Source organism: Scyliorhinus torazame, chromosome 20 (genome assembly GCF_047496885.1).
Source record: "Scyliorhinus torazame isolate Kashiwa2021f chromosome 20, sScyTor2.1, whole genome shotgun sequence".
Taxonomy (NCBI): Eukaryota; Metazoa; Chordata; class Chondrichthyes; order Carcharhiniformes; family Scyliorhinidae; genus Scyliorhinus; species Scyliorhinus torazame.
Genome location: NC_092726.1, coordinates 89,645,083 through 89,715,814, shown reverse-complemented (window position 1 = coordinate 89,715,814; position 70,732 = coordinate 89,645,083).

Below are 70,732 nucleotides of genomic sequence, written 5' to 3'. Positions count from 1 at the left end.
TGCAGGCTGTGTGGGAGCACTGACAGTGCTGGCTGGGTGTTGGGAGCCCTGACATTGCTGCCTGTGTGGGGGGGAGCACTGACAGTGCTGGCTGTGGGGGGGGGGGGTGCACTGACAGTGCTGGCTGTAGGGGAGCACTGACAGTCCTGGCTGTCAGGGGGGAGCACTGACAGTGCTGGCTATGTGGTGGGAGCACTGACAGTGCAGGCTGTGTGGGGAGAGCACTGGCAGTGCTGGCTGTGTGGGCGTGGGGCACTGACAGTGCTGGCTGTGTGGGGGACCACTGATAGTGCTGGCTGTGTGGTGGGAGCACTGACAGTGCTGGTTGTGTGGGCGTGGGCCACTGACAGTGCTGGCTGTGTGGGGGGAGCAGTGACAGTTCTGGATGTGGGGGGGGTGCACTGACTGTGCTGGCTGTAGGGGAGCACTGACAGTGCTGGCTGTGAGGGGAGTGCACTGACAGTGCTGGCTGTGTGGGGGACTACTTGCAATGCTGTCTTTGTGCGGGAGCACTGGCAGTGATGTCTGTGTGGGGAGCACTGACAGTGCTGGTTGTTTGGTGGGAGCACTGACAGTGATGGCTGAGTGGTGGAAGCACTGACAGTGCTGGCTGTGTGGGAGGAGCACTGACAGTGCTGGCTGTGTGGTGGGAGCACTGACAGTGCTGCCACTGTGGGGGAGCACTGACAGTGCTGGCTGTGTGGTGGGAGCACATACAGTGCTGGCTGTGTGGGGGGCACAGACAGTGCTGGCTGTTTTGTGTGAGCACAGACAGTGCTGGCTGTGTTGTGGGAGCACTGACAGTGCTGCCTTTTTGGTGGGAGCACTGAGAGTGCAGGCTGTGTGGGAGCACTGACAGTGCTGGCTGGGTGTTGGGAGCCCTGACATTGCTGCCTGTGTGGGGGGAGCACTGACAGTGCTGGCTGTGGGGGGGGGGGGGGTGCACTGACAGTGCTGGCTGTAGGGGAGCACTGACAGTCCTGGCTGTCAGGGGGGAGCACTGACAGTGCTGGCTATGTGGTGGGAGCACTGACAGTGCAGGCTGTGTGGGGAGAGCACTGGCAGTGCTGGCTGTGTGGGCGTGGGGCACTGACAGTGCTGGCTGTGTGGGGGACCACTGATAGTGCTGGCTGTGTGGTGGGAGCACTGACAGTGCTGGTTGTGTGGGCGTGGGCCACTGACAGTGCTGGCTGTGTGGGGGGAGCAGTGACAGTTCTGGATGTGGGGGGGGTGCACTGACTGTGCTGGCTGTAGGGGAGCACTGACAGTGCTGGCTGTGAGGGGAGTGCACTGACAGTGCTGGCTGTGTGGGGGACTACTTGCAATGCTGTCTTTGTGCGGGAGCACTGGCAGTGATGTCTGTGTGGGGAGCACTGACAGTGCTGGTTGTTTGGTGGGAGCACTGACAGTGATGTCTGTGTGGGGAGCACTGACAGTGCTGGCTGTGTGGTAGGAGCACTGTCAGTGCTGGCTGTGTGTGTGAGCACTGACAGTGCTGGCTGTGTGGGGGGAGCACTGACAGTGCTGACTGTGCGTTGGGAGCACTGACAGTGCTGGCTGTGTGGTGAGAGCACTGACAGTGCAGGCTGTGTGGGGAGCACTGACAGTGCTGGCTGTGTGGTGGGAGCACAGACAGTGCTGGCTCTGTGGGGCACTGACAGTGCTGGCTGTGCGGTGGGAGCACTGACAAGGCTGGCTGTGTGGGGGAGCACTAACAGTGCTGGCTGTGTGGTGGTAGCACTGACAGTGCTGGCCGTGTGGGGGAGCACTGACAGTGCTGGCTGTCTGCTCGGAGCACTCATAGTGCTGGCTGTGTGGTCGGAGCACTGACAGTGCTAGCTGTGTGGGGGAGCACTGGCAGTGATGGCTGAGTGGTGGAAGCACTGACAATGCTGGCTGTGTGGGGGCGCACTGACAGTGCTGGCTGTGTGGGAGGAGCACTGACAGTGCTGGCTGTGTGGTGGGTGCACTGACAGTGCTGCCTCTGCGGGGGAGCACTGACAGTGCTGGCTGTGTGGTGCGAGCACAGACAGTGCTGGCTGTGTCGGGCGCACAGACAGTGCTGGCTGTTTTGTGTGAGCACAGACAGTGCTGGCTGTGTTGTGGGAGCACTGACAGAGCTGCCTTTTTGGTGCGAGCACTGACAGTGCAGGCTGGGTGGTGGGTGCCCTGACAGTGCTGGCTGTGTGGGGGGGGAGCACTGACAGTGCTGGCTGTGGGAGGTGCACTGACAGTGCTGGCTGTAGGGGAGCACTGACAGTGCTGGCTGTGAGGGGGAGCACTGACAGTGCTGGCTGTGTAGTGGGAGCACTGACAGTGCACGCTGTGTGGGGAGAGCACTGGCAGTGCTGGCTGTGTGGGCGTGGGGCACTGACAGTGCTGGCTGTGTGGGGGAGCACTGACAGTGCTGGCTGCGTGGTGGGAGCACTGACAGTGCTGATTGTGTGGGCGTGGGGCACTGACAGTGCTGGCTGTGTGGGGGGAGCACTGACAGTGCTGGCTGTGGTGGGGGGCGTGCACTGACAGTGCTGGCTGTAGGGGAGCACTGACAGTGCTGGCTGTGAGGGGGGAGCACTGACAGTGCTGTCTGTGTGGTGGGAGCACTGACAGTGCAGGCTGTGTGGGGATTGCACTGACAGTGCTGGCTGTGTGAGGGACCACTTGCAATGCTGGCTTTGTGCGGGAGCACTGGCAGTGATGGCTGTGTGGGGAGCACTGACAGTGCTGGTTGTGTGGTGGGAGCACTGACAGTGCTGGTTGTGTGGTGGGAGCACTGACAGTGCTAGCTGTGCGTTGGGAGCACTGAGAGTGCTGGCTGTGTGGTGAGAGCACTGACAGTGCAGGCTGTGTGGGGAGCACTGACAGTGCTGGCTGTCTGGTGGGAGCACAGACAGTGCTGGCTCTGTGGGGCACTGACAGTGCTGGCTGTGCGGTGGGAGCACTGACAATGCTGGCTGTGTGGGGGAGCACTAACAGTGCTGGCTGTGTGGTGGTAGCACTGACAGTGCTGGCCGTGTGGGGGAGCACTGACAGTGCTGGCTGTGTGCTGGGAGCACTCATATTGCTGGCTGTGTGGTCGGAGCACTGACAGTGCGAGCTGTGTGTGGGGAGCACTGGAAGTGATGGCTGAGTGGTGGAAGCACTGACAATGCTGGCTGTGTGGGGGAGCACTGACAGTGCTGGCTGTGTGGGAGGAGCACTGACAGTGCTGGCTGTGTGGTGGGAGCACTGACAGTGCTGCCTCTGTGGGGGAGCACTGACAGTGCTGGCTGTGTGGTGGGAGCACAGACAGTGCTGGCTGTGTGGGGGGCACAGACAGTGCTGGCTGTTTGGTGTGAGCACAGACAGTGCTGGCTGTGTTGTGGGAGCACTGACAGAGCTGCCTTTTTGGTGCGAGCACTGACAGTGCAGGCTGTGTGGGAGCACTGACAGTGCTGGCTGGGTGGTGGGAGCCCTGACAGTGCTGGCTGTGTGGGGGGGGAGCACTGACAGTGCTGGCTGTGGGGGGTGCACTGACAGTGCTGGCTGTAGGGGAGCACTGACAGTGCTGGCTGTGAGGGGGAACACTGACAGTGCTGGCTGTGTAGTGGGAACACTGACAGTGCACGCTGTGTGGGGAGAGCACTGGCAGTGCTGGCTGTGTGGGCTTGGGGCACTGACAGTGCTGGCTGTGTGGGGGAGCACTGACAGTGTTGGCTGCGTGGTGGGAGCACTGACAGTGCTGATTGTGTGGGCGTGGGGCACTGACAGTGCTGGCTGTGTGGGGGGAGCACTGACAGTGCTGGCTGTGGGGGGGGGCGTGCACTGACAGTGCTGGCTGTAGGGGAGCACTGACAGTGCTGGCTGTGAGGGGGAGCACTGACAGTGCTGTCTGTGTGGTGGGAGCACTGACAGTGCAGGCTGTGTGGGGATTGCACTGACAGTGCTGGCTGTGTGTGGGACCACTTACAATGCTGGCTTTGTGCGAGAGCACTGGCAGTGATGGCTGTGTGGGGAGCACTGACAGTGCTGGTTGTGTGGTGGGAGCACTGACAGTGCTAGCTGTGTGGGGCAGCACTGACAGTGCTGGCTGTGTGGTGGGAACACTGACAGTGCTGGCTGTGTGGGGAGCACTGACAGTGCTGGCATGTGGTGGGAGCACTGACAGTGCTGGCTGTGTGGGGCTCCACTTGCAGTGCTGGCTTTCTGCGGCAGCACTGCAGTGCTGGCTGTGTTGTGGGAGCACAGACAGTGCAGGCTGTGTGGTGGGATCACTGACATTGCTGGCTATGTGGTGGGAGCACATACAGTGGTGGCTGTGTGGGGAGCACCACAGTGCTGGCTATGTGGTGGGAGCACAGACAGTGCTGGCTGTGTGGGGGAGCACTGACAGTGCTGGATGTGTGGTGGAGCACTGACAGTGCTGGCTGTGTGTTGGGAGCACTGACAGTGCTGGCTGTGTGGTGGGAGCACTGACAGTGCTGGCTGTGTGGGGGAGCACTGACAGTGCTGGCTATGTTGGGAGCACTGACAGTGCGGGCTGTGTGGGGGAGCACTGACAGTGCTGGCTGTGCGGTGGGAGCACTGACAGTGCTGGCTGTGTGGGGGAGCACTGACAGTGCTGGCTGTATGGTGGTAGCACTGACAGTGCTGGTGATGTGGGGGAGCACTGACAGTGCTGGCTGTGTGGTGGGAGCACTGACAGTGCTGGCTGTGTGGGGAGCACTGACACTGCTGGCTGTGTGGTGGGAGCACTGACAGTGCTGGCTGTGTGTGGGGAGCACTGACAGTGCTGGCTGTGTGGTGGGAGCACTGACAGTGCTGGCTCTGTGGGGAGCACTGACACTGCTGGCTATGTGGTGGGAGCCCTGACAGTGCTGCCTGTGTGGTGGGAGCACAGACAGTGCTGGCTGTGTGTGGGGCACAGACAGTGCTGGCTGTTTTGTGGGAGCACAGGCAGTGCTGATTGTGTGGTGGGAACACTGACAGTGCTGGCAGTGTGGTGGGAGCACTGACAGTGCTGGCTGTGTGGGGGCACTGACAGTGCTGGCTGTGCGGTTGGAGCACTGACAGTGCTGGCTGTGTGGGGGCAGCACTGGCAGTGATGGCTGAGTGGTGGAAGCACTGACAGTGCTGGCTGTGTGGGAGGAGCACTGACAGTGCTGGCTGTGTGGTGGGAGCACTGACAGTGCTGCTACTGTGGGGGAGCACTGACAGTGCTGGCTGTGTGGTGGGAGCACATACAGTGCTGGCTGTGTGGGGGGCACAGACAGTGCTGGCTGTTTTGTGTGAGCACAGACAGTGCTGGCTGTGTTGTGGGAGCACTGACAGTGCTGCCTTTTTGGTGGGAGCACTGAGAGTGCAGGCTGTGTGGGAGCACTGACAGTGCTGGCTGGGTGGTGGGAGCCCTGACATTGCTGGCTGTGTGGGGGGGAGCACTGACAGTGCTGGCTGTGGGGGGGGGTGCACTGACAGTGCTGGCTGTAGGGGAGCACTGACAGTCCTGGCTGTCAGGGGGGAGCCCTGACAGTGCTGGCTATGTGGTGGGAGCACTGACAGTGCAGGCTGTGTGGGGAGAGCACTGCCAGTGCTGGCTGTGTGGGCGTGGGGCACTGACAGTGCTGGCTGTGTGGGGGACCACTGATAGTGCTGGCTGTGTGGTGGGAGCACTGACAGTGCTGGTTGTGTGGGCGTGGGCCACTGACAGTGCTGGCTGTGTGGGGGGAGCAGTGACAGTTCTGGATGTGGGGGGGGGTGCACTGACTGTGCTGGCTGTAGGGGAGCACTGACAGTGCTGGCTGTGAGGGGAGTGCACTGACAGTGCTGGCTGTGTGGGGGACTACTTGCAATGCTGTCTTTGTGCGGGAGCACTGGCAGTGATGTCTGTGTGGGGAGCACTGACAGTGCTGGTTGTGTGGTGGGAGCACTGACAGTGCTAGCTGTGTGGGGGAACACTGACAGTGCTGGCTGTGTGGTGGGAGCACTGTCAGTGCTGGCTGTGTGTGTGAGCACTGACAGTGCTGGCTGTGTGGGGGGAGCACTGACAGTGCTGAGTGTGCGTTGGGAGCACTGACAGTGCTGGCTGTGTGGTGAGAGCACTGACAGTGCAGGCTGTGTGGGGAGCACTGACAGTGCTGGCTGTGCGGTGGGAGCACTGACAAGGCTGGCTGTGTGGGGGAGCACTAACAGTGCTGGCTGTGTGGTGGTAGCACTGACAGTGCTGGCCGTGTGGGGGAGCACTGACAGTGCTGGCTGTGTGCTGGGAGCACTCATAGTGCTGGCTGTGTGGTCGGAGCACTGACAGTGCTAGCTGTGTGGGGGAGCACTGGCAGTGATGGCTGAGTGGTGGAAGCACTGACAATGCTGGCTGTGTGGGGGCGCACTGACAGTGCTGGCTGTGTGGGAGGAGCACTGACAGTGCTGGCTGTGTGGTGGGTGCACTGACAGTGCTGCCTCTGTGGGGGAGCACTGACAGTGCTGGCTGTGTGGTGGGAGCACAGACAGTGCTGGCTGTGTCGGGGGCACAGACAGTGCTGGCTGTTTTGTGTGAGCACAGACAGTGCTGGCTGTGTTGTGGGAGCACTGACAGAGCTGCCTTTTTGGTGCGAGCACTGACAGTGCAGGCTGGGTGGTGGGTGCCCTGACAGTGCTGGCTGTGTGTGGGGGGGGGGGAGCACTGACAGTGCTGGCTGTGGGAGGTGCACTGACAGTGCTGGCTGTAGGGGAGCACTGACAGTGCTGGCTGTGAGGGGGAGCACTGACAGTGCTGGCTGTGTAGTGGGAGCACTGACAGTGCACGCTGTGTGGGGAGAGCACTGGCAGTGCTGGCTGTGTGGGCGTGGGGCACTGACAGTGCTGGCTGTGTGGGGGAGCACTGACAGTGCTGGCTGCGTGATGGGAGCACTGACAGTGCTGATTGTGTGGGCGTGGGGCACTGACAGTGCTGGCTGTGTGGGGGGAGCACTGACAGTGCTGGCTGTGGGGGGGGGGCGTGCACTGACAGTGCTGGCTGTAGGGGAGCACTGACAGTGCTGGCTGTGAGGGGGGAGCACTGACAGTGCTGTCTGTGTGGTGGGAGCACTGACAGTGCAGGCTGTGTGGGGATTGCACTGACAGTGCTGGCTGTGTGAGGGACCACTTGCAATGCTGGCTTTGTGCGGGAGCACTGGCAGTGATGGCTGTGTGGGGAGCACTGACAGTGCTGGTTGTGTGGTGGGAGCACTGACAGTGCTGGTTGTGTGGTGGGAGCACTGACAGTGCTAGCTGTGCGTTGGGAGCACTGAGAGTGCTGGCTGTGTGGTGAGAGCACTGACAGTGCAGGCTGTGTGGGGAGCACTGACAGTGCTGGCTGTCTGGTGGGAGCACAGACAGTGCTGGCTCTGTGGGGCACTGACAGTGCTGGCTGTGCGGTGGGAGCACTGACAATGCTGGCTGTGTGGGGGAGCACTAACAGTGCTGGCTGTGTGGTGGTAGCACTGACAGTGCTGGCCGTGTGGGGGAGCACTGACAGTGCTGGCTGTGTGCTGGGAGCACTCATATTGCTGGCTGTGTGGTCGGAGCACTGACAGTGCGAGCTGTGTGTGGGGAGCACTGGAAGTGATGGCTGAGTGGTGGAAGCACTGACAATGCTGGCTGTGTGGGGGAGCACTGACAGTGCTGGCTGTGTGGGAGGAGCACTGACAGTGCTGGCTGTGTGGTGGGAGCACTGACAGTGCTGCCTCTGTGGGGGAGCACTGACAGTGCTGGCTGTGTGGTGGGAGCACAGACAGTGCTGGCTGTGTGGGGGGCACAGACAGTGCTGGCTGTTTTGTGTGAGCACAGACAGTGCTGGCTGTGTTGTGGGAGCACTGACAGAGCTGCCTTTTTGGTGCGAGCACTGACAGTGCAGGCTGTGTGGGAGCACTGACAGTGCTGGCTGGGTGGTGGGAGCCCTGACAGTGCTGGCTGTGTGGGGGGGGAGCACTGACAGTGCTGGCTGTGGGGGGTGCACTGACAGTGCTGGCTGTAGGGGAGCACTGACAGTGCTGGCTGTGAGGGGGAACACTGACAGTGCTGGCTGTGTAGTGGGAACACTGACAGTGCACGCTGTGTGGGGAGAGCACTGGCAGTGCTGGCTGTGTGGGCGTGGGGCACTGACAGTGCTGGCTGTGTGGGGGAGCACTGACAGTGTTGGCTGCGTGGTGGGAGCACTGACAGTGCTGATTGTGTGGGCGTGGGGCACTGACAGTGCTGGCTGTGTGGGGGGAGCACTGACAGTGCTGGCTGTGGGGGGGGGGGGGCGTGCACTGACAGTGCTGGCTGTAGGGGAGCACTGACAGTGCTGGCTGTGAGGGGGAGCACTGACAGTGCTGTCTGTGTGGTGGGAGCACTGACAGTGCAGGCTGTGTGGGGATTGCACTGACAGTGCTGGCTGTGTGTGGGACCACTTGCAATGCTGGCTTTGTGCGGGAGCACTGGCAGTGATGGCTGTGTGGGGAGCACTGACAGTGCTGGTTGTGTGGTGGGAGCACTGACAGTGCTAGCTGTGTGGGGCAGCACTGACAGTGCTGGCTGTGTGGTGGGAACACTGACAGTGCTGGCTGTGTGGGGAGCACTGACAGTGCTGGCATGTGGTGGGAGCACTGACAGTGCTGGCTGTGTGGGGCTCCACTTGCAGTGCTGGCTTTCTGCGGCAGCACTGCAGTGCTGGCTGTGTTGTGGGAGCACAGACAGTGCAGGCTGTGTGGTGGGATCACTGACATTGCTGGCTATGTGGTGGGAGCACATACAGTGGTGGCTGTGTGGGGAGCACCACAGTGCTGGCTATGTGGTGGGAGCACAGACAGTGCTGGCTGTGTGGGGGAGCACTGACAGTGCTGGATGTGTGGTGGAGCACTGACAGTGCTGGCTGTGTGGTGGGAGCACTGACAGTGCTGGCTGTGTGGTGGGAGCACTGACAGTGCTGGCTGTGTGGGGGAGCACTGACAGTGCTGGCTATGTTGGGAGCACTGACAGTGCGGGCTGTGTGGGGGAGCACTGACAGTGCTGGCTGTGCGGTGGGAGCACTGACAGTGCTGGCTGTGTGGGGGAGCACTGACAGTGCTGGCTGTATGGTGGTAGCACTGACAGTGCTGGTGATGTGGGGGAGCACTGACAGTGCTGGCTGTGTGGTGGGAGCACTGACAGTGCTGGCTGTGTGGGGAGCACTGACACTGCTGGCTGTGTGGTGGGAGCACTGACAGTGCTGGCTGTGTGTGGGGAGCACTGACAGTGCTGGCTGTGTGGTGGGAGCACTGACAGTGCTGGCTCTGTGGGGAGCACTGACACTGCTGGCTATGTGGTGGGAGCCCTGACAGTGCTGCCTGTGTGGTGGGAGCACAGACAGTGCTGGCTGTGTGTGGGGCACAGACAGTGCTGGCTGTTTTGTGGGAGCACAGGCAGTGCTGATTGTGTGGTGGGAACACTGACAGTGCTGGCAGTGTGGTGGGAGCACTGACAGTGCTGGCTGTGTGGGGGCACTGACAGTGCTGGCTGTGCGGTTGGAGCACTGACAGTGCTGGCTGTGTGGGGGCAGCACTGGCAGTGATGGCTGAGTGGTGGAAGCACTGACAGTGCTGGCTGTGTGGGAGGAGCACTGACAGTGCTGGCTGTGTGGTGGGAGCACTGACAGTGCTGCTACTGTGGGGGAGCACTGACAGTGCTGGCTGTGTGGTGGGAGCACATACAGTGCTGGCTGTGTGGGGGGCACAGACAGTGCTGGCTGTTTTGTGTGAGCACAGACAGTGCTGGCTGTGTTGTGGGAGCACTGACAGTGCTGCCTTTTTGGTGGGAGCACTGAGAGTGCAGGCTGTGTGGGAGCACTGACAGTGCTGGCTGGGTGGTGGGAGCCCTGACATTGCTGGCTGTGTGGGGGGGAGCACTGACAGTGCTGGCTGTGGGGGGGGGGGTGCACTGACAGTGCTGGCTGTAGGGGAGCACTGACAGTCCTGGCTGTCAGGGGGGAGCACTGACAGTGCTGGCTATGTGGTGGGAGCACTGACAGTGCAGGCTGTGTGGGGAGAGCACTGCCAGTGCTGGCTGTGTGGGCGTGGGGCACTGACAGTGCTGGCTGTGTGGGGGACCACTGATAGTGCTGGCTGTGTGGTGGGAGCACTGACAGTGCTGGTTGTGTGGGCGTGGGCCACTGACAGTGCTGGCTGTGTGGTGGGAGCAGTGACAGTTCTGGATGTGGGGGGGGGGTGCACTGACTGTGCCGGCTGTAGGGGAGCACTGACAGTGCTGGCTGTGAGGGGAGTGCACTGACAGTGCTGGCTGTGTGGGGGACTACTTGCAATGCTGTCTTTGTGCGGGAGCACTGGCAGTGATGTCTGTGTGGGGAGCACTGACAGTGCTGGTTGTGTGGTGGGAGCACTGACAGTGCTAGCTGTGTGGGGGAACACTGACAGTGCTGGCTGTGTGGTGGGAGCACTGTCAGTGCTGGCTGTGTGTGTGAGCACTGACAGTGCTGGCTGTGTGGGGGGAGCACTGACAGTGCTGACTGTGCGTTGGGAGCACTGACAGTGCTGGCTGTGTGGTGAGAGCACTGACAGTGCAGGCTGTGTGGGGAGCACTGACAGTGCTGGCTGTGCGGTGGGAGCACTGACAAGGCTGGCTGTGTGGGGGAGCACTAACAGTGCTGGCTGTGTGGTGGTAGCACTGACAGTGCTGGCCGTGTGGGGGAGCACTGACAGTGCTGGCTGTGTGCTGGGAGCACTCATAGTGCTGGCTGTGTGGTCGGAGCACTGACAGTGCTAGCTGTGTGGGGGAGCACTGGCAGTGATGGCTGAGTGGTGGAAGCACTGACAATGCTGGCTGTGTGGGGGCGCACTGACAGTGCTGGCTGTGTGGGAGGAGCACTGACAGTGCTGGCTGTGTGGTGGGTGCACTGACAGTGCTGCCTCTGTGGGGGAGAACTGACAGTGCTGGCTGTGTGGTGGGAGCACAGACAGTGCTGGCTGTGTCGGGGGCACAGACAGTGCTGGCTGTTTTGTGTGAGCACAGACAGTGCTGGCTGTGTTGTGGGAGCACTGACAGAGCTGCCTTTTTGGTGCGAGCACTGACAGTGCAGGCTGGGTGGTGGGTGCCCTGACAGTGCTGGCTGTGTGTGGGGGGGGAGCACTGACAGTGCTGGCTGTGGGAGGTGCACTGACAGTGCTGGCTGTAGGGGAGCACTGACAGTGCTGGCTGTGAGGGGGAGCACTGACAGTGCTGGCTGTGTAGTGGGAGCACTGACAGTGCACTCTGTGTGGGGAGAGCGCTGGCAGTGCTGGCTGTGTGGGCGTGGGGCACTGACAGTGCTGGCTGTGTGGGGGAGCACTGACAGTGCTGGCTGCGTGGTGGGAGCACTGACAGTGCTGATTGTGTGGGCGTGGGGCACTGACAGTGCTGGCTGTGTGGGGGAGCACTGACAGTGCTGGCTGTGGGGGGGGGGGCGTGCACTGACAGTGCTGGCTGTAGGGGAGCACTGACAGTGCTGGCTGTGAGGGGGGAGCACTGACAGTGCTGTCTGTGTGGTGGGAGCACTGACAGTGCAGGCTGTGTGGGGATTGCACTGACAGTGCTGGCTGTGTGAGGGACCACTTGCAATGCTGGCTTTGTGCGGGAGCACTGGCAGTGATGGCTGTGTGGGGAGCACTGACAGTGCTGGTTGTGTGGTGGGAGCACTGACAGTGCTGGTTGTGTGGTGGGAGCACTGACAGTGCTAGCTGTGCGTTGGGAGCACTGACAGTGCTGGCTGTGTGGTGAGAGCACTGACAGTGCAGGCTGTGTGGGGAGCACTGACAGTGCTGGCTGTCTGGTGGGAGCACAGACAGTGCTGGCTCTGTGGGGCACTGACAGTGCTGGCTGTGCGGTGGGAGCACTGACAATGCTGGCTGTGTGGGGGAGCACTAACAGTGCTGGCTGTGTGGTGGTAGCACTGACAGTGCTGGCCGTGTGGGGGAGCACTGACAGTGCTGGCTGTGTGCTGGGAGCACTCATATTGCTGGCTGTGTGGTCGGAGCACTGACAGTGCGAGCTGTGTGTGGGGAGCACTGGCAGTGATGGCTGAGTGGTGGAAGCACTGACAATGCTGGCTGTGTGGGGGAGCACTGACAGTGCTGGCTGTGTGGGAGGAGCACTGACAGTGCTGGCTGTCTGGTGGGAGCACTGACAGTGCTGCCTCTGTGGGGGAGCACTGACAGTGCTGGCTGTGTGGTGGGAGCACAGACAGTGCTGGCTGTGTGGGGGGCACAGACAGTGCTGGCTGTTTTGTGTGAGCACAGACAGTGCTGGTTGTGTTGTGGGAGCACTGACAGAGCTGCCTTTTTGGTGCGAGCACTGACAGTGCAGGCTGTGTGGGAGCACTGACAGTGCTGGCTGGGTGGTGGGAGCCCTGACAGTGCTGGCTGTGTGGGGGGGAGCACTGACAGTGCTGGCTGTGGGGGGTGCACTGACAGTGCTGGCTGAAGGGGAGCACTGACAGTGCTGGCTGTGAGGGGGAACACTGACAGTGCTGGCTGTGTAGTGGGAACACTGACAGTGCACGCTGTGTGGGGAGAGCACTGGCAGTGCTGGCTGTGTGGGCGTGGGGCACTGACAGTGCTGGCTGTGTGGGGGAGCACTGACAGTGTTGGCTGCGTGGTGGGAGCACTGACAGTGCTGATTGTGTGGGCGTGGGGCACTGACAGTGCTGGCTGTGTGGGGGGAGCACTGACAGTGCTGGCTGTGGGGGGGGGGGGGCGTGCACTGACAGCGCTGGCTGTAGGGGAGCACTGACAGTGTTGGCTGTGAGGGGGAGCACTGACAGTGCTGTCTGTGTGGTGGGAGCACTGACAGTGCAGGCTGTGTGGGGATTGCACTGACAGTGCTGGCTGTGTGAGGGACCACTTGCAATGCTGGCTTTGTGCGGGAGCACTGGCAGTGATGGCTGTGTGGGGAGCACTGACAGTGCTGGTTGTGTGGTGGGAGCACTGACAGTGCTAGCTGTGTGGGGCAGCACTGACAGTGCTGGCTGTGTGGTGGGAACACTGACAGTGCTGGCTGCGTGGGGGAACTGACAGTGCTGGCTGTGTGGCGGAGCACTGACTGTGCTGGCTGTGTGTGTGAGCACTGACAGTGCTGGCTGTGTGGTGGTAGCACTGACAGTGCTGGGGATGTGGGGGAGCACTGACAGTGCTGGCTGTGTGGGGAGCACTGACACTGCTGGCTGTGTAGTGGGAGCACTGACAGTGCTGGCTGTGTGTGGGGAGCACTGACAGTGCTGGCTATGTGGTGGGAGCACTGACAGTGCTGGCTCTGTGGGGAGCACTGACACTGCTGGCTGTGTGGTGGGAGCCCTGACAGTGCTGGCTGTGTGGTGGGAGCACAGACAGTGCTGGCTGTTTGTGGGGCACAGACAGTGCTGGCTGTTTTGTGGGAGCACAGGCAGTGCTGATTGTACGGTGGGAACACTGACAGTGTTGGCTGTGTGGTGGGAGCAATGACAGTGCTGGCTGTGTGGGGGCACTGACAGTGCTGGCTGTGCGGTGGGAGCACTGACAGTGCTGGCTGTGTGGGGGGAGCACTGGCAGTGATGGCTGAGTGGTGGAAGCACTGACAGTGCTGGCTGTGTGGGAGGAGCACTGACAGTGCTGGCTGTGTGGTGGGAGCACTGACAGTGCTGCCACTTTGGGGGAGCACTGACAGTGCTGGCTGTTTGGTGGGAGCACAGACAGTGCTGGCTGTGTGGGGGGCACAGACAGTGCTGGCTGTTTTGTGTGAGCACAGACAGTGCTGGCTGTGTTGTGGGAGCACTGACAGTGCTGCCTTTTTGGTGGGAGCACTGACATTGCAGGCTGTGTGGGAGCACTGACAGTGCTGGCTGGGTGGTGGGAGCCCTGACAGTGCTGGCTGTGTGGGGGGGGGGGCGCACTGACAGTGCTGGCCGAGTGGGGGCGCACTGACAGTGCTGGCACTGTGCTGGGAGCTCTCATAGTGCTGCCTGTGTGGTCGGCGCACTGACAGTGCTAGTTGTGTGGGGGGAGCACTGGCAGTGATGGCTGAGTGGGAGGAGCACTGACAGTGCTGGCTGTGTGGTGGGAGCACTGACAGTGCTGGCTGTGTGGTGGGAGCACAGACAGTGCTGGCTGTGGGGGGGGGGGCGCAGACAGTGCTGGCTGTTTTTTGTGAGCACAGACAGTGCTGGCTGTGTGGTGGGAGCACTGACAGTGCTGCCTTTTTGGTGGGAGCACTGACAGTGCAGGTTGTGTGGGAGCACTGACAGTGCTGGCTGGGTGGTGGGAGCCCTGACAGTGCTGGCTGTGTGGGGGGGAGCACTGACAGTGCTGGATGTGGGGGGGGGGGGTGCACTGACACTGCTAGCTGTAGGGGAGCACTAACAGTGCTGGCTGTGAGGGGGGAGCACTGACAGTGTTGGCTGTGTGGTATGAGCACTGACAGAGCAGGCTGTGTGGGGAGAGCACTGGCAGTGCTGGCTGTGTGGGCGTGGGGCACTGGCAGTGCTGGCTGTGTGGGGGAGCACTGACAGTGCTGGCTGTGTGGTGGGAGCACTGACAGTGCAGGCTGTGTGGGGAGTGCATGACAGTGCTGGCTGTGTGGGGGACCACTTGCAGTGCTGACTGTGTGGGGAGCACTGACAGTGCTGGCTGTGTGGTGGGAGCACTGACAGTGCAGGCTGTGTGGGAGGAGCACTGACAGTGCTGGCTGTGTGGTGGGAGCACTGACAGTGCTGCCTCTGTGGGGGAGCACTGACAGTGCTGGCTGTGTGGCTGAAACTAATTGGTCAGGGGGATCGGAAAACGAGCTGTGTTCCAGAAGCCAGTGTCGAGAGTAGTGAGGTACTGAGGAGGGTATCAAGGTCGCAGGAGTGTACTGGCAGACAGAAAGGTGGGTTGAAGTGTGTCTACTTCAATGCAAGGAGCATCCGGAATCAGATAGGTGAACTTGGAGCGTGGATTGGTACTTGTGACTACGATATTGTGGCCATTACGGAGACATGGTGAGAACAGGGAAAGGAATGGTTGTTGGAACTTCCTAGATATAGATGTTTCAGTAAGGGTAGGGAAGGTGGTAAAAAAAGTGAATCAAGATAGTTTAACGGCTGCAGAAAGGCAGTTTGAAGGGGATCTGCCGACTGAGGTAATATGTGCCGAAGTTAGAAATAGGAAAGGTGCGGTCATATTGCTAGGAGTTTTCTATAGGCCCCCAAATAATAATATAGACGTGGAGGAAGAAATTGCAAAACAGATTATGGATATTTGTGGAGGTCTCAGGGTAGTTGTCATGGGTGACTTTAACTTTCCAAATATTGATTGGAACCTCTATAGGTCGAACAGTTCGGATGGGGCGGTTTTTCTACAGTGTGTGCAGGGGGGTGTCCTGGCACAATATGTGGATTGGTCTACACGAGAGGGGGGCACATTGGAGTTGGTACTGGGTAATGATCCGGGCCAGGAGTTAGATTTGTTTGTGGGAGAGCATTTTGGAGATAGTGACCACAATTCGGTGTCTTTCGTTATTGCAATGGCGAGGGATAGGGCCATACGGCAGGACAAGATTTATAATTGGGGGAGGGGTAATTATGATGCGATTAGGCAAGAATTAGGGAGCATAAGGTGGGAACAGAAATGTCCGGGAGAGGCACAAATGAAAAGTGGAGCTTGTTCAAGGAACAAACACTGGTGTCCTTGATAGGTATGTCCCTGTCAGGCAGGGAGGAAATGGTCCTGTGAGGGAACCATGGTTCACAAAAGAGGTTGAATGTCTTGTCAAGAGGAAAAAGGAAGTGTATGTAAGTATGTGAAAACAAGGTTCAGTTGGGTCGCTTGAGGGTTTCAACGTAGCAAGGAATCAACTTAAAAAAAGGGCTCAGAAGAACTTGGCGGGTCGGATCAAGGAAAACCCAAAGGCCTTTTACTCTTATGTGCGAAATGAAAGAATGACCAGGGTGAGTTTAGGGCCGGTCAAGGACAGTAGTGGGAACTTGTGCCTGGAGTCAGGAGAAATAGGAGAGATGTTGAATGAATACTTTTCTTCAGCGTTCACCAAGGAGAGGGGCCATGTATTTGAGGATGAGTGTGATACAGGCGGGTAGGCTGGAGGAGGTAGATGTTCTGAGGAAGGATGTATTAGCAATTTTGAAAAACCTGAGGGTCAACAAGTCCCCTGGGCCAGATGGGATATATCCAAGGATTCGTTGGGAGGCAAGGGATGCGATTGCAGAGACTTTGGCTTTGATCTTTGGGTCCTCATAGTACACGGGGATAGTGCCTGAGGATGAAATGAAATGAATGAAAATGAAATGAATGAAATGAAAATCGCTTAGTGTCACAAGTAGGCTTCAAATGAAGTTACTGTGAAAAGCCCCTAGTCGCCACATTCCGGCGCCTGTTCGGGGAGGCTGTTACAGGATTGGAGAGTGGCGAACATTGTTCCTCTGTTCAAGCAAGGGAATAGGAATGACCCTGGTAATTATAGGCCTGTAAGCTTTATTTCGGTGATCGATAAGTTAATGGGAAAGGTCCTGAAGGATATGATATATGACCATTTGGAAAGATGCAGCTTAATCCGTGATAGTTAACACGGATTTGTGAAGGGTAAGTCTTGCCTCACCAATTTTTTTGAATTATTTGAGGAGGTAACTGTCTGTGTCGATGAAGGTAAAGCAGTTGATGTTGTATACATGGATATTAGTATGGCGTTTGATAAGGTTCCCCATGGTCGGCTTATGAAGAAAGTAAGGAGGTGTGGGTTCGAGGGAAATTTGGCTAATTGGATAGTAACTGGCTATCACATAGAAGACAAAGTGTGGTGGTGGATGGAAAAATTTCAGACTGGAGACCAGTTACCAGCGGTGTACCACAGGGATCAGTGCTGGGTCCTCAGCTATTTGTGATTTTTATCTATGACTTGAGTAGGGGGCTGAAGGGCGGGTCAGTAAATTTGTCATGACCCCAAGATTGGTGGAGTAGTGGATGAGGTGGAGGCCTGTTGTAGGCTGCAAAGAGACATTGATAGGATGCAGAGCTGGGACGAAAAATAACACTTGGAGTTTAACCCTGATAAGTGCGAGGTGATTCATTTTGGTAGAGAAAATGTGATTGTGGATTAATGGGTCAACTACAGGGTTATGAGGAATGTGGAGGAACCGAGAGATCTTGGGGTTCATGTCCACAGATCTCTGAAGTTTGCCACTCAAGTGGATGGAGCCGTGACGAAGGCTTATAGTGTGTTAGCGTTTATTAACAGGGTGCTTGAGTTTAAGAACCGCGGGGTTATGCTGCAACTATACATGGCCCTGGTGAGACCACATTTGGAGTATTGTGTGCAGTTCTGGTCACCTCATCATAGAAAGGATGTGGAAACATTGGAAAGGGTGCAAAGGAGATTTAACAGGATGCTGCCTGGTTTTCAGGATAGGTCTTATGAGGAAAGGTTGAGGGAGCTAGGGCTTTTCTCTTTGGCGCGGAGGACGATGAGAGGCGACTTAATAGAGGTTTATAAGATGATGAGGGGGATAGAGAGAGTGGACGTTGAGAGACTATTTCCTCGGGTGGATGTAGCTGTTATAAGGGGGCATAACTATAAGATTCAGGGTGGGAGATGTAGGAGAGATATCCGAGGTAGATTATATACTCAGAGAGCGGCTAGGGTGTGGAATGGACTGCCTGCTGTGATAGTGGAGTCGGACACTTTAGGAACTTTCAAGTGGTTATTGGATAGGCACATGGAGCACACCAGAATGACAGGGAGTGGGATAGCTTGATCTTGGTTTCGGACAATGCTCGGCACAACATCGGGGGCCGAAGGGCCTGTTCGGTGCTGTACTGTTCTATGTTCTGTGTTCTAGCCTAGCCAGCACCTTCGCGCCCCCCCCCCCCCCGCCCCTGATGGGACCAGCGAGCGCGGCCGTGATCTGTCCAACCTTGGCCCCTGCACCAAGTTCCAGTCCGCCCCCACAATTAGCTCATGTGTGTCCGAGTCGGGAATAGCCTCAAACACATTCTTCGCGAATCCCACATCGTCCTGATTGGGACCGTATACACTTAACAGCGCCACTAACCTCCCCTCCAGCGCCCCTGTCACAATCACATATCTACCCCCCTGATCTGCCGCCACCTTCTCCATCTGGAAGCGTACTCTTTTTGCTGACCAGCACCGCTACCCCTCGAGCCCTTCCATCAAATCCAGAGTAAAACACTTGGCTAACCCAGCCATGTTTAAGTCTCACCTGGTCCTTCACCCTCAAGTGAGTCTCCTGCAGCATTGCCACATCGGCTTTCAAACTTTTAAGATGCGCAAGCACCCTTGATCTCTTGACCGGACCTCCGAGCCCTCTCTCGGTCCATGTGACTATACTTACTGGGGGTTTCTCAACCCCCCTCCCCCACCCACCTTTCTCATCCACCATCACCATACCACCGGGCCCTGCCCCATAAGCCTGACACGCCCTTGTCCGTTGTTAACATCTATCCCCTTCCCCCCTCCCAAGAATCCGCCCTACATTTCCCCTTGAAACAAAATCTCCGAACACCCATCCCTTTCCCCCCTCTCGCTCACCTCGTAGGCCAATTGAAACCTGCTATCCAGGCTCCGGCATCCACAGCCCTCCTCTCTCCTCACCTCCGTTCACTAGCTGACTTTAGTTAGCTAGCGCGGATGGCTCCCCCCGCCAAGACCTCTCGCCCCCTCCCACCCAGTCCCAGAGAAAGAAAAAACAAAATCAACAATACAACCCCTACAAATCACTAACATAACATTTAACCATCGCAACACAGAACGCCAATCAACCCACTATTAACATGAACTCTGGAACAATGCAAAGAGAAGTAAATTACAATACACAACAGTACAAAGAAAGTTGTAGCATTTATACGTTTTCCAGCTGCTCAAACACAGTCCACAGTCTCTCTTCCAGTTCCGCTCCGCACGTCTGTCCCAAGCCTTCTGCCCTGACGAACGCCTCAGCCGCATCTGCTGTCGCAAAATAAAAGTATTTGACGTTACCCTCAACTTCGCCGGGGACACCATACCAATTCGCACCCCCTTCTTGTACAGTGCCGCCTTCACTCGGCCAAACGCCGCTCGTCTTTTTGCCAACTCCACTGTCAAGTCCTGGTAGGTCTAACGTCAGCACCACCCCACTGCACCTCGCACTTCTGCTTCTCCCAGATTAACACCGTCTCTTTCATGCAGAACCTCTGGAAGCAGATAATTACTGCCCTTGGCGGCTCGTTCACTTTGGGCTTCGGCCTGAATGACCGATGAGCTCGGTCTAGTTCAAACCGGGAGAGGTTCTCACGCTCCCCATCAGCGCCGCCAACTTCTTAACGAAGGACTCTGTTGGACTTGGGCCCTCTGTCCCTTCGGGCAAACCCACAATTCTCAGATTGTGCCGCCTCGAGCGGTTCTCCAAGTCCTCGAGCTTTGCTCGGAGTCCTCTGTACCCCCGACCACCCTCCGCAGCTCGTCCCCCATCGAGGTGAGCTGGTCGCTGTGCTGCGACACGGCCTCCTCCACTTCCATCATCTTCTCGCCCAGCTCTCTCACCTCGGCCGATGTCTTTGCCACATCCACCCTCACCGGGGCGATTGCATACTCCACCAATTACTTCAGTGCCACCGCCATCTCCTTCCTCAAATCCTCCATGTGCCTCGCAAACTGTTTTTCCAGCCCAACCGCCACCACCTCGGTCATCCTCTCCACCGCAAGTAGCGCGGCCCCGCCTTGCGGTTCGGCTTCCGCCACCTTGTCAGCACTTTTGCTCATTCTCTCATTCAGCGGCGACCCGCGTTTCCTCCCTTCTTCGCCGCTGCTCTTCGCATCCTTCAGCGGCTTATTGGTTTTTTCTTTCTTTTCTCTTCTCTCCCCTTTCACCCCCCTGTCCGTCATCAATCTGAATTAAGCTTTTTTTTTGAAAAGGGGAGAAACAAAAACTTTCACCCAACTCCTTTAAACCTTATTTCTTTCTCCTCTACATCCCCCCTGAGCGTCCCTGGGCCCGGGCTTCAGCCTTCTTTCTTTCTCCGCTACATCCCCCCTGAGCGTCCCAGGGCCCGGGCTTCAGCCTTCTTTCTTTCTCCTCTACATCCCCCCTGAGCGTACCCTGGGCCCGGGCTTCAGCCTTCTTTCTTTCTCCTCGACATCCCCCGACCGTCCCTGGGCCCGGGCTTCAGCCTTCTTTCTTTCTCATCTACATTCCCCCGAGCGTCCCTGGGCCCGGGCTTCAGCCTTCTTTCTTTCTCCTCTACATCCCCCCGAGCGTCCCTGGGCCCGGGCTTCAGCCTTCTTTCTTTCTCCTCTACATCCCCCCGACCGTCCCTGGGCCCGGGCTTCAGCCTTCTTTCTTTCTCATCTACATTCCCCCGAGCGTCCCTGGGCCCGGGCTTCAGCCTTCTTTCTTTCTCCTCTACATCCCCCCCCGAGCGTCCCTGGGCCCGGACTTCAGCCTTCTTTCTTTCTCCTCTACATCCCCCTGAGCGTCCCTGGGCCCGGGCTTCAGCCTTCTTTCTTTCTCCTCTACATCCCCCCGAGCGTCCCTGGGCCCGGGCTTCAGCCTTCTTTCTTTCTCCTCTACATTCCCCCCGAGCGTCCCTGGGCCCGGACTTCAGCCTTCTTTCTTCCTGCTCTACATCCCCCCGAGCGTCCCTGGGCTCGGACTTCAGCCTTCTTTCTTACTCCTCTACATCCCCCTGAGCGTCCCTGGGCCCGGGCTTCAGCCTTCTTTCTTCCTGCTCTACATCCCCCCGAGCGTCCCTGGGCTCGGACTTCAGCCTTCTTTCTTACTCCTCTACATTCCCCCCGAGCGTCCCTGGGCCCGGGCTTCAGCCTTCTTTCTTTCTCCTCTACATCCCCCCGAGCGTCCCTGGGCCCGGGCTTCAGCCTTCTTTCTTTCTCCTCTACATCCCCCCCGACCTCCCCTGGGCCCGGGCTTCAGCCTTCTTTCTTTCTCCTCTACATTCCCCCCGAGCGTCCCTGGGCCCGGGCTTCAGCCTTCTTTCTTTCTCCTCTACATTCCCCCCCGACCTCAACTGGGCCCGGGCTTCAGCCTTCTTTCTTTCTCCTCTACATCCCCCCGAGCGTCCCTGGGCCCGGGCTTCAGCCTTCTTTCTTTCTCCTCTACATTCCCCCCGAGCGTCCCTGGGCCCGGGCTTCAGCCTTCTTTCTTTCTCCTCTACATTCCCCCCGAGCGTCCCTGGGCCCGGGCTTCAGCCTTCTTTCTTTCTCCTACGTGGGAGCCATCCGATGTGGGACATTCCACCGACATCGCGCCCTGGCCTCGGGCCTGCCGCCTCGGCCTCCTTGTAGCTCCGCCCCGCTGTACCCACCTCCACCCGCGCAGTGGACCCAGCCCCTCAGCCCCCGCCGCCCGACACCCGCGCGGGGTTCTTCTCCGGTTTATAAACCGGCCCCGCTCGCTGCCCCTGACGGCCCCAATGGCCGCCCAGAGTCGGGGGGTGGGTGAAGACTCTTCTTGCTGCGGCCGCCCTGCTCGCCCACCGGACACATCTATTATTCCTGACAGTTATTGAAGTAATTGGATGAAATGTGTCATGAATAATGTTGACTTTGGAATATGTGCCGACTATTTAGTGTACTCTGTATTACTGGATTTCTTTCATCTCAGACTTCTAATTCCATTTTTTCCAATTGTTGACATTGTGACTGGAAGATTTGATTATATTCTGTTCTAAATTCAAGAATAACAGAGACCGACTTCTGCTTTTCAATTCTTTGGTAGTTATTCTGATGGTGATCAGTGAATAGATAATATTGTCTCTGCTGTTTCTCACTGTCTATTTCATGAACATTTATTGATGAAATCCATCCGCCTCCAGTAATCTCCCTCTACCTGGACCCCACCCTCTGGCCTCCTATCAGCTCTTGATCTTTTCATTGAGATCTATCAGTGCGACATCGACCGTCTCAATTTCCCTGTGCCTCTCACCAACTCTATCCTGACTCAGTCTAAACTTGCTTCAATCCTCTCTCTAATATCCAACCCTGGCCTGATGATCTAAGCTGCTCACACGGGTGGTGCCATTATTGTCTCAGACCCATCCTGCTACCTCCCCCTGGACCAGCAGCACACCACCAAACATCATGATATTGTTTCCAGGGCTTTCACTGACCTCATCGACTCTGGATATCTTCTGCCAACAGCCTCGGATATCATAGTCCCGCAACCCCACACATCCTGCATCAACCTCCCGCTTCTACCTCCTTCCCAAAATCCACAGACAGGAAAGTCCCAGTACACCCATTATTTCGGCCTGTTCCAGCCCCACCAAGATCATTTCTTCCGATCTTGATTCCATCCGCTTAACCCTGTTCTGTCCCTTCCCAAATACAGTGGTGGCACAGTGACACAGTGGTTTGCACGGCTGCCTCACAGCAGCAGGGTCCCCCGATCAATTCCCACCTTGTGTGACTGTGTGGAGAACGCACTTTTTCTCCGTGTCTGCGTGGATTTCCTCCTGGTGCTCCGATTCCCTCCCACAGTCCAGGTTAGGTGGATTGGCCATGCTAAATTACTCTGTAGTGTCCAAAAAGATGTGTAGGTTAGATTAAGAGGTTAATGAGTTAGGCGGGGGAGTGAGCTTTGTTGAGGTACTCTGGCAGAGGTTCGGTACAGACTTAATGGGCCGAATGACCTCCTTCTGCACTGTGGGGATTCTATAATTCCTGATTCCTCTGGTGCCCTAAACAAGGTCCATTTCCCCGTCTCTAACCGCCGAATCTTCACAATGGGTGTCCAATCCCTCTGCACCTCCGTTCCCCAACACGAGGGTTGTGTACAGATCCTCATTCCATGCTTCCTGTAAAGACAGCATCTCATTAAACTCGACATAAAGTCGGTGGAGTTGTGGACAGTGCGGAAGGATGTTACAAGTTACAGACGGACATAGATAAGCTGCAGCGCTGGGCTGTAATGTACTGCGCTGTAATGTTCTATGTTCTATGAGAGAGATGGGGAGGGGGGAACCGCCCCCCCACCCCCGCTCCACCGAGAGAGGTGGAGAGGGGGAACCCCCCCCCCCCCACCGAGAGAGATGGAGAAGGGGACCCCCCCCCCACCGAGAGAGATGGAGAGGGGGAACCCCCCATCCCCACCGAGAGAGACGGAGAAGGGGACACCCCCCCCCACCGAGAGAGATGGAGAGGGGGGAACCCTACGTTCATTCTCCCACTTTCTCCACCTCCATCGCCTCTGTTCTGATGATGGCGCCTTCGAAAATAGCCCCTCTGGCATGTCTGTCTTTTCCTTAACCTGGCTGTCCCCACCACCTTCCTTTGTTAACAGGGCTCTCAATCGTGTTCAATTAATTTCTCACTCCTCTGTCCTCACACATCCCCTCCATCCCGGAAACATGACAGGGTTCCCCTCCTCACTTTCCAGACCATCAGCGTCCCATTGAAAGGAAAATCCTCCTCCATTTCTGCCAACTCCAGCATGATGTCACCACCAAACACATCTTCACCTCTCTCCAACCACCCCCTCAATTTCTGCATTCCTCAGGTACCGATACCTCCCCCTTGTCCACTTCCCCCTCACACCCCACACCCCTTTCCCTTCCCCCAGCACCTTCCCCTGCAATCACAGACGGTGCAACAACTGTCCCTTTACCTCCTCCCGTCTCATGGTTCTCAGCAGCAAACTCTCCTTTCTGCGGAAGCTGCGTCTCACTTCTGTGCTTTCAATTTGTTCTACTGTATTCGCTGCTGCCAATACCGTCTCCTCTACATTGGGGAGACAAAACGCAGACTGGGAGCCTGCTTTGTGGAACACCTTCACTCAGCCCACAGCATGGCCCCAGCCTTCCTGTTGTGGCCATGTTAACTCAGCACCTTGCGCTCAGGCCCACATGTCTGTCCTTGGCCTGCTGCAAGAATGCAGTGAAGCCCAATGCAAGCTGTAGGAGCAACATCTCATCGTCCAATTCGGATGTTGCATCCCGCAGGACGTAACAACAACTTTAATCTGGGAACTATCTCCTCCATCTTAACGCTCTTTTGAATGTTCCTACTTTTTTGTCGATCGCAATGAGTCTGTATCTGGAGAGAGTCTATTCCGGCCAAGTAAACCCTGGGGAATGTCCAATGACGGAGCGGGAATATTCCTGAGAAAAGCTTGGCAGGGATTGTTTTCAAACAGGGAGAGGATGGATTCCTGGGAACATGATGTTGGGATGTTCGAGACATGGCAATGGGGGTTTCCTGGGAGCGGGTAATTTACGAATGACTAAACCTGGGAGGGGTGATCCCTCGGGATGTTCTGGAGACTGGACAGACTCTGTTCTGGACAGGCTGGGCTGCACGGTGGCACAGTGGTTGGCACAGTTGATTCACAGCTCCAGGGTCCCAGGTTCGATTCCCAGCTTGGGTCACTGTCTGTGCGGAGTCTGCACTTTCTCCCACGTGTCTGCGAGGGTATCCTCCGGGTGCTCCGGTTTCCTCCCACAGTCCAAAGATGAGCGGGTTAGGTGGATTGGCCACGACAAATTTTATTTAGTTTCCAAACAATTTCAATGGGGTCACTTGCTTATGGGGATGGCGTGGGCTGAACAGGTTTTCTCTTTCCAAGGGCCGGTGCAGACCCTATGGGCCGAATGGCCTCCTTTTTCACTGTACATTCTATATTTCTATTCCTCCCATGATTATGAAGTGGGAAGGTCCTGCGTTTATTTTTCCCATTGTTCGTGGAGTATTCAAATAAACCAGGAGTGGTGTCCAAACCCATCAGAAATCCAGTCCAGGGAACGGTCCAATCCGGGGTGTGATCCAATAATTGAGCTGGGACGACAATCTCTGATATGTTTGTATCCGGTTTGGGAAAGTTGGCCGGCCTGAGTGAATCCTGTAAATCAGACTAAATGAGAAATGTAACCTCTCCCAAAGGTCTCTGAATTATAAACATTTTCATACCACTGCCATCAAACTGACAGGGCTGCAATTCACACTTTCCCCCCCATTCCACATCTTTAGCACTGGAGTTACATTTCCTACTTACCTCTCTGCAATGTTAATCTCTGTGCCCACTCCTCTCCCAACACCCCCACCCACCCACTGTCCATTATATTGATGCTGAAATTATATCCTGGTTCAGACAGGGAGATTCATTACCCAGTAATTTCCCGCGTCTCTCCTTTCTCTCTCTGACAGTTAATTTACTGGGAATTGTGATTCTGTGTCGGGGGAAGTGTGGCCTCTCTACCTGCACCACTCGCTACCTGGTGGCCATGGCAACGGCGGACCTGCTGTTTATTATCATTAAACCCATACTGAACATGATCAATCATTATTATATCCCCTGGAGTTTCCTGGACCTCACCCCTGTGTGTAGAGTTCACTCTGTCCTGGTCGCTACAGCCACGGACTGTTCTGTCTGGTTCACCCTCACTTTCTCCTTTGATCGATTTGTGGCCATTCGCTGCCAGAAACTGAAAACTAAATATTGCACCGGGAAAACTGCGGCTGTGGTTCTGTCCACAAGCGGCCTCCTGCTCTGTGCGAAAAACATCCCCCGGTCCTTTACAGTGAAAACTTGGAGATTAATCGACAATGTCCAGTGGGGCTGCGTCACAAAGAGCAGCTTTTTCACTGACCCGGGATGGGTTGGGTATAACTGGTTTGATCAGGTTTTAACCCCATTGATCCCGTTCTTCTCAATCCTGTTGATCAACGCTCTGACAGTCAGACACATTATACTCAGCAGTCGGGTCCGGAAGGCACTGAGGGCTCATAGTCAGGGAGACCATCGCACAGACCCAGAGATGGAGAGCAGAAGGAAGTCAATGATTTTACTCTTCAGCATCTCTGGAACATTCATCGTCCTCTGGACCGCGTCTGTTATTACATTTTTCTATATCGATTTGTCAGATTTTCATTACCTCACTGATCCTGAATATAATTTACAAATTGTCGGATGGATGCTGCAGGATTTTAATTGCTGCACAAACACATTTATTTATGTGGTGACTCAGTCCAGGTTCAGGGAGCAGATCAAGATCGCGGTGAAATATCCGGTTACATCAATTATTAAATTGATGAGAAAATAAAACTGACTGCAGCCTCTCAGCCAATCAGGAGCTCCAGCCGCTGACTGACAACATCTCAGCAAATCAAGAGGTCCAGTCGACGACTGGCAGCCTCTTAGCCAATCAGGAGCTCCAGCCGCTGACTGACAGTCTGTCACCCAATCAGGAGCTCCAGCCGCTGACTACCAGTCTCCCAGCAAATCAGGAGCTCCAGTCTCCGACTGGCAGCATCTCAGCCAATCAGGAGCTCCAGCCGCTGACTGACAGCCTCTCAGCCAATCAGCAGCTCCTGCCGCTGACTCAAATCCTCTCAGCCAATCAGGAGCTCCAGCGCCAGACTGACAGCCTATTAGCCAATCAACAGCTCCACCCTTGATGCACAACCTCTCAGCCAATCAGCTCCAGCCACTGACTGACAGCCTCTCAACCAATGAGCAGCTCCAGTGCCTGACTGACAGCCTCCCAGCCAATCAGTATCTCCAGCCGCTGTGGAGCAGCAGTACTGGCTGAGAGGGGGACTGGCAGTGTTGGCTGTGGGGAGCACTGACAGTGCTGGCTGTGTGGGAGCACTGGCGGTGGGGGAGCACTTGTAGTGCTGGCTGTGTGGGGAGAGCTGGCAGTGATGGCTGTGGGGGAGGGAGCTCTGGCAGTGGCGGGAGCACTGACAGTGCTGGCAGTGTGATGGGAGCACTGACAGTTCTTGCTGTGTGGGGGAGCACTGACAGTGCTGTCTGTGTGGGGGGAGCACTGACAGTGCTGGCTGAGGGGGGTAGCACTGACAGTGCTTCCAGTGTGGGGGTAGCACTGACAGAGCTGGCTGTATGGGGAGCACTGGCAGTGCTGGCTGTGTGGGGGAGCGCTGACAGTGCTGGCTGTGTGGGGAGCACTGACAGGCTGGGTGGTGGGTGCCCTGACAGTGCTGGCTGTGTGGGGGGGGAGCACTGACAGTGCTGGCTGTGGGAGGTGCACTGACAGTGCTGGCTGTAGGGGAGCACTGACAGTGCTGGCTGTGAGGGGGAGCACTGACAGTGCTGGCTGTGTAGTGGGAGCACTGACAGTGCACGCTGTGTGGGGAGAGCACTGGCAGTGCTGGCTGTGTGGGCGTGGGGCACTGACAGTGCTGGCTGTGTGGGGGAGCACTGACAGTGCTGGCTGCGTGGTGGGAGCACTGACAGTGCTGATTGTGTGGGCGTGGGGCACTGACAGTGCTGGCTGTGTGGGGGAGCACTAACAGTGCTGGCTGTGGGGGGGGGCGTGCACTGACAGTGCTGGCTGTAGGGGAGCACTGACAGTGCTGGCTGTGAGGGGGGAGCACTGACAGTGCTGTCTGTGTGGTGGGAGCACTGACAGTGCAGGCTGTGTGGGGATTGCACTGACAGTGCTGGCTGTGTGAGGGACCACTTGCAATGCTGGCTTTGTGCGGGAGCACTGGCAGTGATGGCTGTGTGGGGAGCACTGACAGTGCTGGTTGTGTGGTGGGAGCACTGACAGTGCTGGTTGTGTGGTGGGAGCACTGACAGTGCTAGCTGTGCGTTGGGAGCACTGAGAGTGCTGGCTGTGTGGTGAGAGCACTGACAGTGCAGGCTGTGTGGGGAGCACTGACAGTGCTGGCTGTCTGGTGGGAGCACAGACAGTGCTGGCTCTGTGGGGCACTGACAGTGCTGGCTGTGCGGTGGGAGCACTGACAATGCTGGCTGTGTGGGGGAGCACTAACAGTGCTGGCTGTGTGGTGGTAGCACTGACAGTGCTGGCCGTGTGGGGGAGCACTGACAGTGCTGGCTGTGTGCTGGGAGCACTCATATTGCTGGCTGTGTGGTCGGAGCACTGACAGTGCGAGCTGTGTGTGGGGAGCACTGGAAGTGATGGCTGAGTGGTGGAAGCACTGACAATGCTGGCTGTGTGGGGGAGCACTGACAGTGCTGGCTGTGTGGGAGGAGCACTGACAGTGCTGGCTGTGTGGTGGGAGCACTGACAGTGCTGCCTCTGTGGGGGAGCACTGACAGTGCTGGCTGTGTGGTGGGAGCACAGACAGTGCTGGCTGTGTGGGGGGCACAGACAGTGCTGGCTGTTTTGTGTGAGCACAGACAGTGCTGGCTGTGTTGTGGGAGCACTGACAGAGCTGCCTTTTTGGTGCGAGCACTGACAGTGCAGGCTGTGTGGGAGCACTGACAGTGCTGGCTGGGTGGTGGGAGCCCTGACAGTGCTGGCTGTGTGGGGGGGGAGCACTGACAGTGCTGGCTGTGGGGGGTGCACTGACAGTGCTGGCTGTAGGGGAGCACTGACAGTGCTGGCTGTGAGGGGGAACACTGACAGTGCTGGCTGTGTAGTGGGAACACTGACAGTGCACGCTGTGTGGGGAGAGCACTGGCAGTGCTGGCTGTGTGGGCTTGGGGCACTGACAGTGCTGGCTGTGTGGGGGAGCACTGACAGTGTTGGCTGCGTGGTGGGAGCACTGACAGTGCTGATTGTGTGGGCGTGGGGCACTGACAGTGCTGGCTGTGTGGGGGGAGCACTGACAGTGCTGGCTGTGGGGGGGGGCGTGCACTGACAGTGCTGGCTGTAGGGGAGCACTGACAGTGCTGGCTGTGAGGGGGAGCACTGACAGTGCTGTCTGTGTGGTAGGAGCACTGACAGTGCAGGCTGTGTGGGGATTGCACTGACAGTGCTGGCTGTGTGTGGGACCACTTGCAATGCTGGCTTTGTGCGAGAGCACTGGCAGTGATGGCTGTGTGGGGAGCACTGACAGTGCTGGTTGTGTGGTGGGAGCACTGACAGTGCTAGCTGTGTGGGGCAGCACTGACAGTGCTGGCTGTGTGGTGGGAACACTGACAGTGCTGGCTGTGTGGGGAGCACTGACAGTGCTGGCATGTGGTGGGAGCACTGACAGTGCTGGCTGTGTGGGGCTCCACTTGCAGTGCTGGCTTTCTGCGGCAGCACTGCAGTGCTGGCTGTGTTGTGGGAGCACAGACAGTGCAGGCTGTGTGGTGGGATCACTGACATTGCTGGCTATGTGGTGGGAGCACATACAGTGGTGGCTGTGTGGGGAGCACCACAGTGCTGGCTATGTGGTGGGAGCACAGACAGTGCTGGCTGTGTGGGGGAGCACTGACAGTGCTGGATGTGTGGTGGAGCACTGACAGTGCTGGCTGTGTGGTGGGAGCACTGACAGTGCTGGCTGTGTGGTGGGAGCACTGACAGTGCTGGCTGTGTGGGGGAGCACTGACAGTGCTGGCTATGTTGGGAGCACTGACAGTGCGGGCTGTGTGGGGGAGCACTGACAGTGCTGGCTGTGCGGTGGGAGCACTGACAGTGCTGGCTGTGTGGGGGAGCACTGACAGTGCTGGCTGTATGGTGGTAGCACTGACAGTGCTGGTGATGTGGGGGAGCACTGACAGTGCTGGCTGTGTGGTGGGAGCACTGACAGTGCTGGCTGTGTGGGGAGCACTGACACTGCTGGCTGTGTGGTGGGAGCACTGACAGTGCTGGCTGTGTGTGGGGAGCACTGACAGTGCTGGCTGTGTGGTGGGAGCACTGACAGTGCTGGCTCTGTGGGGAGCACTGACACTGCTGGCTATGTGGTGGGAGCCCTGACAGTGCTGCCTGTGTGGTGGGAGCACAGACAGTGCTGGCTGTGTGTGGGGCACAGACAGTGCTGGCTGTTTTGTGGGAGCACAGGCAGTGCTGATTGTGTGGTGGGAACACTGACAGTGCTGGCAGTGTGGTGGGAGCACTGACAGTGCTGGCTGTGTGGGGGCACTGACAGTGCTGGCTGTGCGGTTGGAGCACTGACAGTGCTGGCTGTGTGGGGGCAGCACTGGCAGTGATGGCTGAGTGGTGGAAGCACTGACAGTGCTGGCTGTGTGGGAGGAGCACTGACAGTGCTGGCTGTGTGGTGGGAGCACTGACAGTGCTGCTACTGTGGGGGAGCACTGACAGTGCTGGCTGTGTGGTGGGAGCACATACAGTGCTGGCTGTGTGGGGGGCACAGACAGTGCTGGCTGTTTTGTGTGAGCACAGACAGTGCTGGCTGTGATGTGGGAGCACTGACAGTGCTGCCTTTTTGGTGGGAGCACTGAGAGTGCAGGCTGTGTGGGAGCACTGACAGTGCTGGCTGGGTGGTGGGAGCCCTGACATTGCTGGCTGTGTGGGGGGGAGCACTGACAGTGCTGGCTGTGGGGGGGGTGCACTGACAGTGCTGGCTGTAGGGGAGCACTGACAGTCCTGGCTGTCAGGGGGGAGCACTGACAGTGCTGGCTATGTGGTGGGAGCACTGACAGTGCAGGCTGTGTGGGGAGAGCACTGCCAGTGCTGGCTGTGTGGGCGTGGGGCACTGACAGTGCTGGCTGTGTGGGGGGCCACTGATAGTGCTGGCTGTGTGGTGGGAGCACTGACAGTGCTGGTTGTGTGGGCGTGGGCCACTGACAGTGCTGGCTGTGTGGGGGGAGCAGTGACAGTTCTGGATGTGGGGGGGGGGGGGTGCACTGACTGTGCTGGCTGTAGGGGAGCACTGACAGTGCTGGCTGTGAGGGGAGTGCACTGACAGTGCTGGCTGTGTGGGGGACTACTTGCAATGCTGTCTTTGTGCGGGAGCACTGGCAGTGATGTCTGTGTGGGGAGCACTGACAGTGCTGGTTGTGTGGTGGGAGCACTGACAGTGCTAGCTGTGTGGGGGAACACTGACAGTGCTGGCTGTGTGGTGGGAGCACTGTCAGTGCTGGCTGTGTGTGTGAGCACTGACAGTGCTGGCTGTGTGGGGGGAGCACTGACAGTGCTGACTGTGCGTTGGGAGCACTGACAGTGCTGGCTGTGTGGTGAGAGCACTGACAGTGCAGGCTGTGTGGGGAGCACTGACAGTGCTGGCTGTGCGGTGGGAGCACTGACAAGGCTGGCTGTGTGGGGGAGCACTAACAGTGCTGGCTGTGTGGTGGTAGCACTGACAGTGCTGGCCGTGTGGGGGAGCACTGACAGTGCTGGCTGTGTGCTGGGAGCACTCATAGTGCTGGCTGTGTGGTCGGAGCACTGACAGTGCTAGCTGTGTGGGGGAGCACTGGCAGTGATGGCTGAGTGGTGGAAGCACTGACAATGCTGGCTGTGTGGGGGCGCACTGACAGTGCTGGCTGTGTGGGAGGAGCACTGACAGTGCTGGCTGTGTGGTGGGTGCACTGACAGTGCTGCCTCTGTGGGGGAGCACTGACAGTGCTGGCTGTGTGGTGGGAGCACAGAGAGTGCTGGCTGTGTCGGGGGCACAGACAGTGCTGGCTGTTTTGTGTGAGCACAGACAGTGCTGGCTGTGTTGTGGGAGCACTGACAGAGCTGCCTTTTTGGTGCGAGCACTGACAGTGCAGGCTGGGTGGTGGGTGCCCTGACAGTGCTGGCTGTGTGGGGGGGGGGGGAGCACTGACAGTGCTGGCTGTGGGAGGTGCACTGACAGTGCTGGCTGTAGGGGAGCACTGACAGTGCTGGCTGTGAGGGGGAGCACTGACAGTGCTGGCTGTGTAGTGGGAGCACTGACAGTGCACGCTGTGTGGGGAGAGCACTGGCAGTGCTGACTGTGTGGGCGTGGGGCACTGACAGTGCTGGCTGTGTGGGGGAGCACTGACAGTGCTGGCTGCGTGGTGGGAGCACTGACAGTGCTGATTGTGTGGGCGTGGGGCACTGACAGTGCTGGCTGTGTGGGGGGAGCACTGACAGTGCTGGCTGTGGGGGGGGCGTGCACTGACAGTGCTGGCTGTAGGGGAGCACTGACAGTGCTGGCTGTGAGGGGGGAGCACTGACAGTGCTGTCTGTGTGGTGGGAGCACTGACAGTGCAGGCTGTGTGGGGATTGCACTGACAGTGCTGGCTGTGTGAGGGACCACTTGCAATGCTGGCTTTGTGCGGGAGCACTGGCAGTGATGGCTGTGTGGGGAGCACTGACAGTGCTGGTTGTGTGGTGGGAGCACTGACAGTGCTGGTTGTGTGGTGGGAGCACTGACAGTGCTAGCTGTGCGTTGGGAGCACTGAGAGTGCTGGCTGTGTGGTGAGAGCACTGACAGTGCAGGCTGTGTGGGGAGCACTGACAGTGCTGGCTGTCTGGTGGGAGCACAGACAGTGCTGGCTCTGTGGGGCACTGACAGTGCTGGCTGTGCGGTGGGAGCACTGACAATGCTGGCTGTGTGGGGGAGCACTAACAGTGCTGGCTGTGTGGTGGTAGCACTGACAGTGCTGGCCGTGTGGGGGAGCACTGACAGTGCTGGCTGTGTGCTGGGAGCACTCATATTGCTGGCTGTGTGGTCGGAGCACTGACAGTGCGAGCTGTGTGTGGGGAGCACTGGAAGTGATGGCTGAGTGGTGGAAGCACTGACAATGCTGGCTGTGTGGGGGAGCACTGACAGTGCTGGCTGTGTGGGAGGAGCACTGACAGTGCTGGCTGTGTGGTGGGAGCACTGACAGTGCTGCCTCTGTGGGGGAGCACTGACAGTGCTGGCTGTGTGGTGGGAGCACAGACAGTGCTGGCTGTGTGGGGGGCACAGACAGTGCTGGCTGTTTTGTGTGAGCACAGACAGTGCTGGCTGTGTTGTGGGAGCACTGACAGAGCTGCCTTTTTGGTGCGAGCACTGACAGTGCAGGCTGTGTGGGAGCACTGACAGTGCTGGCTGGGTGGTGGGAGCCCTGACAGTGCTGGCTGTGTGGGGGGGGAGCACTGACAGTGCTGGCTGTGGGGGGTGCACTGACAGTGCTGGCTGTAGGGGAGCACTGACAGTGCTGGCTGTGAGGGGGAACACTGACAGTGCTGGCTGTGTAGTGGGAACACTGACAGTGCACGCTGTGTGGGGAGAGCACTGGCAGTGCTGGCTGTGTGGGCGTGGGGCACTGACAGTGCTGGCTGTGTGGGGGAGCACTGACAGTGTTGGCTGCGTGGTGGGAGCACTGACAGTGCTGATTGTGTGGGCGTGGGGCACTGACAGTGCTGGCTGTGTGGGGGGAGCACTGACAGTGCTGGCTGTGGGGGGGGGGGGGGGGCGTGCACTGACAGTGCTGGCTGTAGGGGAGCACTGACAGTGCTGGCTGTGAGGGGGAGCACTGACAGTGCTGTCTGTGTGGTGGGAGCACTGACAGTGCAGGCTGTGTGGGGATTGCACTGACAGTGCTGGCTGTGTGTGGGACCACTTGCAATGCTGGCTTTGTGCGGGAGCACTGGCAGTGATGGCTGTGTGGGGAGCACTGACAGTGCTGGTTGTGTGGTGGGAGCACTGACAGTGCTAGCTGTGTGGGGCAGCACTGACAGTGCTGGCTGTGTGGTGGGAACACTGACAGTGCTGGCTGTGTGGGGAGCACTGACAGTGCTGGCATGTGGTGGGAGCACTGACAGTGCTGGCTGTGTGGGGCTCCACTTGCAGTGCTGGCTTTCTGCGGCAGCACTGCAGTGCTGGCTGTGTTGTGGGAGCACAGACAGTGCAGGCTGTGTGGTGGGATCACTGACATTGCTGGCTATGTGGTGGGAGCACATACAGTGGTGGCTGTGTGGGGAGCACCACAGTGCTGGCTATGTGGTGGGAGCACAGACAGTGCTGGCTGTGTGGGGGAGCACTGACAGTGCTGGATGTGTGGTGGAGCACTGACAGTGCTGGCTGTGTGGTGGGAGCACTGACAGTGCTGGCTGTGTGGTGGGAGCACTGACAGTGCTGGCTGTGTGGGGGAGCACTGACAGTGCTGGCTATGTTGGGAGCACTGACAGTGCGGGCTGTGTGGGGGAGCACTGACAGTGCTGGCTGTGCGGTGGGAGCACTGACAGTGCTGGCTGTGTGGGGGAGCACTGACAGTGCTGGCTGTATGGTGGTAGCACTGACAGTGCTGGTGATGTGGGGGAGCACTGACAGTGCTGGCTGTGTGGTGGGAGCACTGACAGTGCTGGCTGTGTGGGGAGCACTGACACTGCTGGCTGTGTGGTGGGAGCACTGACAGTGCTGGCTGTGTGTGGGGAGCACTGACAGTGCTGGCTGTGTGGTGGGAGCACTGACAGTGCTGGCTCTGTGGGGAGCACTGACACTGCTGGCTATGTGGTGGGAGCCCTGACAGTGCTGCCTGTGTGGTGGGAGCACAGACAGTGCTGGCTGTGTGTGGGGCACAGACAGTGCTGGCTGTTTTGTGGGAGCACAGGCAGTGCTGATTGTGTGGTGGGAACACTGACAGTGCTGGCAGTGTGGTGGGAGCACTGACAGTGCTGGCTGTGTGGGGGCACTGACAGTGCTGGCTGTGCGGTTGGAGCACTGACAGTGCTGGCTGTGTGGGGGCAGCACTGGCAGTGATGGCTGAGTGGTGGAAGCACTGACAGTGCTGGCTGTGTGGGAGGAGCACTGACAGTGCTGGCTGTGTGGTGGGAGCACTGACAGTGCTGCTACTGTGGGGGAGCACTGACAGTGCTGGCTGTGTGGTGGGAGCACATACAGTGCTGGCTGTGTGGGGGGCACAGACAGTGCTGGCTGTTTTGTGTGAGCACAGACAGTGCTGGCTGTGTTGTGGGAGCACTGACAGTGCTGCCTTTTTGGTGGGAGCACTGAGAGTGCAGGCTGTGTGGGAGCACTGACAGTGCTGGCTGGGTGGTGGGAGCCCTGACATTGCTGGCTGTGTGGGGGGGAGCACTGACAGTGCTGGCTGTGGGGGGGGGTGCACTGACAGTGCTGGCTGTAGGGGAGCACTGACAGTCCTGGCTGTCAGGGGGGAGCACTGACAGTGCTGGCTATGTGGTGGGAGCACTGACAGTGCAGGCTGTGTGGGGAGAGCACTGCCAGTGCTGGCTGTGTGGGCGTGGGGCACTGACAGTGCTGGCTGTGTGGGGGACCACTGATAGTGCTGGCTGTGTGGTGGGAGCACTGACAGTGCTGGTTGTGTGGGCGTGGGCCACTGACAGTGCTGGCTGTGTGGGGGGAGCAGTGACAGTTCTGGATGTGGGGGGGGGGGGGTGCACTGACTGTGCCGGCTGTAGGGGAGCACTGACAGTGCTGGCTGTGAGGGGAGTGCACTGACAGTGCTGGCTGTGTGGGGGACTACTTGCAATGCTGTCTTTGTGCGGGAGCACTGGCAGTGATGTCTGTGTGGGGAGCACTGACAGTGCTGGTTGTGTGGTGGGAGCACTGACAGTGCTAGCTGTGTGGGGGAACACTGACAGTGCTGGCTGTGTGGTGGGAGCACTGTCAGTGCTGGCTGTGTGTGTGAGCACTGACAGTGCTGGCTGTGTGGGGGGAGCACTGACAGTGCTGACTGTGCGTTGGGAGCACTGACAGTGCTGGCTGTGTGGTGAGAGCACTGACAGTGCAGGCTGTGTGGGGAGCACTGACAGTGCTGGCTGTGCGGTGGGAGCACTGACAAGGCTGGCTGTGTGGGGGAGCACTAACAGTGCTGGCTGTGTGGTGGTAGCACTGACAGTGCTGGCCGTGTGGGGGAGCACTGACAGTGCTGGCTGTGTGCTGGGAGCACTCATAGTGCTGGCTGTGTGGTCGGAGCACTGACAGTGCTAGCTGTGTGGGGGAGCACTGGCAGTGATGGCTGAGTGGTGGAAGCACTGACAATGCTGGCTGTGTGGGGGCGCACTGACAGTGCTGGCTGTGTGGGAGGAGCACTGACAGTGCTGGCTGTGTGGTGGGTGCACTGACAGTGCTGCCTCTGTGGGGGAGAACTGACAGTGCTGGCTGTGTGGTGGGAGCACAGACAGTGCTGGCTGTGTCGGGGGCACAGACAGTGCTGGCTGTTTTGTGTGAGCACAGACAGTGCTGGCTGTGTTGTGGGAGCACTGACAGAGCTGCCTTTTTGGTGCGAGCACTGACAGTGCAGGCTGGGTGGTGGGTGCCCTGACAGTGCTGGCTGTGTGGGGGGGGGGGGGGGAGCACTGACAGTGCTGGCTGTGGGAGGTGCACTGACAGTGCTGGCTGTAGGGGAGCACTGACAGTGCTGGCTGTGAGGGGGAGCACTGACAGTGCTGGCTGTGTAGTGGGAGCACTGACAGTGCACGCTGTGTGGGGAGAGCACTGGCAGTGCTGGCTGTGTGGGCGTGGGGCACTGACAGTGCTGGCTGTGTGGGGGAGCACTGACAGTGCTGGCTGCGTGGTGGGAGCACTGACAGTGCTGATTGTGTGGGCGTGGGGCACTGACAGTGCTGGCTGTGTGGGGGAGCACTGACAGTGCTGGCTGTGGGGGGGGGCGTGCACTGACAGTGCTGGCTGTAGGGGAGCACTGACAGTGCTGGCTGTGAGGGGGGAGCACTGACAGTGCTGTCTGTGTGGTGGGAGCACTGACAGTGCAGGCTGTGTGGGGATTGCACTGACAGTGCTGGCTGTGTGAGGGACCACTTGCAATGCTGGCTTTGTGCGGGAGCACTGGCAGTGATGGCTGTGTGGGGAGCACTGACAGTGCTGGTTGTGTGGTGGGAGCACTGACAGTGCTGGTTGTGTGGTGGGAGCACTGACAGTGCTAGCTGTGCGTTGGGAGCACTGACAGTGCTGGCTGTGTGGTGAGAGCACTGACAGTGCAGGCTGTGTGGGGAGCACTGACAGTGCTGGCTGTCTGGTGGGAGCACAGACAGTGCTGGCTCTGTGGGGCACTGACAGTGCTGGCTGTGCGGTGGGAGCACTGACAATGCTGGCTGTGTGGGGGAGCACTAACAGTGCTGGCTGTGTGGTGGTAGCACTGACAGTGCTGGCCGTGTGGGGGAGCACTGACAGTGCTGGCTGTGTGCTGGGAGCACTCATATTGCTGGCTGTGTGGTCGGAGCACTGACAGTGCGAGCTGTGTGTGGGGAGCACTGGCAGTGATGGCTGAGTGGTGGAAGCACTGACAATGCTGGCTGTGTGGGGGAGCACTGACAGTGCTGGCTGTGTGGGAGGAGCACTGACAGTGCTGGCTGTCTGGTGGGAGCACTGACAGTGCTGCCTCTGTGGGGGAGCACTGACAGTGCTGGCTGTGTGGTGGGAGCACAGACAGTGCTGGCTGTGTGGGGGGCACAGACAGTGCTGGCTGTTTTGTGTGAGCACAGACAGTGCTGGTTGTGTTGTGGGAGCACTGACAGAGCTGCCTTTTTGGTGCGAGCACTGACAGTGCAGGCTGTGTGGGAGCACTGACAGTGCTGGCTGGGTGGTGGGAGCCCTGACAGTGCTGGCTGTGTGGGGGGGAGCACTGACAGTGCTGGCTGTGGGGGGTGCACTGACAGTGCTGGCTGAAGGGGAGCACTGACAGTGCTGGCTGTGAGGGGGAACACTGACAGTGCTGGCTGTGTAGTGGGAACACTGACAGTGCACGCTGTGTGGGGAGAGCACTGGCAGTGCTGGCTGTGTGGGCGTGGGGCACTGACAGTGCTGGCTGTGTGGGGGAGCACTGACAGTGTTGGCTGCGTGGTGGGAGCACTGACAGTGCTGATTGTGTGGGCGTGGGGCACTGACAGTGCTGGCTGTGTGGGGGGAGCACTGACAGTGCTGGCTGTGGGGGGGGGGGCGTGCACTGACAGTGCTGGCTGTAGGGGAGCACTGACAGTGTTGGCTGTGAGGGGGAGCACTGACAGTGCTGTCTGTGTGGTGGGAGCACTGACAGTGCAGGCTGTGTGGGGATTGCACTGACAGTGCTGGCTGTGTGAGGGACCACTTGCAATGCTGGCTTTGTGCGGGAGCACTGGCAGTGATGGCTGTGTGGGGAGCACTGACAGTGCTGGTTGTGTGGTGGGAGCACTGACAGTGCTAGCTGTGTGGGGCAGCACTGACAGTGCTGGCTGTGTGGTGGGAACACTGACAGTGCTGGCTGCGTGGGGGAACTGACAGTGCTGGCTGTGTGGCGGAGCACTGACTGTGCTGGCTGTGTGTGTGAGCACTGACAGTGCTGGCTGTGTGGTGGTAGCACTGACAGTGCTGGGGATGTGGGGGAGCACTGACAGTGCTGGCTGTGTGGGGAGCACTGACACTGCTGGCTGTGTAGTGGGAGCACTGACAGTGCTGGCTGTGTGTGGGGAGCACTGACAGTGCTGGCTATGTGGTGGGAGCACTGACAGTGCTGGCTCTGTGGGGAGCACTGACACTGCTGGCTGTGTGGTGGGAGCCCTGACAGTGCTGGCTGTGTGGTGGGAGCACAGACAGTGCTGGCTGTTTGTGGGGCACAGACAGTGCTGGCTGTTTTGTGGGAGCACAGGCAGTGCTGATTGTATGGTGGGAACACTGACAGTGTTGGCTGTGTGGTGGGAGCAATGACAGTGCTGGCTGTGTGGGGGCACTGACAGTGCTGGCTGTGCGGTGGGAGCACTGACAGTGCTGGCTGTGTGGGGGGAGCACTGGCAGTGATGGCTGAGTGGTGGAAGCACTGACAGTGCTGGCTGTGTGGGAGGAGCACTGACAGTGCTGGCTGTGTGGTGGGAGCACTGACAGTGCTGCCACTTTGGGGGAGCACTGACAGTGCTGGCTGTTTGGTGGGAGCACAGACAGTGCTGGCTGTGTGGGGGGCACAGACAGTGCTGGCTGTTTTGTGTGAGCACAGACAGTGCTGGCTGTGTTGTGGGAGCACTGACAGTGCTGCCTTTTTGGTGGGAGCACTGACATTGCAGGCTGTGTGGGAGCACTGACAGTGCTGGCTGGGTGGTGGGAGCCCTGACAGTGCTGGCTGTGTGGGGGGGGGGAGCACTGACAGTGCTGGCCGAGTGGGAGCGCACTGACAGTGCTGGCACTGTGCTGGGAGCTCTCATAGTGCTGCCTGTGTGGTCGGCGCACTGACAGTGCTAGTTGTGTGGGGGGAGCACTGGCAGTGATGGCTGAGTGGGAGGAGCACTGACAGTGCTGGCTGTGTGGTGGGAGCACTGACAGTGCTGGCTGTGTGGTGGGAGCACAGACAGTGCTGGCTGTGGGGGGGGGCGCAGACAGTGCTGGCTGTTTTTTGTGAGCACAGACAGTGCTGGCTGTGTGGTGGGAGCACTGACAGTGCTGCCTTTTTGGTGGGAGCACTGACAGTGCAGGTTGTGTGGGAGCACTGACAGTGCTGGCTGGGTGGTGGGAGCCCTGACAGTGCTGGCTGTGTGGGGGGGAGCACTGACAGTGCTGGATGTGGGGGGGGGGGGTGCACTGACACTGCTGGCTGTAGGGGAGCACTAACAGTGCTGGCTGTGAGGGGGGAGCACTGACAGTGTTGGCTGTGTGGTATGTGCACTGACAGAGCAGGCTGTGTGGGGAGAGCACTGGCAGTGCTGGCTGTGTGTGCGTGGGGCACTGGCAGTGCTGGCTGTGTGGGGGAGCACTGACAGTGCTGGCTGTGTGGTGGGAGCACTGACAGTGCAGGCTGTGTGGGGAGTGCATGACAGTGCTGGCTGTGTGGGGGACCACTTGCAGTGCTGACTGTGTGGGGAGCACTGACAGTGCTGGCTGTGTGGTGGGAGCACTGACAGTGCAGGCTGTGTGGGAGGAGCACTGACAGTGCTGGCTGTGTGGTGGGAGCACTGACAGTGCTGCCTCTGTGGGGGAGCACTGACAGTGCTGGCTGTGTGGGGGGCACAGACAGTGCTGGCTGTTTTGTGTGAGCACAGACAGTGCTGGCTGTGTTGTGGGAGCACTGACAGAGCTGCCTTTTTGGTGCGAGCACTGACAGTGCAGGCTGTGTGGGAGCACTGACAGTGCTGGCTGGGTGGTGGGAGCCCTGACAGTGCTGGCTGTGTGGGGGGGGGGAGCACTGACAGTGCTGGCTGTGGGGGGTGCACTGACAGTGCTGGCTGTAGGGGAGCACTGACAGTGCTGGCTGTGAGGGGGAACACTGACAGTGCTGGCTGTGTAGTGGGAGCACTGACAGTGCACGCTGTGTGGGGAGAGCACTGGCAGTGCTGGCTGTGTGGGCGTGGGGCACTGACAGTGCTGGCTGTGTGGGGGAGCACCGACAGTGTTGGCTGCTTGGTGGGAGCACTGACAGTGCTGATTGTGTGGGCGTGGGGCACTGACAGTGCTGGCTGTGTGGGGGAGCACTGACAGTGCTGGCTGTGGGGGGGGGGGGGGGCGTGCACTGACAGTGCTGGCTGTAGGGGAGCACTGACAGTGCTGGCTGTGAGGGGGAGCACTGACAGTGCTGTCTGTGTGGTGGGAGCACTGACAGTGCAGGCTGTGTGGGGATTGCACTGACAGTGCTGGCTGTGTGAGGGACCACTTGCAATGCTGGCTTTGTGCGGGAGCACTGGCAGTGATGGCTGTGTGGGGAGCACTGACAGTGCTGGTTGTGTGGTGGGAGCACTGACAGTGCTAGCTGTGTGGGGCAGCACTGACAGTGCTGGCTGTGTGGTGGGAACACTGACAGTGCTGGCTGTGCCGTGCAGCACTGACAGTGCTGGCTGCGCGGGGGAACTGACAGTGCTGGCTGTGTGGCGGAGCACTGACTGTGCTGGCTGTGTGTGTGAGCACTGACAGTGCTGGCTGTGTGGTGGTAGCACTGACAGTGCTGGGGATGTGGGGGAGCACTGACAGTGCTGGCTGTGTGGGGAGCACTGACACTGCTGGCTGTGTAGTGGGAGCACTGACAGTGCTGGCTGTGTGTGGGGAGCACTGACAGTGCTGGCTGTGTGGTGGGAGCACTGACAGTGCTGGCTCTGTGGGGAGCACTGACACTGCTGGCTGTGTGGTGGGAGCCCTGACAGTGCTGGTTGTGTTGTGGGAGCACTGACAGAGCTGCCTTTTTGGTGCGAGCACTGACAGTGCAGGCTGTGTGGGAGCACTGACAGTGCTGGCTGGGTGGTGGGAGCCCTGACAGTGCTGGCTGTGTGGGGGGGAGCACTGACAGTGCTGGCTGTGGGGGGTGCACTGACAGTGCTGGCTGAAGGGGAGCACTGACAGTGCTGGCTGTGAGGGGGAACACTGACAGTGCTGGCTGTGTAGTGGGAACACTGACAGTGCACGCTGTGTGGGGAGAGCACTGGCAGTGCTGGCTGTGTGGGCGTGGGGCACTGACAGTGCTGGCTGTGTGGGGGAGCACTGACAGTGTTGGCTGCGTGGTGGGAGCACTGACAGTGCTGATTGTGTGGGCGTGGGGCACTGACAGTGCTGGCTGTGTGGGGGGAGCACTGACAGTGCTGGCTGTGTGGGGGGGGGGGGCCGTGCACTGACAGTGCTGGCTGTAGGGGGAGCACTGACAGTGCTGTCTGTGTGGTGGGAGCACTGACAGTGCAGGCTGTGTGGGGATTGCACTGACAGTGCTGGCTGTGTGAGGGACCACTTGCAATGCTGGCTTTGTGCGGGAGCACTGGCAGTGATGGCTGTGTGGGGAGCACTGACAGTGCTGGTTGTGTGGTGGGAGCACTGACAGTGCTAGCTGTGTGGGGCAGCACTGACAGTGCTGGCTGTGTGGTGGGAACACTGACAGTGCTGGCTGCGTGGGGGAACTGACAGTGCTGGCTGTGTGGCGGAGCACTGACTGTGCTGGCTGTGTGTGTGAGCAATGACAGTGCTGGCTGTGTGGTGGTAGCACTGACAGTGCTGGGGATGTGGGGGAGCACTGACAGTGCTGGCTGTGTGGGGAGCACTGACACTGCTGGCTGTGTAGTGGGAGCACTGACAGTGCTGGCTGTGTGTGGGGAGCACTGACAGTGCTGGCTATGTGGTGGGAGCACTGACAGTGCTGGCTCTGTGGGGAGCACTGACACTGCTGGCTGTGTGGTGGGAGCCCTGACAGTGCTGGCTGTGTGGTGGGAGCACAGACAGTGCTGGCTGTTTGTGGGGCACAGACAGTGCTGGCTGTTTTGTGGGAGCACAGGCAGTGCTGATTGTATGGTGGGAACACTGACAGTGTTGGCTGTGTGGTGGGAGCAATGACAGTGCTGGCTGTGTGGGGGCACTGACAGTGCTGGCTGTGCGGTGGGAGCACTGACAGTGCTGGCTGTGTGGGGGGAGCACTGGCAGTGATGGCTGAGTGGTGGAAGCACTGACAGTGCTGGCTGTGTGGGAGGAGCACTGACAGTGCTGGCTGTGTGGTGGGAGCACTGACAGTGCTGCCACTTTGGGGGAGCACTGACAGTGCTGGCTGTGTGGTGGGAGCACAGACAGTGCTGGCTGTGTGGGGGGCACAGACAGTGCTGGCTGTTTTGTGTGAGCACAGACAGTGCTGGCTGTGTTGTGGGAGCACTGACAGTGCTGCCTTTTTGGTGGGAGCACTGACAGTGCAGGCTGTGTGGGAGCACTGACAGTGCTGGCTGTGTGGTGGGAGCACTGACAGTGCAGGCTGTGTGGGGAGTGCACTGACAGTGCTGGCTGTGTGGGGGACCACTTGCAGTGCTGACTGTGTGGGGAGCACTGACAGTGCTGGCTGTGTGGTGGGAGCACTGACAGTGCAGGCTGTGTGGGAGGAGCACTGACAGTGCTGGCTGTGTGGGCGTGGGGCACTGGCAGTGCTGGCTGTGTGGGGGAGCACTGACAGTGCTGGCTGTGTGGTGGGAGCACTGACAGTGCAGGCTGTGTGGGGAGTGCACTGACAGTGCTGGCTGTGTGGGGGACCACTTGCAGTGCTGACTGTGTGGGGAGCACTGACAGTGCTGGCTGTGTGGTGGGAGCACTGACAGTGCAGGCTGTGTGGGAGGAGCACTGACAGTGCTGGCTGTGTGGTGGGAGCACTGACAGTGCTGCCTCTGTGGGGGAGCACTGACAGTGCTGGCTGTGTGGTGGGAGCACAGACAGTGCTGGCTGTGTGGGGGGCACAGACAGTGCTGGCTGTTTTGTGTGAGCACAGACAGTGCTGGCTGTGTTGTGGGAGCACTGACAGAGCTGCCTTTTTGGTGCGAGCACTGACAGTGCAGGCTGTGTGGGAGCACTGACAGTGCTGGCTGGGTGGTGGGAGCCCTGACAGTGCTGGCTGTGTGGGGGGGGGGAGCACTGACAGTGCTGGCTGTGGGGGGTGCACTGACAGTGCTGGCTGTAGGGGAGCACTGACAGTGCTGGCTGTGAGGGGGAACACTGACAGTGCTGGCTGTGTAGTGGGAGCACTGACAGTGCACGCTGTGTGGGGAGAGCACTGGCAGTGCTGGCTGTGTGGGCGTGGGGCACTGACAGTGCTGGCTGTGTGGGGGAGCACTGACAGTGTTGGCTGCGTGGTGGGAGCACTGACAGTGCTGATTGTGTGGGCGTGGGGCACTGACAGTGCTGGCTGTGTGGGGGAGCACTGACAGTGCTGGCTGTGGGGGGGGGGGGGCGTGCACTGACAGTGCTGGCTGTAGGGGAGCACTGACAGTGCTGGCTGTGAGGGGGAGCACTGACAGTGCTGTCTGTGTGGTGGGAGCACTGACAGTGCAGGCTGTGTGGGGATTGCACTGACAGTGCTGGCTGTGTGAGGGACCACTTGCAATGCTGGCTTTGTGCGGGAGCACTGGCAGTGATGGCTGTGTGGGGAGCACTGACAGTGCTGGTTGTGTGGTGGGAGCACTGACAGTGCTAGCTGTGTGGGGCAGCACTGACAGTGCTGGCTGTGTGGTGGGAACACTGACAGTGCTGGCTGTGCCGTGCAGCACTGACAGTGCTGGCTGCGCGGGGGAACTGACAGTGCTGGCTGTGTGGCGGAGCACTGACTGTGCTGGCTGTGTGTGTGAGCACTGACAGTGCTGGCTGTGTGGTGGTAGCACTGACAGTGCTGGGGATGTGGGGGAGCACTGACAGTGCTGGCTGTGTGGGGAGCACTGACACTGCTCGCTGTGTAGTGGGAGCACTGACAGTGCTGGCTGTGTGTGGGGAGCACTGACAGTGCTGGCTGTGTGGTGGGAGCACTGACAGTGCTGGCTCTGTGGGGAGCACTGACACTGCTGGCTGTGTGGTGGGAGCCCTGACAGTGCTGGCTGTGTGGTGGGAGCACAGACAGTGCTGGCTGTTTGTGGGGCACAGACAGTGCTGGCTGTTTTGTGGGAGCACAGGCAGTGCTGATTGTGTGGTGGGAACACTGACAGTGTTGGCTGTGTGGTGGGAACAATGACAGTGCTGGCTGTGTGGGGGCACTGACAGTGCTGGCCGTGTGGGGGAGCACTGACAGTGCTGGCTGTGTGCTGGGAGCACTCATATTGCTGGCTGTGTGGTCGGAGCACTGACAGTGCTGGCTGTGTGTGGGGAGCACTGGCAGTGATGGCTGAGTGGTGGAAGCACTGACAATGCTGGCTGTGTGGGGGAGCACTGACAGTGCTGGCTGTGTGGGAGGAGCACTGACAGTGCTGGCTGTCTGGTGGGAGCACTGACAGTGCTGCCTCTGTGGGGGAGCACTGACAGTGCTGGCTGTGTGGTGGGAGCACAGACAGTGCTGGCTGTGTGGGGGGCACAGACAGTGCTGGCTGTTTTGTGTGAGCACAGACAGTGCTGGTTGTGTTGTGGGAGCACTGACAGAGCTGCCTTTTTGGTGCGAGCACTGACAGTGCAGGCTGTGTGGGAGCACTGACAGTGCTGGCTGGGTGGTGGGAGCCCTGACAGTGCTGGCTGTGTGGGGGGGAGCACTGACAGTGCTGGCTGTGGGGGGTGCACTGACAGTGCTGGCTGAAGGGGAGCACTGACAGTGCTGGCTGTGAGGGGGAACACTGACAGTGCTGGCTCTGTAGTGGGAACACTGACAGTGCACGCTGTGTGGGGAGAGCACTGGCAGTGCTGGCTGTGTGGGCGTGGGGCACTGACAGTGCTGGCTGTGTGGGGGAGCACTGACAGTGTTGGCTGCGTGGTGGGAGCACTGACAGTGCTGATTGTGTGGGCGTGGGGCACTGACAGTGCTGGCTGTGTGGGGGGAGCACTGACAGTGCTGGCTGTGGGGGGGGGGCGTGCACTGGCAGTGCTGGCTGTAGGGGAGCACTGACAGTGTTGGCTGTGAGGGGGAGCACTGACAGTGCTGTCTGTGTGGTCTGAGCACTGACAGTGCAGGCTGTGTGGGGATTGCACTGACAGTGCTGGCTGTGTGAGGGACCACTTGCAATGCTGGCTTTGTGCGGGAGCACTGGCAGTGATGGCTGTGTGGGGAGCACTGACAGTGCTGGTTGTGTGGTGGGAGCACTGACAGTGCTAGCTGTGTGGGGCAGCACTGACAGTGCTGGCTGTGTGGTGGGAACACTGACAGTGCTGGCTGCGTGGGGGAACTGACAGTGCTGGCTGTGTGGCGGAGCACTGACTGTGCTGGCTGTGTGTGTGAGCACTGACAGTGCTGGCTGTGTGGTGGTAGCACTGACAGTGCTGGGGATGTGGGGGAGCACTGACAGTGCTGGCTGTGTGGGGAGCACTGACACTGCTGGCTGTGTAGTGGGAGCACTGACAGTGCTGGCTGTGTGTGGGGAGCACTGACAGTGCTGGCTATGTGGTGGGAGCACTGACAGTGCTGGCTCTGTGGGGAGCACTGACACTGCTGGCTGTGTGGTGGGAGCCCTGACAGTGCTGGCTGTGTGGTGGGAGCACAGACAGTGCTGGCTGTTTGTGGGGCACAGACAGTGCTGGCTGTTTTGTGGGAGCACAGGCAGTGCTGATTGTATGGTGGGAACACTGACAGTGTTGGCTGTGTGGTGGGAGCAATGACAGTGCTGGCTGTGTGGGGGCACTGACAGTGCTGGCTGTGCGGTGGGAGCACTGACAGTGCTGGCTGTGTGGGGGGAGCACTGGCAGTGATGGCTGAGTGGTGGAAGCACTGACAGTGCTGGCTGTGTGGGAGGAGCACTGACAGTGCTGGCTGTGTGGTGGGAGCACTGACAGTGCTGCCACTTTGGGGGAGCACTGACAGTGCTGGCTGTGTGGTGGGAGCACAGACAGTGCTGGCTGTGTGGGGGGCACAGACAGTGCTGGCTGTTTTTTGTGAGCACAGACAGTGCTGGCTGTGTGGTGGGAGCACTGACAGTGCTGCCTTTTTGGTGGGAGCACTGACAGTGCAGGTTGTGTGGGAGCACTGACAGTGCTGGCTGGGTGGTGGGAGCCCTGACAGTGCTGGCTGTGTGGGGGGGAGCACTGACAGTGCTGGCTGTGGGGGGGGGGTGCACTGACACTGCTGGCTGTAGGGGAGCACTAACAGTGCTGGCTGTGAGGGGGGAGCACTGACAGTGCTGGCTGTGTGGTATGAGCACTGACAGAGCAGGCTGTGTGGGGAGAACACTGGCAGTGCTGGCTGTGTGGGCGTGGGGCACTGGCAGTGCTGGCTGTGTGGGGGAGCACTGACAGTGCTGGCTGTGTGGTGGGAGCACTGACAGTGCAGGCTGTGTGGGGAGTGCACTGACAGTGCTGGCTGTGTGGGGGACCACTTGCAGTGCTGACTGTGTGGGGAGCACTGACAGTGCTGGTTGTGTGGTTGGAGCACTGACAGTGCTAGCTGTGTGGGGGAGCACTGACAGTGCTGGCTGTGTGGTGGGAGCACTGACAGTGCAGGCTGCGCGGTGGGCACAGACAGTGCTGGCTGTGTTGTGGGAGCACAGACAGTGCTGGCTGTGTGGTGGGAGCACTGACAGTGCTGGCTATGTGGTGGGAGCACTGACAGTGCTGGCTGTGTGGGGGAGCATTGACAGTGCTGGCTATGTGGTGGGAGCACTGACAGTGCTGGCTGTGTGGGGGAGCACTGACAGTGCTTGCTGTGTGGGGGAGCACTGACAGTTCTGGCTGTGTGGTGGGAGCACTGACAGTGCTGGCTGTGTTGTGGGAGCACTGACAGTGCTGGCTGTGTGGGGGAGCACTGACAGTGCTGGCTGTGTGGGGGAGCACTGACAGTGCTGGCTGTGTGGGGGGAGCACTGACAGTGCTGGCTGTGCGGTGGGAGCACTGACAGTGCTGGCTGTGTGGGGGGAGCACCGACTGTGCTGTCGTGTGGTGGGAGCACTGTCAGTGCTGGCTCTGTGGGGGAGCACTGACAGTGCGGGCTGTGGGGGGGGAGCACTGACAGTGCTGCCTGTGTGGGGGAGCACTGTCAGTGCTGGCTGGGTGGGGAGCACTGACAGTGCTGGCTGTGTGGGGAGCACTGACAGTGTTGGCTATGTGGGCGTGGGGCACTGACAGTGCTGGCTGTGTGGGGGGAACACTGAGAGTTCCGGCTATGTGGGGAGCACTGACAGTGCTGGCTGTGTGTGTGAGCACTGGCAGTGCTGGCTGTGTGGGGGAGCACTGACAGTGCTGGCTGTGCGTTGGGAGCACTGACAGTGCTGGCTGTGTGGTGGGAGCACTGACAGTGCTGGCTCTGTGGGGAGAGCACTGACTGTGCTGGCTGTGTGGGGGGAACACTGGCAGTGCTGGCTGTGTGTGGGGAGCACTGACAGTGCTGGCTGTGTGGTGGGAGCACTGACAGTGCTGGCTGTGTGGGGGGAGCACTGACAGTTCTGGCTGCGTGGTGGGAGCACTGACAGTGCTGGCTGTGTGGTGGGAGCACTGACTGTGCTGGCTGTGTCGGGGGAACACTGACAGTGCTGGCTGTGTGTGGGGAGCACTGACAGTGCTGGCTGTGTGGTGGGAGCACTGACAGTGCTGGCTGTGTGGGGAGCACTGACAGTGCTGGCTGTGTGGTGGGACCACAGACAGTGCTGGCTCTGTGGGGGGCACAGACAGTGCTGGCTGTGTTGTGGGAGCACAGACAGTGCGGGATGTGTGGTGGCAGGAGTGACAGTGCTGGCTATGTGGTGGGAGCACTGACAGTGCTGGCTGTGTCGGGGTGCACTGACAGTTCTGGCTGTGTGGTGGGAGCACTGACAGTGCTGGCTGTGTGGGGGGAGCACTGACAGTGCTGGTTGTATGGGCGTGGGGCACTGACAGTGCTGGCTGTGTGGGGGGGGCACTGACAGTGCTGGCTGTGGGGGGGCGGGGGTGCACTGACAGTGCTGGCTGTAGGCAAGCACTGACAGTGCTGGCTGTGAGGGGGGAGCACTGACAGTGCTGGCTGTGGGGTGGAAGCACTGAAAGTGCAGGGTGTGTGGGGAGTGCACTGACAGTGCTGGCTGTGTGGGGGACCACTTGCAGTGCTGACTGTGTGGGAAGTACTGACAGTGCTGGTTGTGTCGTTGGAGCACTGACAGTGCTAGCTGTGTGGGGGAGCACTGACAGTGCTGGCTGTGTGATGGGAGCACTGACAGTGCTGGCTGAGCGGTTGGCACAGACAGTGCTGGCTGTGTTGTGGGAGCACAGACAGTGCTGGCTGTGTGGTGGGAGAACTGACAGTGCTGGCTGTGTGGGGGAGCACTGACAGTGCTTGCTGTGAGGGGGAGCACTGACAGTTCTGGCTGTGAGGTGGGAGCACTGACAGTGCTGGCTGTGTGGTGGGAGCACTGACAGTGCTGGCTGTGTGGGGGAGCACTGACAATGCTGGCTGTGTTGGGGAGCACTGACAGTGCTGGCTGTGTGGGGGGAGCACTGACAGTGCTGGCTGTGCGGTGGGAGCACTGACAGTGCTGGCTGTGTGGTGGTGCACTGACAATGCTGGCTGTTTGGTGGTATCACTGACAGTGCTGGCCGTGTGGGGGGGCACTGACAGTGCTGGCTGTGTCGTGGGAGCACTGACAGTGCTGGCAGTGTGGGGGGAGCACTGACAGTGCTGCCTTTTTGGTGGGAGCACTGACAGTGCAGGCTGTGTGGGAGCACTGACAGTAATGGCTGTGTGTGGGAGCACTGACAGTGCTGGCTGTGTGTGGGGAGCACTGACAGTGCTGGCTGTGTGGTGGGAGCACTGACAGTGCTGGCTGTGTGGGGGAGCACTGACAGTGCTGGCTGTGTGGTGGGACCACAGACAGTGCTGGCTCTGTGGGGGGCACAGACAGTGCTGGCTGTGTTGTGGGAGCACAGACAGTGCGGGATGTGTGGTGGCAGGAGTGACAGTGCTGGCTATGTGGTGGGAGCACTGACAGTGCTGGCTGTGTCGGGGTGCACTGACAGTTCTGGCTGTGTGGTGGGAGCACTGACAGTGCTGGCTGTGTGGGGGGAGCACTGACAGTGCTGGTTGTGTGGGCGTGGGGCACTGACAGTGCTGGCTGTGTGGGGGGGCACTGACAGTGCTGGCTGTGGGGGGGCGGGGGTGCACTGACAGTGCTGGCTGTAGGCAAGCACTGACAGTGCTGGCTGTGAGGGGGGAGCACTGACAGTGCTGGCTGTGGGGTGGAAGCACTGAAAGTGCAGGGTGTGTGGGGAGTGCACTGACAGTGCTGGCTGTGTGGGGGACCACTTGCAGTGCTGACTGTGTGGGAAGTACTGACAGTGCTGGTTGTGTCGTTGGAGCACTGACAGTGCTAGCTGTGTGGGGGAGCACTGACAGTGCTGGCTGTGTGATGGGAGCACTGACAGTGCTGGCTGAGCGGTTGGCACAGACAGTGCTGGCTGTGTTGTGGGAGCACAGACAGTGCTGGCTGTGTGGTGGGAGAACTGACAGTGCTGGCTGTGTGGGGGAGCACTGACAGTGCTTGCTGTGAGGGGGAGCACTGACAGTTCTGGCTGTGAGGTGGGAGCACTGACAGTGCTGGCTGTGTGGTGGGAGCACTGACAGTGCTGGCTGTGTGGGGGAGCACTGACAATGCTGGCTGTGTTGGGGAGCACTGACAGTGCTGGCTGTGTGGGGGGAGCACTGACAGTGCTGGCTGTGCGGTGGGCGCACTGACAGTGCTGGCTGTGTGGTGGTGCACTGACAATGCTGGCTGTTTGGTGGTATCACTGACAGTGCTGGCCGTGTGGGGGGGCACTGACAGTGCTGGCTGTGTCGTGGGAGCACTGACAGTGCTGGCAGTGTGGGGGGAGCACTGACAGTGCTGCCTTTTTGGTGGGAGCACTGACAGTGCAGGCTGTGTGGGAGCACTGACAGTAATGGCTGTGTGTGGGAGCACTGACAGTGCTGGCTGTGCGTTGGGAGCACTGACAATGCTGGCTGTGTGGTGGGAGCACTGACAGTGCTGGCTGTGTGGGGAGAGCACTGACTGTGCTGGCTGTGTGGAGGGAGTATTGACAGTGATGGCTGTGTGGGGGAGCACTGACAGTGCTGGCTGTGTGGGGGGAGCACGGACAGTGCTGGCTGTGTGGTGGGAGCACTGACAGTGCTGGCTCTGTGGGGAGCACTGACAGTGCTGGCTGTGTGCTAGGAGAACTGACAGTGCTGGCTGTCTGGTGGGAGCACAGACAGTGCTGGCAGTGTGGGGGGCACTGACAGTGCTGGCTGTGTGGTGGGAGCACTGACAGTGCTGGCTGTGTGGTGGGAGCACTGACAGTGCTGGCTGTGTGGGGAGAGCACTGGCAGTGCAGGCTGTGTGGCGGAGCACTGACAGTGCTGGCTGTGTGGTGGGAGCACTGACAGTGCAGGTTGTGTGGGCGTGGGGCACTGACAGTGCTGGCTGTGTGGGGGAGCACTGACAGTGCAGGCTGTATGGGGGGGTGCAATGACAGTGCTGGCTGTGGGGGAGCACTGACAGTGCTGGCTGTGAGGGGGAGCACTGACAGTGCTGGCTGTGCGGTGGGAGCACTGACAGTGCAGGCTGTGTGGCGGAGCACTGACAGTGCTGGCTGTGTGGTGGGAGCACTGACAGTGCAGGTTGTGTGGGCGTGGGGCACTGACAGTGCTGGCTGTGTGAGGGGAACACTGACTGTGCTGGCTGTGTGGGGGAGCACTGGCAGTGCTGGATGTGTGGGGGAGCACTGGTAGTGTTGGCTGTTGGGGAGGGGAGCACTGACAGTGCTGGTTGTGTAGGGAGCACTGGCAGTGCTGCCTGTGTGGTGGGACCACTGACAGTGCTGGTTGTGTGGGCGAGGGGCACTGACAGTGCTGGCTGTGTTGGGGGAACACTGACAGTGCTGGCTGTATGGGGGAGGGGTGCACTGACAGTGCTGGCTGTGGGGGTAGCACTGATAGTGATGGCTGTGTGGGGAGCACTGACAGTGCTGGCTGTGTGGGGGGACCACTTGCAGTGCTGGCTTTGTGCGGGAGCACTGACAGTGATGGCTGTGCGGGGGAGCACTGACAGTGCTGGCTGTGTGGGGGGAGCACCGACTGTGCTGTCGTGTGGTGGGAGCACTGTCAGTGCTGGCTCTGTGGGGGAGCACTGACAGTGCGGGCTGTGGGGGGGGGGAAGCACTGACAGTGCTGCCTGTGTGGGGGAGCAGTGACAGTGCTGGCTGGGTGGGGGAGCACTGACAGTGCTGGCTGTGTGGGGGAGCACTGACAGTGTTGGCTGTGTGGGCGTGGGGCACTGACAGTGCTTGCTGTGTGGGGGGAACACTGAGAGTGCCGGCTATGTGGGGAGCACTGACAGTGCTGGCTGTGTGGGGAGCACTGGCAGTGCTGGCTGTTGGGGAGGGGAGCACTGACAGTGCAGGCTGTGTGGGGAGCACAGACATTGCTGGCTGTGTGGGGGGAGCACTGACAGTGCTGGCTGTGTGGTGGGAGCACTGTCAGTGCTGGCTGTGTGGGCGTGGGGCACGGAGAGTGCAGGCGGTGAGGGGGAGCACTGACAGTGTTGCTGTGTGGGGGAACACTGACAGTGCTGGCTGTGTGTTGGGAGCACTGACAGTGCTGGCTGTGTGGGGGCCACTTGCATGCAGGTTTTGTGCGGGAGCACTGGCAGTGATGGCTGTGTGGGGGAGCACGGACTGTGCTGGCTGTGTGGTGGGAGCACTGACAGAGCTGGCTCTGTGGGGGAACACTGACAGTGCTGGATGTGTGGTGGGAGCACTGACAGTGCTGGCTGTGCGGTGGGAGCACTGACAATGCTGGCTGTGTGGGGGGGCCACTTGCACTGCTGGCTCTGTGCGGGAGCACTGAAAGTGATGTCTGTGTGGGGGGAGCACGGACTGTGCTGGCTGTGTGGTGGGAGGACTGACAGAGCTGGCTCTGTGGGGGAGCACTGACAGTGCTGGCTGTGGGGGCGGGGGAGCACAGACAGTGCTGGCTGTGTGGGGGAGCACTGACAGTGCAGGCTGGGTGGGGAGCACTAACAGTGCTGGCTGTGTGGTGGGAGCACTGACAGTGCTGGCTGTGTCGGGGAGCACTGACAGTACTGGCAGTGTGGGGGACTACTTGCAGAGCTGGCTTTGTGCGGGAGCACTGACAGTGATGGCTGTGTGGGGGAGCACAGACAGTGCTGGCTGTGTGGTGGGAGCACTGACAGTGCTGGCTGTGTGCGGGAGCACTGACAGTGTTGACTGTGTGGTGGGAGCACTGACAGTGCTGGCTGTGTGGTTGGAGCACTTACAATGCTGGCTGTGTGGGGGAACCGCTTGCAGTGCTGGCTTTGTGCGGGAGCACTGACAGTGATGGCTGTGTGGGGGGAGCACGGACTGTGCTGGCTGTGTGGTGGGAGGACTGACAGTGCTGGCTGTGTGGTGGGAGCACGGACAGTGCTGGCTCTGTGGGAGCACTGACAGTGCTGGCTGTGTGCTAGGAGAACTGACAGTGCTGGCTGTGTGGTGGGAGCACTGACAGTGCTGGCTGAGTGGGGAGCACTGACAGTGCTGGCTGTGTGGGGGCACTGACAGTGCTGGCTGTGCGGTGGGAGCACTGACAGTGCTGGCTGTGTGGTGGGAGCACTGACAGGGCTGGCTGTGTGGGTAGAGCACTGGCAGTGCTGGCTTTGTGGGGGGGAGCACTGACAGTGCAGGCTGTATGGGGGGGTGCAATGACAGTGCTGGCTGTGGGGGAGCACTGACAGTGCTGGCTGTGAGGGGGAGCACTGACAGTGCTGGCTGTGCGGTGGGAGCACTGACAGTGCAGGCTGTGAGGGGGAGCACTGACAGTTCTGGCTGTGAGGTGGGAGCACTGACAGTGCTGGCTGTGTGGTGGGAGCACTGACAGTGCTGGCTGTGTGGGGGAGCACTGACAATGCTGGCTGTGTTGGGGAGCACTGACAGTGCTGGCTGTGTGGGGGGAGCACTGACAGTGCTGGCTGTGCGGTGGGAGCACTGACAGTGCTGGCTGTGTGGTGGTGCACTGACAATGCTGGCTGTTTGGTGGTATCACTGACAGTGCTGGCCGTGTGGGGGGGCACTGACAGTGCTGGCTGTGTCGTGGGAGCACTGACAGTGCTGGCAGTGTGGGGGGAGCACTGACAGTGCTGCCTTTTTGGTGGGAGCACTGACAGTGCAGGCTGTGTGGGAGCACTGACAGTAATGGCTGTGTGTGGGAGCACTGACAGTGCTGGCTGTGCGTTGGGAGCACTGACAATGCTGGCTGTGTGGTGGGAGCACTGACAGTGCTGGCTGTGTGGGGAGAGCACTGACTGTGCTGGCTGTGTGGAGGGAGTATTGACAGTGATGGCTGTGTGGGGGAGCACTGACAGTGCTGGCTGTGTGGGGGGAGCACGGACAGTGCTGGCTGTGTGGTGGGAGCACTGACAGTGCTGGCTCTGTGGGGAGCACTGACAGTGCTGGCTGTGTGCTAGGAGAACTGACAGTGCTGGCTGTCTGGTGGGAGCACAGACAGTGCTGGCAGTGTGGGGGGCACTGACAGTGCTGGCTGTGTGGTGGGAGCACTGACAGTGCTGGCTGTGTGGTGGGAGCACTGACAGTGCTGGCTGTGTGGGGAGAGCACTGGCAGTGCAGGCTGTGTGGCGGAGCACTGACAGTGCTGGCTGTGTGGGGGAGCACTGACAGTGCAGGCTGTATGGGGGGGTGCAATGACAGTGCTGGCTGTGGGGAGCACTGACAGTGCTGGCTGTGAGGGGGAGCACTGACAGTGCTGGCTGTGCGGTGGGAGCACTGACAGTGCAGGCTGTGTGGCGGAGCACTGACAGTGCTGGCTGTGTGGTGGGAGCACTGACAGTGCAGGTTGTGTGGGCGTGGGGCACTGACAGTGCTGGCTGTGTGAGGGGAACACTGACTGTGCTGGCTGTGTGGGGAGCACTGGCAGTGCTGGATGTGTGGGGGAGCACTGGTAGTGTTGGCTGTTGGGGAGGGGAGCACTGACAGTGCTGGTTGTGTGGGGAGCACTGGCAGTGCTGCCTGTGTGGTGGGACCACTGACAGTGCTGGTTGTGTGGGCGAGGGGCACTGACGGTGCTGGCTGTGTGGGGGGAACACTGACAGTGCTGGCTGTATGGGGGAGGGGTGCACTGACAGTGCTGGCTGTGGGGGTAGCACTGATAGTGATGGCTGTGTGGGGAGCACTGACAGTGCTGGCTGTGTGGGGGGACCACTTGCAGTGCTGGCTTTGTGCGGGAGCACTGACAGTGATGGCTGTGCGGGGGAGCACTGACAGTGCTGGCTGTGTGGGGGGAGCACCGACTGTGCTGTCGTGTGGTGGGAGCACTGTCAGTGCTGGCTCTGTGGGGGAGCACTGACAGTGCGGGCTGTGGGGGGGGGGGGAGCACTGACAGTGCTGCCTGTGTGGGGGAGCACTGACAGTGCTGGCTGGGTGGGGGAGCACTGACAGTGCTGGCTGTGTGGGGGAGCACTGACAGTGTTGGCTGTGTGGGCGTGGGGCACTGACAGTGCTGGCTGTGTGGGGGGAACACTGAGAGTGCCGGCTATGTGGGGAGCACTGACAGTGCTGGCTGTGTGGGGAGCACTGGCAGTGCTGGCTGTTGGGGAGGGGAGCACTGACAGTGCAGGCTGTGTGGGGAGCACAGACATTGCTGGCTGTGTGGGGGGAGCACTGACAGTGCTGGCTGTGTGGTGGGAGCACTGTCAGTGTTGGCTGTGTGGGCGTGGGGCACGGAGAGTGCTGGCGGTGAGGGGGAGCACTGACAGTGTTGCTGTGTGGGGGAACACTGACAGTGCTGGCTGTGTGTTGGGAGCACTGACAGTGCTGGCTGTGTGGGGGCCACTTGCATGCAGGTTTTGTGCGGGAGCACTGGCAGTGATGGCTGTGTGGGGGAGCACGGACTGTGCTGGCTGTGTGGTGGGAGCACTGACAGAGCTGGCTCTGTGGGGGAACACTGACAGTGCTGGATGTGTGGTGGGAGCACTGACAGTGCTGGCTGTGCGGTGGGAGCACTGACAATGCTGGCTGTGTGGGGGGGCCACTTGCACTGCTGGCTCTGTGCGGGAGCACTGAAAGTGATGTCTGTGTGGGGGGAGCACGGACTGTGCTGGCTGTGTGGTGGGAGGACTGACAGAGCTGGCTCTGTGGGGGAGCACTGACAGTGCTGGCTGTGGGGGCGGGGGAGCACAGACAGTGCTGGCTGTGTGGGGGAGCACTGACAGTGCTGGCTGGGTGGGGAGCACTAACAGTGCTGGCTGTGTGGTGGGAGCACTGACAGTGCTGGCTGTGTCGGGGAGCACTGACAGTACTGGCTGTGTGGGGGACTACTTGCAGAGCTGGCTTTGTGCGGGAGCACTGACAGTGATGGCTGTGTGGGGGAGCACAGACAGTGCTGGCTGTGTGGTGGGAGCACTGACAGTGCTGGCTGTGTGGGGGAGCACTGACAGTGCAGGCTGTATGGGGGAGTGCAATGACAGTGCTGGCTGTGGGGGAGCACTGACAGTGCTGGCTGTGAGGGGGAGCACTGACAGTGCTGGCTGTGCGGTGGGAGCACTGACAGTGCAGGCTGTGTGGCGGAGCACTGACAGTGCTGGCTGTGTGGTGGGAGCACTGACAGTGCAGGTTGTGTGGGCGTGGGGCACTGACAGTGCTGGCTGTGTGAGGGGAACACTGACTGTGCTGGCTGTGTGGGGAGCACTGGCAGTGCTGGATGTGTGGGGGAGCACTGGTAGTGTTGGCTGTTGGGGAGGGGAGCACTGACAGTGCTGGTTGTGTGGGGAGCACTGGCAGTGCTGCCTGTGTGGTGGGACCACTGACAGTGCTGGTTGTGTGGGCGAGGGGCACTGACAGTGCTGGCTGTGTGGGGGGAACACTGACAGTGCTGGCTGTATGGGGGAGGGGTGCACTGACAGTGCTGGCTGTGGGGGTAGCACTGATAGTGATGGCTGTGTGGGGAGCACTGACAGTGCTGGCTGTGTGGGGGGACCACTTGCAGTGCTGGCTTTGTGCGGGAGCACTGACAGTGATGGCTGTGCGGGGGAGCACTGACAGTGCTGGCTGTGTGGGGGGAGCACCGACTGTGCTGTCGTGTGGTGGGAGCACTGTCAGTGCTGGCTCTGTGGGGGAGCACTGACAGTGCGGGCTGTGGGGGGGGGGAGCACTGACAGTGCTGCCTGTGTGGGGGAGCACTGACAGTGCTGGCTGGGTGGGGGAGCACTGACAGTGCTGGCTGTGTGGGGGAGCACTGACAGTGTTGGCTGTGTGGGCGTGGGGCACTGACAGTGCTGGCTGTGTGGGGGGAACACTGAGAGTGCCGGCTATGTGGGGAGCACTGACAGTGCTGGCTGTGTGGGGAGCACTGGCAGTGCTGGCTGTTGGGGAGGGGAGCACTGACAGTGCAGGCTGTGTGGGGAGCACAGACATTGCTGGCTGTGTGGGGGGAGCACTGACAGTGCTGGCTGTGTGGTGGGAGCACTGTCAGTGTTGGCTGTGTGGGCGTGGGGCACGGAGAGTGCTGGCGGTGAGGGGGAGCACTGACAGTGTTGCTGTGTGGGGGAACACTGACAGTGCTGGCTGTGTGTTGGGAGCACTGACAGTGCTGGCTGTGTGGGGGCCACTTGCATGCAGGTTTTGTGCGGGAGCACTGGCAGTGATGGCTGTGTGGGGGAGCACGGACTGTGCTGGCTGTGTGGTGGGAGCACTGACAGAGCTGGCTCTGTGGGGGAACACTGACAGTGCTGGATGTGTGGTGGGAGCACTGACAGTGCTGGCTGTGCGGTGGGAGCACTGACAATGCTGGCTGTGTGGGGGGGCCACTTGCACTGCTGGCTCTGTGCGGGAGCACTGAAAGTGATGTCTGTGTGGGGGGAGCACGGACTGTGCTGGCTGTGTGGTGGGAGGACTGACAGAGCTGGCTCTGTGGGGGAGCACTGACAGTGCTGGCTGTGGGGGCGGGGGAGCACAGACAGTGCTGGCTGTGTGGGGGAGCACTGACAGTGCTGGCTGGGTGGGGAGCACTAACAGTGCTGGCTGTGTGGTGGGAGCACTGACAGTGCTGGCTGTGTCGGGGAGCACTGACAGTACTGGCTGTGTGGGGGACTACTTGCAGAGCTGGCTTTGTGCGGGAGCACTGACAGTGATGGCTGTGTGGGGGAGCACAGACAGTGCTGGCTGTGTGGTGGGAGCACTGACAGTGCTGGCTGTGTGCGGGAGCACTGACAGTGTTGACTGTGTGGTGGGAGCACTGACAGTGCTGGCTGTGTGGTTGGAGCACTTACAATGCTGGCTGTGTGGGGGAACCGCTTGCAGTGCTGGCTTTGTGCGGGAGCACTGACAGTGATGGCTGTGTGGGGGGAGCACGGACTGTGCTGGCTGTGTGGTGGGAGGACTGACAGAGCTGGCTCTGTGGGGGAGCACTGACAGTGCTGGCTGTGGGGGCGGGGGAGCACAGACAGTGCTGGCTGTGTGGGGAGCACTGACAGTGCAGGCTGGGTGGGGAGCACTGACAGTGCTGGCTGTGTGGTGGGAGCACTGACAGTGCTGGCTGTGTCGGGGAGCACTGACAGTACTGGCTGTGTGGGGGACCACTTCCAGTGCTGGCTTTGTGCGGGGGCACTGACAGTGATGGCTGTGTGGGGGAGCACAGACAGTGCTGGCTGTGTGGTGGGAGCACTGGCAGTGCTGGCTGTGTGCGGGAGCACTGACAGTGCTGACTGTGTGGTAGGAGCACTGACAGTGCTGGCTGTGTGGTGGGAGCACTGACAGTGCTGGCTGTGTGGGGGGACCACTTGCAGTGCTGGCTTTGTTCGGGAGCACTGACAGTGATGGCTGTGTGGGGGAGCACTGACAGTGCTGGCTGTGTGGGGGTGCACGGACAGTGCTGGCTGTGTGGTGGGAGCACGGACAGTGCTGGCTCTGTGGGGAGCACTGACAGTGCTGGCTGTGTGCTAGGAGAACTGACAGTGCTGGCTGTGTGGTGGGAGCACTGACAGTGCTGGCTGAGTGGGGAGCACTGACAGTGCTGGCTGTGTGGGGGCACTGACAGTGCTGGCTGTGCGGTGGGAGCACTGACAGTGCTGGCTGTGTGGTGGGAGCACTGACAGGGCTGGCTGTGTGGGTAGAGCACTGGCAGTGCTGGCTTTGTGGGGGGAGCACTGACAGTGCAGGCTGTATGGGGGGGTGCAATGACAGTGCTGGCTGTGGGGGAGCACTGACAGTGCTGGATGTGAGGGGGAGCACTGACAGTGCTGGCTGTGCGGTGGGAGCACTGACTGTGCAGGCTGTGTGGCGGAGAACTGACAGTGCTGGCTGTGTGGTGGGAGCACTGACAGTGCAGGTTGTGTGGGCGTGGGGCACTGACAGTGCTGGCTGTGTGGGGGGAACACTGACAGTGCTGGCTGTGTGGGGGAGCACTGGCAGTGCTGGATGTGTGGGGGAGCACTGGCAGTGTTGGCTATTGGGGAGGGGAGCACTGACAGTGCTGGCTTTGTGGGGAGCACTGGCAGTGCTGCCTGTGTGGTGGGAGCACTGACTGTGCTGGTTGTGTGGGCGAGGGGCACTGACAGTGCTGGCTGTGTGGGAGGGGGGACACTGACAGTGCTGGCTGTATGGGGGGGTGCACTGACAGTGCTGTCTGTGGGGGAGCACTAATAGTGATGGCTGTGTGGGGAGCACTGGCAGTGCTGGCTGTTGGGGAGGGGAGCACTGACAGTGCTGGCTGTGTGGGGGGACCACTTGCAGTGCTGGCTTTGTGCGGGAGCACTGACAGTGATGGCTGTGTGGGGGGAGCACGGACTGTGCTGGATCTGTGGGGGAGCACTGACAGTGCGGGCTGTGGGGGGGGAGCACTTACAGTGCTGCCTGTGTGGGGGAGCACTGACAGTGCTGGCTGGGTGGGGGAGCACTGACAGTGCTGGCTGTGTGGTGGGAGCACTGACATTGCTGGCTGTGTCGGGGAGCACTGACAGTACTGGCTGTGTGGTGGACCACTTGCAGTGCTGGCTTTGTGCGGGAGCACTGGCAGTGATGGCTGTGTGGGGGAGCACTGACAGTGCTGGCTGTGTGCGGGAGCACTGACAGTGCTGACTGTGTGGTGGGAGCACTGACAGTGCTGGCTGTGTGGTCGGAGCACTGACATTGCTGGCTGTGTGGGGGACCACTTACAGTGCTGGCTTTGTGCGGGAGCACTGACAGTGCTGGCTGTGTGGTGGGAGCACTGACAGTGCTGGCTGTGTGGGGGAGCACTGACAGTGCTGGCTGTGTGGTAGGAGCACGGAGAGTGCTGGCTCTGTGGGGAGCACTGACAGTGCTGGCTGTGTGCTAGGAGAACTGACATGTTGGCTGTGTGGTGGGAGCACTGACAGTGCTGGCTGTGTGGTGGGAGCACTGACAGTGCTGGCTGTGTGGTGGGAGCACTGACAGTGCTGGCTGAGTGGGGAGTACTGACAGTGCTGGCTGTGTGGAAGGAGCACGGAGAGTGCTGGCTCTGTGGGGAGCACTGACAGTGCTGGCTGTGTGCTAGGAGAACTGACATGTTGGCTGTGTGGTGGGAGCACTGACAGTGCTGGCTGTGTGGTGGGAGCACTGACAGTGCTGGCTGTGTGGTGGGAGCACTGACAGTGCTGGCTGAGTGGGGAGCACTGACAGTGTTGGCTGTGTGGTGGGAGCACAGACAGTGCTGGCAGTGTGGGGGGCACTGACAGTGCTGCCTGTGTGGTGGGAGCACTGACAGTGCTGTCTGTGTGGTGGGAGCACTGACAGTGCTGGCTGTGTGGGGAGCACTGACAGTGCTGGCTGTGTGGTGGGACCACAGACAGTGCTGGCTCTGTGGGGGGCGCAGACAGTGCTGGCTGTGTGGTGGGACCACAGACAGTGCTGGCTGTGTGGTGGGAGCACAGACAGTGCTGGCAGTGTGGGGGGCACTGACAGTGCTGGCTGTGTCGTGGGAGCACTGACAGTGCTGTCTGTGTTGTGGGAGCACTGACTGTGCTGGCTGTGTGGGGAGCACTGACAGTGCTGGCTGTGTGGTGGGACCACAGACAGTGCTGGCTCTGTGGGGGTCGCAGAGAGTGCTGGCTGTGTGGTGGGACCACAGACAGTGCTGGCTGTGTGGTGGGAGCATTGACAGTGCTGGCTGTGTAGTGGGAGCACTGACAGTGCTGGCTGTGCGGTGGGAGCACTGACAGTGCTGGCTGTTTGTGGGGAGCACTGACAGTGCTGGCTGTGTGTGGGTAGCACTGACAGTGTTGGCTGTGTGGTGGGAGCACTGACAGTGCTGGCTGTGTAGGGGGAGCACTGACAATGCTGGCTGTGTGTGTTGGGGGGGGGGGGTGTGCACTGTCAGTGCTGGCTGAGGGGGAGCACTGATTGTGCTGGCCTGAGGGGGCAGCACTGACAGTTTTGGCTGTGTGTTGGGAGCACTGACAGTGCTGGCTGTGTGGGGGAACACTGACAGTGCTGGCTGTGAGGGCGGAGCACTGACAGTGCTGGCTGTGTGGTGGGAGCACTGACAGTCCTGGCTGTGTGGTGGGAGCACTGACAGTGCTGGCCGTGTGGGGGGAGCACTGACAGTGCTGGCTGTGTGGGCGGGAGCACTGACATTGCTGGCTTTGTGGTGGGAGCACTGACAATACTGGCTGTGTGGGGGAGCACTGACAGTGCTGGCTGTGGGCGGGAGCACTGACAGTGCTGGCTTTGTGGTGGGAGCATTGACAGCGCTGGCTGGGTGGGAGAGCACTGACACTGTTGGCTGTGTGTGGGGAGCACTGAATGTGCTGGCTGTGTGATGGGAGCACTAACAGTGCTGGATGTGTGGGGGGGAGCACTGACAGTGCTGACTGTGGGGAGGGGGGGGTGCACTGACGGTGCTGGCTGTGGGCGGGAGCACTGACAGTGCTGGCTGTGAGGGGGAGCACGGACAGTGCTGGCTGTGTGGTGGGAGCACTGACAGTGCAGGCTGTGTGGGGAGAGCAGTAGCAGTGCTGGCTGTGTAGTGGGAGCACTGACAGTGCTGGCTCTGTGGGGGAGCACTGACAGTGCTGGATGTGTGGTGGGAGCACTGACAGTGCTGGCTGTGCGGTGGGAGCATTGGCAATGCTGGCTGTGTGGGAGGACCACTTGCAGTGCTGGCTTTGTGCGGGAGCACTGACAGTGATGGCTGTGTGGGGAGCACTGACAGTGCTGGCTGTGTGGGGGGAGCACGGACTGTGCTGTCTGTGTGGTGGGAGCACTGACAGTGCTGGCTCTGTGGGGGAGCACTGACAGTGCTGGCTGTGGGGGGGAGCACTGACAGTGCTGGCTGTGTGGGGGAGCACTGACAGTGTTGGCTGTGTGGGCGTGGGGCACTGACAGTGCTGGCGGTGTGGAGGGAACACTGACAGTGCTGGCTGTGTGGGGAGCACTGGCAGTGCTGGCTGTGTGGTGGGAGCACTGACAGTGCTGGCTGTGTTGGGGAGCACTGACGGTGCTGGCAGTGTGGGGGGAGCACTGACAGTGCTGGCTGTGGGGGAGGAGCACTGACAGTGCTGGCTGTGTGGGGGAGCACTGACAGTGTTGGCTGTGTGGGCGTGGGGCACTGACAGTGCTGGCGGTGTGGAGGGAACACTGACAGTGCTGGCTGTGTGGGGAGCACTGGCAGTGCTGGCTGTGTGGTGGGAGCACTGACAGTGTAGGCTGTGCTGGGGAGCACTGACGGTGCTGGCAGTGTGGGGGGAGCACTGACAGTGCTGGCTGTGTGGGGGGAGCACTGACAGTGCTGGCTCTGTTTGTGGGGGGGGGGGGGGGTGCACTGACAGTGCTGGCTGTGGGGGCGAGCACTGACAGTGCTGGCTGTGAGGGGGAGCACTGGCAGTTGTGGCTGTGTGGTGGGAGCACTGACAGTGCTGGCTGTGTGGGGGAAGCACTGACAGTGCTGGCTCTGAGGGGGAGCACTGACAGTGCAGGCTGTGTGTTGGGAGCACTGACAGTGCTGGCTGTGTGGTGGGAGCACTGACAGTGCTGGCTATGCGGGGGAGCACTGACAGTGCTGGCTGTGTGGGCGGGAGCACTGACAGTGCTGGTTTTGTGGTGGGAGCACTGACAGTTCTGGCTGTGTGGGCGCACTGACAGTGCTGGCAGTGTGGGGAGCACTGACAGTGCTGGCTGTGTGTGGGGAGCACTGAATGTGCTGGCTGTGTGGTGGGAGCACTGACAGTGCTGGCTGTGTGGGGGAGCACTGACAGTGCTGGCTGTGTGATATGAGCGCTGACAGTGCTGGCTGTGTGGGGAGCACTGACAGTGCTGGCTGTGTGGAGTGAGCACTGACAGTGCTGGCTGTGTGGTGGGAGCACTGACAGTGCTGGCTGTGTGGGGAGCACTGACAGTGCTGGCTGTGCGGTGGGAGCACAGACAGTGCTGGCTCTGTGAGGGGCACAGACAGTGCTGTCTGTGTGGTGGGAGCGCAGTCACTGCTGGTTGTGTGGTGGGAGCACTGACTGTGTTGGCTGTGTGGTGGGAGCACTGACAGTGCTGTCTGTGTGGGGGCACTGACAGTGCTGGCTATGCGGTGGGCCCACAGCCAGCACTGTCGGTGTTCCCACCACAAAGCCAGAACTGTCAGTGCTCCAGCCCACACAGCCAGCACTGTCAGTGCTCCCCCCCACACAGCCAGCACTATCAGTGCTCCCACCATACAGCCAGCACTGTCAGTGCTCCCACCACACAGCCAACACTGTCTGTGCTCCCCCACACAGTAAGCACTGTCAGTGCTCCCACCACGCAGCCAGCACTGTCAGTGCTCCTCCCACACAGTTAGCAATGTCAGTGCTCCCACCGCACAGCCAGCATTGTCAGTGCTCTCCCACACAGCCAGCACTGTCAGTGCTCCCACCACACAGCCAGCACTGTCACTGCTCCCCACACAGCCATCACTGCCAGTGCTCCCGCACAAAACCGCGAGAGTGGAAGAGGGGGAACCCCGCCCCCCCCACCGAGAGATATGGAGAGAGGGGACCACCCCCACCGAGAGCGATGGAGAGGGGGGAACCCCCCCCCCCCAATCCACTGAAAGAACACGGCTGAAACCGATGGAGGGAGAAAAGACAGGGGGTGTAAGAGGGTAAACAAGGAGAAGGGTGTCACACACCAGGTCGGACAGGAAGGGCATCACGGAGGGTCTGCGGGGGAGAGAGGGGAAGGGTTAGCGAAAGGGGGGTTGGGGAGAGCTGGGGGGGGGGGGTCAGACACGCCGAAATGAACGGCAACAGTTTGGAACTATAGAAACGTAATAAAAAGCCTTTTCACTCTCTGATGAATGTGAACAACCCGCAATGCACAGAATTGTGGAAATGGCAATAAAAAGATTTTTTCAATAAATTCAAAGTGCCCAGTTCAGTTTTTCAAATTAAGGGGCAATTTAGCGTGGCCAATCTACCTGCCCGGCACATCTTTGTGTTGTGGGGGTGGGTTGGCCAAGATAAATCAAAATTGCCCACAGTATCTAAAGATGTTCAGGTTAGGTGGGGTGACAGCGATAGGGTAGGGGAATGGGCCTAGGTATGGCGCTCTCTTCAGGGTTTACACTGTCTCTGTCATTATTGTTTACACCTACAATGCTGCCAAACTTTCTATCAAACTTATATCTCGTTATCTTCAATCAATATTAAACAAAGTCAGACTGAGATACACCTGAACACACAGATACACACACAGGCTTATACACAGGCACACACACACACACACAGACACACACAGGCTCACACACAGGCACACACACACACACACACAGACACACACACAGGCACACACACATGCACGCACAGGCACACACACACAGACACACACAGGCACACACACACAGACACACAGGCACACACACACGCACACACACAGAGATACGCACACCGACACACAGGCACACACATGCACACACACAGGCACACACGCAGGCACACACACACAGATACACACACACAGATGCACACACACAGGCACAGGCACACACACACAGACACACACACAGGCACAGGCACACACACAGACACACACACACAGATACACACACAGATACACACACCCAGGTACAGGCACACACACACACACACACACACACACTGCAATTAAGTTACTGAGAAAAGCCTACCGTCGCCAATCTCTGGCGCCTGTTCGGGTACACTGAGGGAGAATTCATAATGTCCAATTCAGCAAACAGCACGTCCTTCAGGACGTCAGGGAGGAAACCAGAGAACCCGCAGGAAACCCACGCGGACAAGGGGAGAACGTGCAGACTCCGCACAGACTGTGACCCAAGTCAGAAATCGAACCGGGGATCCTGGAGCTGTGAAGCCGCAGTGCTACCCACTGTGCTACCGTGTAACTTACAGTGCCGTGTAAAGAATGACACACATACACCCCCCCCACCCCCCAGGCACACACACGTGTACATAAAAACACATACTTAAACTCAGACAGATTGGGTCAATACATCTTTCAAATGGAGCGAGATCCATTCTCCACCTTTAACTTGGAGAGGTGTATCTGGCCTGTGTGTGACCCAAGTCACACACTGACTCTGAACATCCTCACAGCAACTTGGGGACAGGCTTTTCTAAAGCACTTATCATGGAATACAACGTTGACAAATGTGAGGTTATCCATTTTGGTAGGAATAACAGCAAAAGGGATTATTATTTAAATGATAAAATATTAAAACATGCTGCTGTGCAGAGAGACCTGGGTGTGCTAGTGCATGAGTCGCAAAAAGTTGGTTTTCAGGTGCAATAGGTGATTAAGAAGGCAAATGGAATGTTGTCCTTCATTGCTAAAGGGATGGAGTTTAAGACTAGGGAGGTTATGCTGCAATTGTATAAGGTGTTAGTGAGGCCACAACTGGAGTATTATGTTCTGCTTTGGTCTCCCGACTCGAGAAAGGACGTACTGGCACTGGAGGGTGTGCAGAGGTGATTCACTAGGTTAATCCCAGAGCTGAATGGATTGGATTACGAGGAGAGGTTGCGTAGACTGGGACTGTACTCGTTGGAATTTGGAAGGATGAGGGGGGATCTTAGAGAAACATATAAAATTATGAAGAGGATTAAAATTATAGATAGGATGCATGCGGGCAGGTTGTTTCCAGTGGCGGGTGAAAGCAGAACTAGGGGGCATAGCCTCAAAATAAGGGGAAGTAGATTTAGGACTGAGTTTAGGAGGAACTTCTTCACCCAAAGGGTGAATCTCTGGAATTCCTTGCCCAGTGAAGCAGTGGAGGCTCCGTCATTAAATGTTTTTAAGATAAAGATAGATAGTTTTTTGAAGAATAAAGGGATTAAGTGTTCGAGCCGGAAAGTGGAGCTGAGTCCACAAAAGATCTGCCATGATCTCAATAAATGGTGGAGCAGGCTCGAGGGGCCAGGTGGCCTACTCCTGCTCCTAGTTCTTATAACCTTTGGGTATCACAAACTGTTTCAAAGGCAATGGAGCGTTTTTGAAAAGTGGTAATTTAGGAAATGGACCAGCTCATTTCAGAGAGAGAGACAGACACAGAAACAGGATGAGATTGTGCTGTACATGTTTCAGAGCTGTCACTGAGACACACACGAGATGTACAATATCAATTATTGTTCTGAAGCATTTTGATTAAATCACCCCTGAGGCTGAATTCCAGTGTTTCAGAGTAAAGCTTCATCTACACTGTCCATCAAACACTCACAACCCAAATACTGTCTGGCGTTAAATACAGAGTCAAAATCCCTCTGTCCTGTCCAAGGAATTTTTCGTTGCACATAGTTATTTTTATTTTTTGGAAAAGCAGAACTTAAGTTGCACAGAATCCCAGGGTGGATTCTTGTTTATTGCAATCATGAGTTCAGCACTTCACATTTAAACATGACGTTTAAGCTCCGATTACAGGTGTCTGCGTGTCTCTGTCTGTGTATTCAATGTTCCTGGAGCTTTTTCACTTGTCTGAAGTATTTGAATAATAGGCCTTGGTTAATCAATCCTTTCTCACAGCACATGGAAGTTGTGAATCCTCAAGGCTCTCAGTCGAATGTCGTTAACAAGCAACTGCTTCCTTTGATCCTCAATCCATTTCCCAACTCTAAATAGATCTCACACATTTCCATACTGCAGGAATATCTCCATCAAAACTTCTAATCAGTTCCCCATACACTTGTTCACACTTGCCTGTCTGAAGTAAATTCCACTGACAGATTCCCAAAGCTGCACAGAAAAATGACTGGTTGTTTTAAACTTTGAAACGGAACTATTTTAACTTGTCCATCAGTCCTATTAAACAGGAATGTTGTCCCTGTGGGCTGACAGTTTCTCAGCAAGACTGAAACATTGAGGGACTCCACGTACCACATTTGACAACATTTGTGGCACTTCCAAAATCTACGATACATTGCTGTCTGTATTGTGTGAATCCAGCTGTGAAATATCTGTACAGTTTAAACTTCCACTGTTTCTGCCTTCTCATCATTTAAAAATAACACAGTTCTAATCTTTTCAGTCGAAAATATATCATCTTACGTTTCCCTACACTGAAATGCGTCCACCAGTTCAGTCTTCTGACAAAATAGTAATACTCTCAATTTGTTTCAGCAATGTTGCTTACAATACTGTCTAATGCTTTGTGTCATTGGCAAAATAGGATGTGTAGCATTCTATCAAATTTTCTTAAAGGGCTAATGTACACAACAGAACTGTGTCTGTGTGCGCACGCACACATGTGTCTCTATAGGAGTGTATGTGTGTGTACGCATGTATCTGTACATGTGTATGTATCTGTCAGTGTGTGCACGCGCATGTGTATGTGTTTGACGAACTAATCCCACAGCCCCACTCTCTCCACATAGCCTTGTGTCAATCCAAACATATCCTACTGCCCTATATGTCCCCAGAGCCATGTGTCAATCTAAACGTATCCCACAGCCCCAGTCGCTCCACATAACCCTGGATTAATACAAACTCATCCCACTGCGCCATCCTCTCCCCACAGCTCTGTATCATTCCAACCTAATCCCACTGTCCCGCTCTATCCCCATAGCCCTGTATCAATCCCAAAGTAATCCATTGCCCCGTCCTCTCCCCATAGTCCTGTACCAATTCCAAACTAATCCCACTGACCTACTATCTCCCCACAGACCTGTATCTACCTCAAACTAATCACACTGCTCCGTCCTCTCCCCATTGCCCTGCATCAATCCCAAACGAATCCCACTGCCCCACTCTCTAATCATAGACCTGTATCAATCCCCAACTAATCCCACTGCCCCACTGTCACACCATTGCCCTATATCAATACCCAAAGTAATCCGACTGCCAACTCTCTCCCCATAGCGCTGTATCAATCCCCAAACTAATCTCACTGGCCCACTCTCTCCACATAGCTCTGTATCAATCACCAAAATAATCCCACTGCCCCACTCACTCCCCATAGCCCAGCATCAATCCCCAAACTAATGTCACGGACCCACTCTCTCCCCGTAGCCCTGTATCAATCCAAAACTATTCCCACTGCCCTACTCTCCCCCTATAGCCCTGTATCAATTCCCAAATTATTCCCACTGCCATGCCCTCTCCCCATTGCCCTGTATCAATCCCAAACTAATCCCACTGCCCCACTCACTCCTCACTCCCGATAGCCCTGTATCAATCCCCAAACTAATCCCACTGCCCCGCCCTCTCCCCATTGCTCTGTTTCAATCCCCAAACTAATCACACTGCCACTCTCTCCCACAGCCCTGTATCAATTCCAAACTAATCCCACTGTCCCGCCCTCTCCCTATTGCCCTGTACCAATCACAAACTAATCCCACTGATCCACTCTCTCCTCTCTCCCGATAGCCCTGAATCAATCCCAAACTAATCCCACTGCCCCGCTCTCTCCCCATAGCACTGTATCAATCCCCAAACTAACCCCACTGCCCCGCTCTCTCCCCATTACCCTGTATCAATCCTGAACTAATCCCACTGCCCCCCTCTCTCCCCATAGCCCTGTATCAATCCCAAACTAATCCCACTGCCGGGCTCTCTTCCCATACCCCTGTATCAATCCCCAAACTAATCCCACTGCCCCGCTCTCTTTCCATAGCACTGTATCAATCACAAACTATTCCCACTGTCCACTCTCTCCCAATAGCCATGTATCAATCACTGAACTAATTTCACTGTCCCACTCACCCCATTGCTCTGTATCAATCACTGAACTTATCTCTGAGCTGTACAGAACTCTGGTACGGCCGCATTTGGAGTATTGCATACAGTTCTGGTCAACGCATTATAGGAAGGACGTGGAGGCTTTGGAGCGGGTGCAGAGGAGATTTACCAGGATGTTGCCTGGTATGGAAGGAAAATCTTATGAGGAAAGGCTGATGGACTTGAGGTTGTTTTCGTTGGAGAGAAGAAGGTTAAGAGGAGACTTAATAGAGGCATACAAAATAATCAGGGGGTTGGATAGGGTGGACAGTGAGAGCCTTCTCCCGCGAATGGATATGGCTGGCACAAGGGGACATAACTTTAAACTGAGGGGTAATAGATATAGGACAGAGGTCAGAGGTAGGTTCTTTACGCAAAGAGTAGTGAGGCCGTGGAATGCCCTACCTGCTACAGTAGTGAACTCGCCAACATTGAGGGCATTTAAAAGTTTATTGGATAAACATATGGATGATAATGGCATAGTGTAGGTTAGATGGCTTTTGTTTCGGTGCAACATCGTGGGCCGAAGGGCCTGTACTGCGCTGTATTGTTCTATGTTCTATCTCACTGCCCCACTCTCTCCCCATAGCCAAGTATCAATCACTAAACCAATTTCACTTTCCCACTCTCCCCATTGCCCTGTATCAATCACTGAACTAATCTCCCTGCCCCACTCTCTCCCCATAGACCTGTTTCAATCACCGAACTAATCCCACTGCCCCACTCTCTCCCAATAGCCTTGTATCAATCACTGAACTAATCCCACTGCCCCCCTCTCTCCCCATAGCCCTGTATCAATCCCAAACTAATCCCACTTCCCCACTCTCTCCCCATAGCCATGTATCAATCCCCAAACTAACCCCACTGCCCCGCTCTCTCCCCATTACCCTGTATCAATCCTGAACTAATCCCACTGCCCCCCTCTCTCCCCATAGCCCTGTATCAATCCCAAACTAATCCCACTGCCGGGCTCTCTTCCCATACCCCTGTATCAATCCCCAAAGTAATCCCACTGCCCCGATCTCCCGCCATAGCCCTGTATCAATCACAAACTAATCCCACGGCCGGCTCTCTCCCCATAGCCCTGTATCAATCCCCAGACTAATCGCACTGCCCCAATCTCTCCCCAGAGCCCTGTATAAATCCCCAAACTAATCCCACTGCCCGGCTCTCTCCACTTAGCCTTGTATCAATCCCCGAACTAATCACACTACCCAACGCACTCCACATAGCCCTGTATCAATCCCCAAACTAATCCCACTGCTCTACTCTCTACCCGTAGACCTGCATCAATCCCAAAACTAATCCCACTGCCCCACTCTCTCCCTACAACCCTGTATCAGTCCCCAAACTAAACCCACTGACCGCCTCTCCCCCCATAGCCCTGTATCAATCCCCAGACTAATCTGACTGCCCCATTCTCCCCCCATAGCACTGTAGCAATCCCCAGACTAATCACACTGCACTACTCTCTCCCCATAGCCCGGTATCAATCCGCAAACTAATCCCACTCTCCGCACATCCCTGTGTCTATCCCCAAACTAATCCCACTCTCCCCACAGCCCTGTGTCAATCCCCAAACTAATCCCACTCTCCCCACAGCCCTGGGTCAATCCCCAAACTAATCCCACTCTCCCCACAGCCCTGTGCCAATCCCAAACTAATCCCACTCTCCCCACAGCCCTGTGTCAATCCCCAAACTAATCCCACTCTCCCCACAACCCTGTGTCAATCCCCAAACTAATCTCACTCACCTCACAGCCCTGTGTCAATCCCCAAACTAATCCCACTCTCCCCACAGCCCTGTGTCAATCCCCAAACTAATCCCACTCTCCCCACAGCCCTGTGTCAATCCCCAACCTAATCCCACTATCCCCACAGCCCTGTGTCAATCCCCAAACTAATCCCACTCGCCCCGCAGCCCTGTGTCAATCCCAAACTAATCCCACTCTCCCCACAGCCCTGCGTCAATCCCCAAACTAATCCCACTCTCCCCACAGCCCAGTGTCAATCCCCAATCCTAATCCCACTCTCCCCATAGCCCTGAGTTTATCCCCAATACAAATCCCACTCTCCCCACAGCCCTGTGTCTACCCCCAATACTAATCCCACTCTCCCCATAGCCCTGTGTCTATCCCCACTACTAATCCCACTCTCCCTTCAGCACTGGCTCAATCCCCAAACTAATCCCACTCTCCCCACAGCCCTGTGTGGAATTTTCCATCATGATCACATTTCTGATTGTGGAATCTTACTGTGCAATCAACCTGCCTGCTGTCAGTTTGTACTCCTTCGAGTAGAAAGAGAGATAGAAATACATCTTCAGAGAGTCTGAACTTAATTCTGAAAGTGCCCCATTTTTGGGCTCTTCCTGTGCACAAACTGCCTGTAGAATTCCCCAAATTAGAAACAAGGTGAGAGAGGAGCGTGAGGGTTAAGTTAACAGAAAGCAGTTGGGGTTATCAAACTGACCGTTTTCATTGAATCCAAAATTATTTCATTTTAAATTCTAATCTCAGAAATTGACATCAGAAGAATTCAGTGAAAAACCCCATTGAACCTCCCTGTCTAATAAAACGATGTTGTTGCCGATGACCCTGTATTTATTCAGCAATTAACCTTACATCCCAGTGGGAAAAATCAAAGAGGATTTCCCCGATCCTGTCTGTCACAACGTGTGTTGTGCCTGATGGGAGTGGAGCCATCCAGGGCTGCAGGC